This window comes from Porites lutea, chromosome 6 (assembly GCF_958299795.1).
Source record: "Porites lutea chromosome 6, jaPorLute2.1, whole genome shotgun sequence".
Classification (NCBI taxonomy): Eukaryota; Metazoa; Cnidaria; class Anthozoa; order Scleractinia; family Poritidae; genus Porites; species Porites lutea.
This window is the reverse complement of record NC_133206.1, coordinates 22,905,623-22,963,122: the sequence shown is the minus strand read 5'-3', so window position 1 is coordinate 22,963,122 and position 57,500 is coordinate 22,905,623. Positions and strand designations below refer to the sequence as shown.

Genomic DNA, 57,500 nt, shown 5'->3' with positions numbered 1-57,500 from the left:
AGATGCTGTAGAAGATGGGGAATCTCCCAAATCATGCGAAGGCGACACGAGCTCAGAGTCCAGTGATTCTGATGACTCTTCAAATGACTCTTCATTTTATTTAAAGTGATGTTTGTACCGGAGGAAGAAATCCAACAAGTAAACTAGGTATGAGGGAATCAATGGGAGGAGACTTTTTTCAAGGGGGCTGGGGAGGGGGGTTAGCCTTACTATTATTATCATGTGAGGGTGGGGGGTTGAAATTAATTTTAGCTTAATGAGAGGGGGGCATGACTTAGTTTTGGGGCATATTTCACCCATTTCCAAACGTCCCCCCCCCCCCCCCCCCTGCAGGTAAGTATTGCTCAGTCCCTAATCTTGACGTAGTGAAATAACAATTTAAGCAATTACAAATAAACCGCCCAAAATGTTAAAGTTTATATAGCCCACACAGTTTGATATGTTTGGGGAGATACTCGGTTAAGACTTCCTCTTCTAAAGTAAATGTCGCCAATTTAGTGCTGGTATCCAAGTGAACGTCAGTCAAAGCTGAAGAAAAACGGCACAAGCAATTTGAAGCTACAAAATACAGAAACGCTTAAAAGCCCCCAACTTTAATATAAGCCCCACTAGTAACAGGCTCGCAACTATAAGCTCCCCTCTAACTTGTATTGAAATGAATTTGATTTAGTATGATATTTTGAAGCTTTTACCGGTAACTGCAAAACATATTTAAATCAGCACTGCTTTAGCTTGTTTCCAACAGCTTTTTCCATTCCCGTTATAATCCCCCTCGGATATAAGCCCCGCCGTTTAATTTATAAGCCCTCCTAAAACCCGTTACGAAGATGTATAATCCCAGAGCTTCTAAGCGGCAGTTTACAGCACCTCATATCATGTGCTTGGCTCACAAACTTAACACCACCTTTGGCGAAATTTTCTTGCTCTTGCTTCAACAATTTTTTTTTTCGTGATTATTAATATGAAAAAAAAAAAACAGGTTACATTCTAATTTCCTAAGCTCGAACAAACGTGACTATATTATTTTCTTTAATTCCTTTCTCGTAACTGACCCAGACTCTAGAACATTTGTACATTGTTACTGAGACTTCAGTGCCTGCGATGACCCTATGAGCGCGTCAGTTTAACTTCTGGCAATCGACGAAAACCGTTTTTTACCCAATTTGAATATATGCTTAACAGAAATGTCGATCATGACTTCGTTAATCGACTTTTTATTACTAACTGTTAAGCTCGTTTTCTAAAAGCCAGCCAATTATGCTAATTTGCTCCCTAATGGCACGGCAACACAAAGGCAACACCAAGATTGTCGATTGTCGATTGTCATATAAGGAGGACAGATGTATTCAAAAAGAGTTTAGTTGACTGTAGCCGCATCGCAGAAAAGTCATGGAAATGAAAAATTTTACCATCGCAGAACTTTACTGCTCTGTGGAATTTACTGGAGAGGTACATGGCGAGCTCGTTTTTCTCTCTGTCATTAACACTTTTTTGTCAATTACAGCATTTTTGGGGAATACTCTGATCCTAGTTGCCCTTCACAAGGACACATCAATTCATCTGCCATCCAAAATCCTGTATCGTAACCTAGCGATAACTGATCTTTGCGTTGGTATCATTGCGGAGCCTATACAGGTTGCATATTGGTTATCTGTGGTGAACAGAAGATGGAATATTTGCTATTACACATATTTGACAGCATGTTTCCTAAGTGTTACTTTGTGTTCAGTGTCGTTGATAACACTGACTGCAATAAGTGTGGACAGACTTCTCGCTTTGCTACTGGGTCTCAGATACAGACAAGTAGTAACTTTGAAAAGAACACATTTAACTGCTATTGGTGGTTGGATTGTGTCCGTTGTCGGTGCATCTACATCCTTTCTGAATCTTCTTATAGTTTCATTGTACCAATATGTTGTTATAGCTTTTTGTTCAGTCACTACAATCTGTGCCTACACAAAAATGATCTTCGTGTCTCTGCGTCATAGCCAAATTCATGGTCAGAACCGTGTTGTTCAAGGGCAATCGAGCCAAGTAAATACACTGAATAAAGCTCGATACAGAAAGGCAGTGTACAGTGCACTGTGGGTGCAGGTAACATTGGGTATTTGTTATCTGCCGTACGGTATAGCTGTAGCTTTAACACCTCAAAGGGGGATGCCTTTATCTACTTACCTTGCTTTGCAATTTACAGCTACTTTAGTGTATTTAAACTCGACGTTAAACCCGTTTCTGTACTGCTGGAAGATCACAGAAGTGAGACAAGCTGTAAAAGAAACATTAAAACAACTACACTTCTGTACCTGAACTAAGAACATTTACTAACGAACTTGATAAGAAAGTATATATATAAGAAAACCAGACAAATGCCCCAGTCCGAATTGCACCTTTAAGATTGTTTTCTGTTTCAGTGCAGATTGTAAAGACACAAACCATGAAAATCATTTGTCTATGTTAAAAACTTTAATAATCATAAAACAAAATGAAAATGTCACTAAAACTAGTCAGTTACCTAATTAGTTCTCTGGCAATGAAGACTACGAAGCAGGGACATATTCTTAAAGAGAACAGCTCACTTGCTAGCAACATCACACCGATAAACTCTTTTGACTGTTTTTTAACGCCAGAAGACAATCAGAGAGCTTTACTGTTCTGCAGAATCATTACTGGAGAGGTACGTGGCGAACTTTTCTTGAAAATACACTTCATAAATAACAGCTGTTGATTACCATAAAAGCCACTATGTTCATAGTATAATTAAGTTTAACAAACGTCATAAGTTCAGTCAAGGCGCAAAAATATTGCTTTTCCGAATGCTTTTTCCATCCTCGGAGACCCAGGGGCAGTTAGTTGGGTCGATAAAATGTTCGTGGTGAAAGTTTACTGTACGATCGAGACGAGCCCCTGGGCACTTACTCTTAACGAACCAGTTCCAGAAGACAGAGCTGAACAACGTCTGCGCATGTGAAGAGACGGGAGAGGTCTGGGATCTAACCTAGTGTCGTTTTTAAAGGGATTTTCAGAACATCCTCACATTTTGGCGATTATTAAGGTGGATTCTGAATATTCAAGGCTCCCATTTAAACTAAAGGTAGATTATTTCATACTTTATTTAATTCTCGTTTCTACCTTTGTAATTTTTCTTCTACTTTCTTCTATGAACAAAAGATTGTTGTGGGTCACTGAACACTTTGTGATGCGAAGACTAAGTGAAGCAATGGAAATAAATGTTTCTATGTGGAAATTTCGCTCTTAAGCCATTGCAAATCGGAAAAATCATGTCCAATAACAAAACAATGCAATTTTCTTACTTTTACTGGAACACAAATGAGAAAAAAGCCGACGAGAAAACGACCTTATTTCACGATGGAATCTGCCGTGACTGCGACATTACGTGATGCTTCTGGAGAAATGCATCATGGGATACTATTTGATCGTCGTCCGAGTACAAAACAAGGGAATTCTACTCCTTCAGACCCTTAGAAGTCATGCAGGCGAGAATCAGAATCAAATCCGAACTTACAGTTGGTAAATAAACCACTCCGTACTAGGTTACTTGAGTATACATGCAGTGTCATCTCTTGCTTCTGCTCATTAAGTACCCAGCTTTGAAGTGTGTGTTAGGTGATAAAATAGTTTCATTAAAGAAGCTCCGGGAGATCATAAAGGTTTTCTTGTTGCAAGACAGTGATACCGGGGCAACTCCTTATTTTGTAGCGGTAAAGAAAAACGGAGTCTGCTTTTGTCAGTGTAAAGGTTTTAAAACTGCCTCTCTTTGTTCTCATTTACTTGCTGTTGCGGATCACGTTGCCAAACTGCACGAGTCCCTTTCCTTGTAAGCTTAAACCGTTACATCTTACCTGTTCTTTGATCAAAATTATCCATGCAGTGCAAGCATTGACTCACTCGGGGGTGGAAGCTGAATAATTGGATCACGATTATTCATTATTCTTTGTTTTTTCCTCCAAATTATTCATTATTCATTTCTTCATTTCTTCGTTCTTTGTTTTTGGTTAAAATAGACTTGGAACCAGTGATTGCTGATAATTAAAAAAAGAGCTGATTTCCATCTTTATTACATCCACTTTGAAATCACTGGCTATCCGTGCAATCTGATTGGTTCTCAGCAGTGTGATTTATTCCTAAATCGCACCATTTTTTGCTCTAAATTGCATCCGTTCCAAATTGCGTCATTTCTGTTTTAAATCGCATCATTTTTAACTCGTGGGTACGCGCGAGCGTACCACGGGTTATTGCAGCGACAGAGATATGCAAATGAGTCACTCGCTCACTCGTAGTAGACGCACTTCGTAATTAATCGGGTCCGAACTCGAGAGCGCGAAGATCTGTCGTTTCCAAAGAAGGACGCGCTCGCCGAAGTTCGGTAGCATCAAATTCCTCGCTGAGAGCGTGCATCGTGCGCAGCACGGTTACGATAGAGGTCTTACCAAATTTAAGACACGCAGGAATCTTTCAAAATTAGTACGATTCAAAAGCCTTTGACCCGTCCAGGCGTTAAACTTGACGAGAAGATGAGCATTTGCTCTTCGACTCCTTCAACTTCGACGCTGGCTTGATCTCCTACCTTGTAGTAGTGTGGTAGGTTATGTGTATGAATGAATTTATGGCGGCCAGTATAAAACACGGACTGCGGACTACGGACTGCGGACTGGGTATAAAATACGGACTATAAAATACGGACTGGTGAAATATATGGTAAATAAAGGCACTTCTTCTTCTTCTTCTTCTTAAGGACTCCCCAAGATCACGGGGGGAAATGGGTGTGAGTTTAAGCATTACCTTTAAAATAACAGCGGAAATCAAGATAAGAAAACATAAGCTAGTGTTTTGCGTCCTACTTCTCCGGAGGAGTTGTGTCGGCTTTGTATCGCATATGTTCTTTCATTGCCATGAAATGCGTTTACATTGTTTTTTAGTGTCTGTAGCCTGGTTTCAATTAGCCTTAATTTCATCCGATTGCTTCGAGTCGTTTTTTCAATCGGTTAAGTATGGCTCGATCGTTTGCCCCGGTCGTCTGCCGGCGGAAGTTCCATGGAAAAGGCATTAAAGTTGAGACCTTTCGCCAAATCATGTGACCATTCTCATTGGCGTAGTGGCTATGTGAGGTCGGGTCAACCCGAAGGTACGGGGTTCAAATCCAGCTAAGGACCTTCTTTTTCCCTTCTTCCTTTTTTTTCTTTTTTGTTTTCTCTTGTTTGCTTATTTGTTTTGCTCATTCTTTTGGTTTTTGATTTTTAAATATACACTTAAATAACTGTTACTAAAGTGCAATAAACAGCAAGAAAAGTATTGTGTTTCCAGAACAAGGATAGTATATTTATAATCTGAATTTCTATCATTTCCTAAAATTCGCTGTGGGAAAACCAGAGGTGGTAACTAATTGATTGTTTTCTAAACAACGTACCCACGAGTTGACGATAGTCTTTCTTTGATTGTTCTATATCGCATAATTTCTGTTTCGAATACAAAATGAGATGAAAAAGCCTTTCTCTTTCCGCTTTTAAGAAACCGGCTACTCGATCAATAAAATATTAGTACTGACTAAATTCTGCGATTTCAAAATGGATGTAATAAAGTGGTAATTGAACTTCGTGTCGTGCAATTTTGGTCTGAAATCATACTTGTGATTTCAAATCGAACTCGCGCTGCGCGCTCGTTCGATTTTGAAACCACGCGTATGATTTGAGACCAAATTGCACTCCACTCAGTTCAATTACCATTATGAATACCACAGGATTTTGAGAGTTCTACACTTAGTAAACATCATGAACAGGCGATTTTAACTTAAATAGCGATATTGAGCACTCTGCACCACCTTAACTCTTTAAGGTTCGTTTATCAAGTCAGCAACCATTAGGGTCGGAATGGTTACATCAGCCGGCCAATTTCGTGAGCTTGGACGCTGAGGGTTGACAAAATACTATTATTTTTGAAGAGTTGTTACATCAGTCCCTCACTAGTTGCTCGACATCTATGGATTAAAGACAAACTGCACATTTGCTTTGTCTGACGTTCTTTATTAACTCTGCAATATTTGGCCCAGTTGTTCATAAGGTGGGTAAGTCAAGCTATCCACTGGATGACCCAATTTTTTTCCCTAATACTTATTCGCTGGATAGTCAGTTATCCGGTGGATGGCGCTATCCATCTTTTGAACAACCGAGGTCAGTATGAAAGTTTCAGAATACTCGCCTCAAGAAATTCACTAAAATGTTCTGTGACGCAGAGACGCCTATTTTAATTCTACGTACACAAAAATATTAACAATTCTTTCTCGGGTGTTTTACACCATCAAAAAGGAGACAGTTATTAATTTTCAATTCGCGTTGGAAACTTAAAATTATTCATATTCAACTTTTTATTAAAATTCATATTTATATTCATACTATTATTACCATTATAAATTATTAATATCTAAATTCAATATCAATTTGCTTTGATTGCGTTTTAAAGGACCACTTTGAAAATATACTCTAACAAGAGGAAAGAAGATTCAATACTAATTAACGGTGCGTTCCGGACAAGAATTTATAATCCAAAATAACATTGCGTATTAAGGGGGCAGTCTACTGGAAGGCATTGTTTTTCGTTTATTTCCTCTCCTTTCTATCCAAGATTATATTTAATCAAAAATTGAATCAATTATGTTGGAGTTCTTGTTTCAATAATTTTTTTGAGAATTTTTGGATTATTTTTCGAATTGTTTCTAATGTATAAACTTAGGGGGGATGTTAAAAGTTTGGAAAACTGGAAAAAAAACATGGGGATTTGCTTGTTTCTAAATATCAAAATATGAGGTGAATAATTTGTAGACAAATACCAGTCCACCACCACAAAAAGGTGCCTCTGAGCCCATTAGCGGATTAACTGGCCTATGTGTATACACTTTCTACTCTTCCCAAACCAACCAGACTAGCCCCTTACAGCAATTACAGCAAACCCATGAGTAGTTATTACCTGTCTTGCATAATTTGTCAACTTAGAATATTATTATTATTATCATTATTTTTTTTTTTTTTTATTAACAGAGATCTTTATTACCACTACATCACTTACAACACTTTCACTACAAAATTTAAGGTTACAAAAAATTACAATTAAGAATTTCCATCGATTAATACAACATACACTGCAACCAGGCTTGCTTCACGCATACGTAGATTAGATTATAATCATTTACAGTAAGGAGAGGAGAGGCTTCCATTGTGAAAGAAATTTTGCTTTTTGTCCTTTGGAATAAAAAATCGATCTTTGTACAATTAACTTGTCTTTAACGAATTCAAGAAAGTGATCAAAGCTTGGGGGTTTAATTTCGCTCCTTTGCAGGAAGATATGTCTCTTGCCAAGAAGGATATAATAGTTAAGGATTTGCCTTTTAGGATCTTCGGGATTATAGCCATACATTATACTTAAGTCATCAAATAGCAAACATTCACCACTGTGAGTTTTCCACCAGCTAATTACTTCAAACCAAAACTTTTGAATTACTATACAGTTAACTAGCATATGGGAGAGCGTTTCTAGGGAATCACAATGTATGCAGAGAGGAGAGTTTACGATTTTCATTCTGTGTAACAGAACCCCATGTGGAAGAATATTATGAACAATCTTATATTGAAATATGCTTAATTTTGTTTCTTTAGTTATTTTAAATGGAAGCATATAAATAGAACTAAGTTTGGAACTGTCCAATCCTTGCCTGCATAGTCGAAGGCTAGCCAACGGTTCTACAAATTTCCTTTGAATAAGTATATTGCGAACCTTCTTGCTAGTAACCACGTTAATAGAGTACTAAAGTGTGACGTCATAAAAATGAAATTTCCGAAATTATGGGATTTGTCAGGATATTGTGAAAGAACAATGTCCAAGAGGCCTACTTGCCAAAAATGAGCATTTGGGGGCAAATTGTTGCTGAGATCGTAGCCCAGTTATGCTTACAAAACTCCATACAAACCCTTCTAAATTTTTTTTGGGTCGACCCAAAAAAAAATTAGAAGGGTTTGTATGGAGATTTCTGAGTATAACTGGGCTACGATCTCGGAGACAATTTGCCCCGAAATGCTCATTTTTGGCAAGTAGGCCTCTTGGACATTGTTCTTTCAGAATATCTTGACAAATCCCATAATTTCAGAAATTTCATTTTTATGACGTCATCACTTTAGTACTCTATTTCCTTAGTTGTATTTTGTTCCATATCTTGATTGTTCATGATAAATCCCGGTCTCAAAGCGCACTTCCATCTATAAGGTATAGCTGATATTAAACCAAATAACTTAGTAAAAGGCGCCTTGAGGCCAGTTTTTAAAAGAAACTTATTAAGTGTGAGGAATCTGTTTTTTTCATCTAGTAGGTCTTTAATTCTAAGTATACCAGCTTCATGCCATTCTTTCCAATATACGGATTTACCGTCTATTAAAATATGCTTATTATTCCATAAGATTACATTCTCAACACAGATTTCATTGTCCGAAGTTTGCTCTCGGACTTCCGCCCAGGTGTTAAGAACATCAGCGTAAAAGATTGGTAAGTTGTTTAGGCCTAGAAATTTTACATCATAATCACAATCAAAAATAAATGGCCCTCCAACATTTTTCAAATAAAATAAAGGAATTAACATCCACTGATCCTCTACACCATTCTTCATTCTTTGAACCCAAGCACTTTGTAACGACTTGGATATAGTCTCAAATTCTGGTAAATCCAGCCCTCCTCTTTCTTTTGGACCTATAAGAGTATCCCTTTTTATCTTTGGTTTCTTGTTATTCCAGACAAAATCTGTAATCAATCTATTAGTGATATCTATATAATGAGGCGGTGTATGTATGCACGAACTTACAAAGATAAGTTTCGATAGCCCTAATGTTTTGGCGATTGTTATCTTGCCATAAAGTGAGAGATCTCTTTGAGACCATATATTAAACAGCTTTTGAATTTTACATATCTTTTGTGAAAAATTTTCCTGTTCGCAAAGTTTTAGATTGTAAGAGAATGATATCCCTAAGGCGGAGATAGGCCTTTGTGGCCACTGAACTCCAAATAGTGTATCAGTCCTATTTGGGTTTTTTCCAAGCCACATTGCTTCAGATTTACTTTGGTTAAGCTTTAAACCGCTGCAATCTTTAAATAGGTCTAATAACTCTAACAGTTTCCCAAGCGACTCTTTATCTTTGCAAAAGGAGGTGGTGTCATCGGCATATTGAGATAATTTTATTTCTTTGTTTAGGACTCGAATTCCCTTTATATGTTCATCAGCTCTTATTGAGCAAGACAGTAATTCTGCGGCTAAAATGAACAACAAGCCAGACAAAGGGCAGCCTTGTCTTACTCCTCTCTTTAAAGTAAATGACTCGGAGGCGAAGCCGTTGTTTATTATGCAGCTAGAAATGTTTGTGTACAGAGTTTTCACCCAAGTCTTAAAGTCGGGTCCAAATTGAAAGGTATCTAGAGCTTTAGATAGGTACTCCCATTCTAAACTATCGAATGCTTTTTCAAAATCGATGAATAAAGTAATTCCCTCTATGTCCTGGTCAACGGTGAAATTGAGGATGTCGCTTATAAGTCTGATGTTTTCACCGATAAATCTTCCCTCTACGTAACCAGTTTGTGTGTTATTTATAACTGCCGATAGAACCTTTTTTAGTCTGAGAGCTAAAGCTTTAGAGGCAATCTTATAATCCACATTTAAAAGTGAAATAGGTCTCCAATTTTTAAGATACAATAAATTTTTGTTCTTTTTTGGAATAAGACGTATGATGCTTTGTCTTTGAGAAATTGACAGCTCACCTTTATGGAATCCATAATTAAAACTGTTTACCATTATCTTGCCTAATTGACTCCAGAAGAAGCTGTAAAATTCGGCAGTAAAACCGTCATTGCCAGGGGATTTGTTTTTTTGGAAACATTTTAAAGCATTCCAGCACTCATTCTCCGTCAGCAAGCCTTCGCAATTCTTTCTTTGTTCATCATTCAGCTTTTCTACCTTGTCATTATCGAAGAACACTTTGAATTTAGGATCGTTTATTTGAGGATTTTGCGAGGAATATAAGGATTGATAAAATCTTTTTTGTTCTTTTAGGATTTCCTTTGGGTCCGTGATACTGCTTCCGTTTTCTTGTATAAGGCTGGTAATGCATTTATTTTCATAATTTCGTCTCTCAAGATTAAGAAAATATTTCGAACTTCGTTCGCCGAACTCATGCCAACGGGCCTTGGAGCGCACACATGCTCCTCTTGCCCGGTCGTAGGAAATCTTATGCAATTCGTTCTTAACTTTAATGTATCTCTGGACGGCTTCTGCTGATGGGCAGTTTTCACCCATATTTCCCAGTCTTGAGACTTCCTGTACGAGATCTTTTTCATAATCTTTTTTCATTTTAGCTTTTTGTTTTGAATAACTAATTGTGAACGCCCTTATTTCCATTTTAATCAACTCCCATAAGAGTCCGTGATCTTCAAGATCCTGATACTTGTTTATAAAGTGCGGAATTTTAAACATTAATTTTTCTGCATATTCATCATCTTCTAAGAGGGAGGAATTGAATTTCCAGAATCCAGGACCTCTTGGGTATTTCTCATTAATTGGCAATTCCAACGTCACTAAAGAGTGATCGCAATGTGCAGCGTGCTTGATTTCACATTTCTGCACGGGGGAATTTTGTAATAGTTGACGGGCTATTAGCCAATAATCTAATCTGCATTTTATTTTCAAGTCAGATGTTCGCCAAGTAAATTGTTTTTCTTCTGGATGTAGCGTTCTCCATACGTCGTCTAAATCCAAAATACACATCAGTTGCTCGATCTCGCTGGCGACATTCCTTCTTGACGAAACATCACGTCCTCCTTCTTTATCGGTTTTGGAAAGAGGGCAATTAAAATCGCCACCTACTATAATGTTGTCGTTGGGAAACTGTTCAAGTAAAGATCTGAGTTGTTTAAAAAATATAATTTGCGCGTTATCATTATTGGGTGCGTAAATATTGGCACAAATAAATTTCTGATCATCTATAGAAAACTGCAGGATAAGAATCCTGCCGTTTTCACAACAAATTTCATTTTCTACTAGCACTTTGAGTCGAGGATTAAACAGAATTGCTACTCCTTTGCTGTGTTTACTACCATGACAGAAGTACACTTTACTACCCCACTCGTTACTCCATAATTTTTCTTGGTCAGTAGAGCTATATGTCTCTTGCAAGAAAATTATTGAGTACTTGTTAACGTGCAGTTGCCGAAAAATAGCTCTTCGTTTTCTTGAACTATTTAAACCCCTAACATTTAACGTAATAAAAGTTAACTTATTCATATTAACGAATAAATATCGATATCTTAATAGTTTCACAATACAGAAGCCTTCTTAAGCTAAAGCCTGGAGAAAACATTACATCACTTACAACATAAAAACGAAAATTACCTTTTATGAAACAAATTAAAGGCATTGCCTGTGAAGTTCTTTTAACTCCAACGATGGGTAGAATGTGAGATTAAAGTTGTTGTTGGTCAGTATCACTCCGACGGCGTTGCTAGGTTAACTCTTTGCCTCTTCCATTTCATGGCGTAGTTTTGCTAGTTCTTCTGTTCCTACGATTCTGTGACGGCCATTGGTATCGACATATTTGAGTATTGCAGGATATGCGATGTAGACTTTCCGGTCGTCTCCGAGTTTCTTCTTTAGAAACTTTCTGTAGGGCACGAGCTCTTGCCTCCGCCGTTGGGTTTTTTTGGCGAAATCCTCACTTATACCGATGGCATTTCCGTTTAACGGGTTATCCTTTAGACGAGCGGCGGCATTCCTTAGTACCTTCATCTTATCCGTGTATCGAAGAAAAGCGACGTGCATTGGTCTGGGACCCTTTTCACCAGCAGAAGGCGTTTTGCTTGGCGTGCGGTGTGCCCTCTCCAGCTCAACATGGCCACATAACGTTTCAAGGCCCATATGCTGCGTAATAAAATCCTGTACAAAAGAGATGCAATCTCCTTTTTCGGCTTTCTCTGGTATATTGTAGAAGACTAAGTTGTTCCTTCTTGACCTGTTTTGTAATTCTTCGATTTCATCCTTCAGCGCATCGACAGTGGCGTTATCTGCTTTTGAGTCTAAATCCGTTTTTACCTTCTGCAGTTCTGCTGTCATAGAGTTAAGTCCTCTTTCCATGTCACCAACGGTATTTTCAATCTTCAGCAGTCTTCCGTTTATTTGTTCAAGCACGTCTAGCTTCTTTAGCTTTTCGTGTATGCTTTCCAAGATGGCGGCGCCGGCCTCATGTTTATGTGGTGGCGTTCTTTCATCTTCACTGCTTAAGCATGCCACTTGTCTCGCTCGCTTTTCGTTGGGCATAACGGAAAGGAAAAGCAAAGATTCTCTAAATAGTTTGAGGCTGATTTGGCTAATTTCCTGAAACTGATATAGTGAAACGGCAAGGCAGCGTCGGAGCGACAAAAAAACACGACTACTCCATTTGGCGCCCAGTCCCAGTCCCAGTCCCAGTCCCAGTCCCTTAGAATATTATTGCTTGACTTAAACGTCGACAGAATTATTTGGAGAAGAACATTAGCTTTCCGAGCGAGAAACGGTCCCCTTATGTTCATGAGGGCAAACAACTATCGACCCGTACGCGACAAGTCCCTCCTTATTCAAGAAACTCTTAAACGAATTACTGGCGTTCACTTGTAAGTAGTGTCATTTTTGTTTTGAAAACTATGTAACAGAAAAATAAGAGAAATTGTAGCGGACTAGAAAATCACTTTTGTCAACTTCGGAGAAGCGTCAGCTCAACAGATATTTTTATTAAGACTGCATACACCAGGAAAGGTTTCCAAGGGAGCATACTCTCCTAGTATGATGTCTAAAAGAGAGTCACCGAACTCTATTAAGAGATCATTATGTAGGAAAGACACCTTCCTAGAGGGCGGGGGGGGGGGGAGGGCCTCTACGACAGATACGTAAAAAGGCTAACAATTGTAACGGGTTCCCAAGAGTTAACTGTACAATATATAATATATATGTACCGTATGACACGATATTTTTGCGGATTGGCGATTTTTGTGTTTTGCGGGAACTAATTTTTGCGATTTGGACAGATTGGTTTTTCTTACTGGGAATTAATTTTTGCGGTTTTCAGAAAGTACCCAGTATCCAGCATTGATAAAATTTTTGCTTTTTATTAATTGCGTAAATACGTTTTTTAAACAATACTGCGCTATGCGTACCCCGGCTATGTAAAACCAGTAATTCATTGTATACCTTTTTGTTTCTGAATGAAAGAGACAAGTTGTAATTGAACAGACACGAGTTCTAAGTGCTGTATTTTTTAGTAGCGAATTTAAAGTTAGAGAATATATCTACTCTGGAGTAAATTTTTGCGGGAAAAATGTTTGCGGTAATTTTTATTTGCGGGAACTTATGTTTGCGGATCGCTGGAAAAATCGCAAAAATTAGAACCCGCAAAAAATCGTGCCGCACGGTATTTTTTCATTTCAATTTTTTTGCCCATTCGATGTAGTGCGGTGACAGATCCAACCCTTGAAGCGAGGGTATGGGGAAAGGGCGCCCTCGTAAGGCCTCTCTCCTAAATCCGCCACCACGGTACTACTTTAGCTCTATCATTTGATTAGTTACTCTACTGTACTATCCTGGAACCGTACACATGATCCAAGACTTTTTAAATTCTGATGAAAGCAGACCACACAAGCCGCTTCTGGCACGCAGTGCTTGTGGAAGACATGCCCTGGAAGTAAATTTTTCAACATGAATTTTCGAGCCATGTGTGAATGACTGAAACAACAATATAACACAACTGGTGCGGGTTTATAGCGGTGGGGGAAGGGAGGCTAAGCATGGAGAGGCCATGTCAGGGTCCCCTAGAGGCACACAAATATGATGGCCGAACTGGTTGGAAGGAAATGAATTATAAGGACGAACTAACAAGCCGACGTCTAGCTTGAGGAATCGCCATACTTAGAGAAGCAAGGCATTAACGTTTATGCTTAGTCTATTTTTCCTGTTTTATGAATGAAATGTGGGGGGGGGGGGGGGGTGGATTGAGGGATACATGTTTGTCTGTGTAAAATATACTATCACGCCTTGATGACTCGTAAGGCAAGTTTATACCACAGGAAAGTACTGCTCAGTAACTGTCATTTGAAAGATTTCACTTGATGACTTCATCCATAGACTAACAAGTAAGTATCACTTTGTGCAACATAACAAACAGTACCACAGAAAATAACTGGTTAGTAGCTATCACCTGAACGTTCACAAGGGATGATTTCATCCAGACTCAAAACTAAGTTGGACTCAGCCTCTACAGCGTAATAAACAGTACCAGAGGAAAGTCATCCTCAGTGGCGTTCACTTTTGGGTATCACCCACAGACTGAAAAGTTAGAGCGAGCTTGTACAGCGTAATAAACAGTAACACAGGACAGTCATACTTAGTGCCTTTCATTTGGATGGTAACAGTGAGAAAAGCAACGCTAGAAAGGGCAAAATGGCTTGCCTTACTTACCGCACTCAAACATCAACAGTCCTTGATTGCTTGTCGAGATTTGTTCACACAGCTTAAGTGAGCACACCAAACATTCGCCGCTACGAAAAAGAAGATCATCACAAATTTTACCACGAATTGGATTTAGTAACCTCTAAATAACGCTTAAAAAAGCCCACTGCACACATACTGCCTCACAGCTTCCTGTCACGTTCCAGTGCAAACAACGCAAACCCCAAAGGAACTGATGGCACTTGTACATGTACTCGTAAATATTTCTCAACCTCACCAAGCAAATAAATTTGTACCTCTTAAGTTGTGCCCGTGTTCCTAGAATTGTTTTGATTATTTTAGCATATTGTAAATGTATATGTAATATATATAGGATTATACTATAGCTTTTTTATTTCTTATCTTTTATTTATCATATTATTCATCATTTATTTTATCTTTACGTTGTGTCACCAATTAGCCTCAGCTAAATACATCGACACATGAATAAAGTTTATCATCATCATCATCAAGCATCTCAGGGTTTACAATGTTGTTATCTAAGGGAACATCTCGACGGTAAGTCTCCTCTGCCTGAGATTATATAGGCGTAGCCTGTTCGGGGCTTTCATATAGCGGGGAGGGCGCAAAGGAACGACGAGTAGAAGTCGAGCGGAGATTTCAGAGAATTTAATTTCATAGAGAGGGTAACAGTTGACAGTTACAAGGAAAGTGAGCTGGAAAAATACAGTGAGGGGTTGGGCAGGTAGAGAGGTTCAACTTCCGTTTTTTCCCTCCACTCTCCATTTCGCGCTACTCTCCACTATCTGAACGCATGGAACATGTACGGGAGGGAGGAGGAGAGAAGGAGATTATAAGCAATATATTGCCATTATCTAGAAGACTTGATCTGAAACGCAAAACAATAATACCGCATGTCCACTTGGGAAACTGGACAGATGGATTCTTGCAAAATTATCGCCTCGGGCTAGGCATGAAAACTAACGCTAAACAGACAAACTCCGACTTCCAGTTAGATCAAGCTGGTGTAGCTGGGGTTTCTGTTGAGGAGGGGAAACGGCGAATGACGAAGCCACGGGGTAAAATATTAGGTGACTTACTCTGAGAGGCGAATGTTTTGCCCCCAGTTCGACGCTAAAGGAGAAAAGAAAATACATCTTAGTGAGTAAAAAGGAAAAGAAAAAAGGGTAAACCCAACGTTACGTCTGTAACTCGTCACAGTACTCATTAGACTGACACACATGGGGCCGACTGGTCACTCCTTTTACCCCCCCCCCCCCCCCCCCGTCTCTCTATCAGTGCTCCATTTTACGATTGACCTGCACCCATCCAAACTTCCTATTTTATTGGTCCCTATAACCTTCAGTACCTATTGTTTTCAGGGATAGGGGCATTGTTATGTCACCATTCCTATTGTTTTCCCAGCCAATCAAAAACCTTGTTTAGAATAGGTGCAGGTCGCCCCCATTCTACGAGTATTTTTAAAAGCTACACGGAAAGGAAAGAAGTGAAAACACAGTTTTAAGGTTACATGTGGGGATCGAACTCGGAAAATCCCCGAAAAAAAGGCCGCTCGGTAACCTTACTAATCCTTGTTCCTCAAAGTGAGAAACCGTCAAATAAGAATAAAATAAAAATAGGAAGTCAACAAATAAAATAATCAAATAAGAAACAATAAAATCCCATAACAAAAATTAACAAAGTTACCTCCATCCTCAAGAGTTCTAAACTGTGAGAAGGAATCCAGTTGAGGCTTAATATCCTCCTGTTAAAGGTAAACAATAACGTGAAGATGTTATACCATCACTGGTCAAATCTCCACTTAAAGGTCAATTCAAGGACGCTGCAGTAGTCTGAAATGTCACCCGTATCTTCGCCACACCCCTCAACGAGCGGCGAGGCGGGAGAGACTTGAGAGACTCTCTGCGCCTTGTTGCCCGTTGGGGAGTTGGTCGAAGAGCGGATGACATTTCAAACTAAAGGTGATGTTACACGAGACGATTCGCAACGTCGATTTTTAGCGCAACACTGCTTTACACGAGACGATTCGCAACGTCGATTTTTAGCGCAACACAGCTTTGCAACATTGTTGCGACATTGTTTCGAATGGTTACAACATTGTTCCAACATTGCAACGCTGTTTTGCGCTAAAAATCGTCGTTGCGAATCGTCCCGTGTAACATTAACATAGGCGTTTACTGTCAGTGTTACCTTGCTTTTGGGACCCCATATTTCCTCCTCTTTGCGAAAACTGTTCAACTACAAAGAAAAGCGCGTATAAGTAGGATACACCAAACCAGTGGATAGTGTTTTCAACTAGCTTATGAATACTGCCGTCACTACTCGCTCCTCGAAGTCTGCACCTCAACGACAGAAATGCTATACTGATGAAATAATAACTGTCGAGAATCGGAACAGAATATTTTAGCTATTGTTTACGAATAACAGACAAAAGGCAAAAGGTTTTAATAAAAGGTAAAATGTGAACGCGATGGATCTTCTACAAAATAGTTAATATTCGTTGACTGTATACTTCTCTAGAAGAAGCGCTTGTGGTTTGTTCTCCCTTGTTCGCAAAAGAAATCATAACTTTTAATACGATAATAGAGCGGGAGAAACATAAACTCGAGCAAATTTGGATTTGTAGCCCTATGACTATAGACTAATTATGTAAACATTGATTTACGTCATCAGTATGGATTTTCTGTCGTTTCGGCACAGACGTCTCTCCCTGGAAGCAGACTCGTACCCAGTCGCTATTTAAGTGTTCTTTGGGATGAGAGAAGATTGGGGAGGAGTTTTTTAGGAGTATTTTTTTGTTTTCGTCCGTCAAGTGACTTTGGACATTTTTTGCTTGTTATGTTCTGTGTCTAGTTCTGTGTTATCGTTAGCGAGGACATTGTTAGCAACTTTGATGCCGAACAGTTCTGTAAGTCAGCCTCTTTATGGTTTAGCCCTCTCCTTTTTCTTTCCTTTTAGGTTTCAGAGTGATTGTTATTGAGAACTTAGGTAGTTGTGCCTGTAATTTTTCATCATCAGAAAACCACCTACAGCCACGAGGGCGACCATGTACAAGTCTTCGATTTAGTATGATTTTTTGAGGCAAGATTTGTGGGTTTTCGACGTTCACAAATAAAGTTGCAAACAATAAGTTCATATGAGTCCGTCGTGATCCGTTTCTACAATAACTGTTAGTAAAAGTGTTACTGAGCGATAACCATTTCTGAATAACTACTCAGTATTACTGGAAGATCAAGTTGCTTTAAGCAAATGTCTTTCTCATACCTTTGGAGCCAAGGCACCGCTTCGTTGTGACCACAAATATGAGTCGAGCTTTTTAAGCAGCTCATGAATCAGAGTCCTGTAAATATAATGTATAACAAAGAGAAGTCAATAAACTGGCCAAACTCCATCTCATCCAAAAAAGGCGTGTGCTGTCACGCAACTCCTAATTCGGCAGTTAGATTGAAGTGTTCCATCGCGTTTCTTTCCAGATAACAGCTTGGCAAAGATCACACTTCAAACAATGCACCTTTCTATACATTCCTTTACCGCGTACCTAACGCAGACATCAGTGGCTGGTTTCGTTTACAGTACGTGAGGGATTTTCTTACCCTTTTAGAAACTATCATACAAAATACCTTTACTAAAAGACCGATCAAAGGCGATTACTGGAATCATGGTACTTCGTTTAGAATAAATAGTTGAGAACTTATCTGCAGATGATATTTATAAGCGTAAATTACGTTCGGAAAGCGGTTTACTTTTTGGCCAAATTCCACGATGAACTATTTTTTCTGAAATACACTTTGTTTCTTGCCTCTTGTGTAACTTGTTATAAACATAGCGGTTTTTACCTTTGCCTTCTTTCGACTACAGCTCCTAATAAACATGAATAGTAGAAATCCGTTGAGAGAAGTGGGGTTTCCTGTGGCAGAGCCTGCAGTATGTTGACAGTATGCCCAGCGCCCAACCGCTCAAGCATCAGATTGGTCACGTTACTCCACGTCAGATCTGCTAGCCAATCAGAAGCAGCCAGAGTTGTGCATGTGTGAGCGCTGCTAAATGATACTTCGTTGTCCTGGTCACGTGATAAAAGCAACTCCAACAAATATTTCCATTCATCCAAAGACTTGGGGAGGAGTCCTTGACAAAAGAGCAGAAAAAGGATAGAAGAGATGAATTTTACGAGTTACAAACAACGGCAGTTAAAATTTCACACCACAAATGTATTACAACAAGAACTATGTGAAAAAGTAGGAAGGATTGTCTACATGCAAGCAGGCTGGAGCTTACTGCATATCCCATGATAAGGCTTGCGAGTTTAAACGTAAAATAAGGATTTAACCTAAGCATGTACAGATTCCGGATACTCCAGTTTCTCATTCATTCTTTGGGAGCGAAGGCATAGCTTTTGTAAAAAAGACTACAATCTTTGATTATGTTTTGCCCTTTAAGAATTTGAGGTCATTGTACTTTACCTACCCCATGACTGTGGATTCTTGATCAGCTTCATGTCACTTAACGAGACGACTAGTTTTAGTGCTTCCTGTCTTAGACCGGTCCGCACACAAAGACGAATTAGACCTGACCAGTACCTAAAGAAACCGTTAATAACACATGGAGGTCGTGTAAGTGAACAAAGCCTGTCTCAGACGGCGGTAGGACAGAAGGCTCAATAGACCTTCATCCACACAGCCTTGTATATAAGGAAGCCTACCTCGCAAACGTAATCTAACCCCGTTTAGTATAACCTGACAAAACAGGCGACACTTCGAGACACCATCCCTGGTTTTCCCGCGAAATAGCGTGTGAGGATCGACAGCAAACATTCCACATTGATGCCGTGTCACCACCCAGATCTGGCTGGGTAGTGCTTCTGATTGGTTTAAGCAAATATCGTTCGCAGCACAACCAATCAGAAGCACTATCCAAATGTGGGTAGAGACAAGTCATCAGTATGGAATTTCTGATCACGTTCCTGAGACGTCATTTCGCGGGGTTAGCAGTGGTAACGTCGCGAAATGTCGGCTGTTTCTTCAAGCTACGGATATTAACGTCTGGGAAATTGCTCAAAGGTCCTCGTTCTGGGCCCACAAAAGACAACAAATTACCGGAAGTTCAATGGAATGGAATTTCCCTTCAACCTGATTGGCCAATCGAACAGTAACTTTTTTAACGGGCCGGTCGTGGCGCGTTCTCAAATCTTGGTACACAGCAGGGCCCCCAAAACAACGAAACAAGGATTTGGGCGCTGTCTCTTGCAGATGGACTTTTAGTTTCGTCTGCGGAGCAGGCTACCTTGTAGGTAAGCCATTTAAAATAGCTATTTTCTAGCGAGTGTTATATGCCTTCTTGACATAAGTGTAGAAGAAAAAAAAAATAATAAAAAGGATCTTCGCCAATTAGATTAATTTTCTCCTTGGAAATAGCTCTTACTGTTTGAAGTAAGACCTGGATACAATGGCCACTAGTTTATCAGTTTTTCTTTCTAACTTTTAAGTATTGCCGGCTTCTCTTTATCAAAGTCGCCACCACAAGTGTGATTCTTCCAGGCGCAGAAGTTGTTTATATGACTGAGCTTTTTTTCCTTCTTTTGAACCTTCAATCTTTACTTCCGCAGTTAAAATATACGAATTTCTCTTTCATGTCCCAGGTGTATCTAAAGCATTGAAGTTTTTAAAGTGCTCAAAAGCAAGCGTGTAAACCATCAACATTTCCAAGCATTCTGAAGAATTTTGCCTACTAGCTTGCATAAAGCTTGGCCAAGGGCACTAAGAGCAGAAATGGCCTGAAAACGAGCAGCTAAGCGTATGCTATACGAATTGAGTCGTGAAATTGGATTTGTTTTTACTTACCCGTGGTTCCAGCACAAATCCATGAAAACCTTGAGCTCTGACGAATCTTTCTGACAAAGAAAATCAATAAGTTGCTGCAAATGGTCCTCATTTTGCCACGTGATCGTGTGTGAGCCAGGTCTACATGCACAAAAAGACAAAAGACAGTATTACTTCAGATCCCTCCGTCTGGGTACCAGTCCTCGCCATACCCTCGTTTTATTGGGTTAATTTCACATTGTCTCTTTCAACCAAGTATGTCAAGGGGTGCTGAGGTGAACTTGTATCACCACCATTCACCTGGAGTACGAACAAGGGAGTTTTAGGTGTCAAGACGGCTTCGACAGCAAGAACGTTGAAAAACTTTGCACACGCAGCACCTTTTTGGTGCATTTCTTTGCCGTGACTGCACGACTACGATGCGAAACTGCCTTTTTTCCCATTTTTTTTTCGAGTACGTAAACTAGGGAGAACGAATTTCTCTCTCTCTGTTAAATTTTCTTAGGAATTCAACTCCAGGAGAGTCCGTCTACATTTGACAAACTGAGTGAGTCAATTTTAAGTCACATTTTCTGCGCCACTTTTCTAAGTCACGTTTTCTTCGCCGTCGCCGTCCTGCTGGCAACCAGCCTCGTTCCTAGTCGTCCCCGACGATTTCAGGTGTGATGTCACCCGTCATACTTGTCGGATAGGGCGAACTGGCCTGGGTACGAGGCTGACTGGCAACTTTAGCCAGTAGCTCTTCTCAAACAAAGGAGCAAATACGGGAAATGAATCCACTTTGGAGCATCAAATTATTCACAAAAAACTGAAACACAAAGGGAGACTAAAAGACAACAAAAACTAATAATAGCGTTATGATCTTGAAATGAACGAGACCGGCGTCATCTATAAACTTTGGAAAACTACAATTTAAATTCGCAATTCGAAACTGTAATTTATTTATTTCTTGAAATCCTAAATTTAACACCTTGTTTTATTTTCTACGTCCTTTCGCTGACAAATTTTTATCCAGTCTTGTTTATATCTGTGGGCATTTGATTACAAAGAAATTTCGGAGGCAAAATTGTGTCTCTTCCACCTAAAATAACCAAAATTGAGTGAGGCATCGCAGAAAACATCTTTTCAAGATAAGAAATATTTTGAAAGTGTTAATTCTTGATAACACGTTTTCGACCATTAGCGTACTACGCATTATTTAGCTTAGCCTGTTCCAGGCTCTCAGATAGTAAGCATGATGCGTAAATGAAAGGCAAGCGAAAATATAAGCGCGTAATCAGGGAAAAGTTTCCTCCCGTTTTATTTTCGTGTTCGCGCTTTCTCAATTCCGCAGACCCGACTATATCGGACAGCCTCATCTCGGAGCCTGGAACAGGCTACATTTAGCTCGACAGCAACTCTAGTCAGGGCGATGGGATTTTCGTGTATAAAATAACTTTCAATTAATTTGTAAAATTGCTCTTTACAACAACAACTATTTAACTGAAGGATAAGTTAGGATAAGTTAGGATAAGTTTTTTGACCTTGGTTTTCCACACTGCTGACAGTGCAAGGCTTCTTTTGTAGAATCTGCAATCAAGGAGCAGTGAAACCACCAATTTGTGACTCTCATATCTTCACAAAGCTTCCTAACAGTCTGCTGTCTACAAAGCAAAAAAGTATAACAAGAAAAATTATCATTTACTGCATGTACCTAGTTGAGGTGTGTGACGTTGGTTTTTACCATTTTCCTCTATGGATACGGAAAGCTATCGCTGTTTATATGTAAGATAAAAACCATTTGAGTTCCCTAACACAAATGAAATCCGACTATGCTGTGGATGAAATCCTAAAGTGCGATCATTCAAATAAAAGCTACGTAGTACTTTCCTGCGGTACTGTTTATTGCATTGAACGAGGTGGTTCTAATTATCGTAAAGCTTGACTATTTAAATGAAAGCTACTGGGTAATTCATTCTGGTCGAACTGTTTATTATGTTGTATATCAAACATGACTAACCTAGTATTTCCAACTTCCGTTCTCCACCTCATTAGTTGTTCAACATAAAACACAAAATCAGCTGAAGTGGATTCTAGGCTATGTAACTTGCAGTGCCGACAAATCTCCATAACTTCCCACGGCTGCACATCAGGGAACATTCTAGCGCAAGTCAACATTGTCTCGCGACTGTCGTTTTCATACAAGCTGTAAATTAAAAGCAGGAGACAGGGAGTAATTAAAAAGAAACAACGGACAAGAATGGATGAAAGATAAGATAGTTTAAAAATCATACAGGCCTTGCTCCCTTCCAAATAATTGTAACATAAGACTACTCCTATTGCTAATTTTATTGATCGGCTTTGGGTCCATCCTTCATCCCCTACTCCTTCCACCAATGTTGCAATCCACTCATTTTGCTCAAACTTCAACATTGTTTGGGGTGGGAGGGGAGAGGTCGCCAGTTTTACTAATACTACTAGAAAGGTCCCAACACTCTTTTGACCTCCACAGTAGGTAATTATTGTTCACAAGTTACTTTTTCTATTACAGTACAGCCTGCTTCTCTTTCAATCTTTCAAGGAAAAAATTCCTTCAAAATACGAATTTTTTTTGAAAATCCTGAGAAATAAATACGTACTTATAGTTCTGCGAAAGAGGTTTTACTTTAATGATAACACAAGATAGGATTTTGTCGACAAGATTGTTACAGCATAGTCGTTTTATCGTTCATATTCCAGGCGTGCATATTATAGAGGTAGGGATTGCATGAAAACATATATCTTTGGGGCCAAGAGAACGACTTACCAGGTGTTCGCATTTTGGAAATGCCGACTTGGTTTTAAAAGAAAGAATATATTTAAGACGATCTTATACCGAGGTCTGTAGGAGTGGTTCAACTTACCAAGTAAGATGAAAGAGCAACACGTCACAGTACTTATCCATCCCATCATGCAGTTCGTGAAGAGCTCGACGAGCGTCCCCTTCTTTGATGTATTTGGCGATAACGTCATGGGGGGATACAAGACCTAAAAGGGCAGAGAATAACGGCCTGAAATAGTGAAATACGGTATACTGAAATAGGATTTCAAAGCGGTAGAATAATCAGCAGCTAATGACCTCTCATTTGAGTAGCACCTAAGGACTCCAACAATATCAATATCATAGAATAATTAAGAAACTGTGAAAGGTTTAAACTCACGAGACATTTCATAAGTAGGGTGAGTATGATCGTCCGGCATTTGTTCTACATTAGTAAGTGAGCTTTCTAAAGTGTGTCGTTGATAGAAGTCTGTAGAATACGAAATACATGTCGCAGAGTCCCAGTCGATTTGACGACTCACTTTAGAAACGACCACTTGAGAAAGCTGGTTTACTACGCCACTGAATCATAGTCAACAGTTACCGGCACCGTACAAACGACTTATTGACCGACTCAAACTAAACTACGGAAAATGACTGGTCAACCGACAATTTGACTAACAATAAACGACTGTTCACTGTGACAATAGACGGATCGAAACGCACCAATGATATTACGAGTCTCCATAGCCAACAACATCACGGCTTAACTGACAAACGACCAATAACATAATTGACTAATTAACTTAATTGACCACTCAGGTCAATAACCAGAGTTTAATACTATGAACAGACGTGATACAACTCACTTTGACTCTGAAGATGACTACAACACAGGTTGTCGCAACGTCAGTCACTGTCAACAACAACAGTCCTATTTAGGACGTCGTTCACCCGGACGATCATACTCAACCCACTTAGAGAATGAATCACGTTAGACACTTAACGTGAAGCGTTTTTTTGCGTCAAACGTCGGAAAATTTGAATCCTAATCTAGTGGCCTTTTTGCTGCAGGTCCTGTCTGCCAAAGAGGGGAAAATTCGACTCATGGCAGCCAAATTTCCGTCTGTCTTTTTTAACGAACGAAGAAATGAAAAGAGGGGAAACTTATTGCAATGGGTAAACAGTTCATCGGAAAATGGTTTAATTCACTTCACGTAATACTGCTTTCACAATACTCACTGAACTGACGTAAAAGTAGAAAATAAGCTGCTAGAGGATAAAAGATTTTTCGAAATAAAGCGTAAGTTTTCTTCACTACAGTCAAGCCTGTCTACAACGGTCACCCATGGGAAATGGAAACAGGTCAACTTTGTAGAAAATGTAAGGCAACTGAAAATTTAGGGAAGATGTCCGGTTACCGTAATATACAGGTTGACCGCTAGGTTTGACTTTACTTGTTAAGTAAGGGAATCACAGACGATCGATATGTTAATTCTATTCACTACCTTCTCTTGGGGGACCGGATGATATTAGCATGGAAGTTTGAGAGTTTGCTTTGCCAGTACAATAGCGTTGTACTCATCACTCACCTGACAGACAATCCATAAAGGTGCTCCACGTTTTCTTTCTTTCGCCCTTACTCATGAGGAGTGCGCGCCTAAGCCGTCTGACGTCCATCAGCCAGAAATGGTAGGACAAGAATCTGGAGCGAGTTTCATCATTGAAATTTGTATCGTAAACCTGCTCTCCGTTGTTCTCGAAAAATGTAGTTCCATTTTCACACTGCACGCAAATTCGCTCACAACTTTGCAATGACTGCAAACCACTTGAACTATCCTGTGATAGTATGGCATTTTTCGACATTTCTGTAGGCGAGGAAACAGTTTCATCAGCAGAGCTTTGCGGTGAATTATTCAAATCACCAAGCATTCTGTTTAATGGTTTGTCAGTTTGACGGTTCGCACTTTCACCCAATGTATCTAAAGTATTCTCACCAGACTCTTCGTCTACCGTCTCTGCATCGAAGTTTTCATCCCTGACAACACTTATACGTATGGATGGAGGCGAAAATTCGCCCGTGCTCAGTGAAGATGGGTTGGTCCCAGCTGAGGGCAAATGACCCTCACTTGATGTTGTTGCCCTCACATCACCATGCGAAGTTGGGATACTTTCTGAAGCTAATTGATCTGATTCTCTATTAGATTCCGGTTTATTAGTATCATCGGAAAATAAAATAACCACATCATTAGTTTCCGATTTATCTTGTTCCAAAGGGAAATCACATAACGGTGTCTTGGTGGTAGTTCCTTTGCTTCTGACATCATCCTCAAAAGACCGCAAACCTTCGCTTCCATAAACACCACAATCAAAACACATTTGTGCTAGATATGACACATCCTCAAAAGCAGTTGCACTTAGGAAACGTTTCAAGCCATTGTCGTTACTTCCACTGTCATCTCTGTCCGTCATCTCTAAACAGCTTTTCATGGCCTCATGAAGTTTTGGGATCCATTCCCCTAAGACGCGGCATAGACTGGTGATACTAAAGAGGACAACTGGGTTTTTCACGTCACACCTGAAAAGGAAAGGCCGCTGATGTAAGTACATCAGTTTGCATTTTGTTTGGTTTTATTTCGCACTTCCATGACACGTTAAAGGAGAAACATTCAAGTCGTTTATAAATAAATACCGTGAACTTCCATCTCAATTACAACCCCCTCGGGACTACAACTATATGTCCCCGTATGTAAGCGTCCACTTTACCTAATGTTACGTCACAGCCACTAGTGACTGCTTTTCAGAAGTGTCTACATTACAGGGTTGTATGCTCTAGAGGGGCGTCTGCCCTACAGAGATGACTGCCCTACCACAATGTCTACCTTCCAGTGATGTCTGTGTCACAGAGGAGGTGACTGTCCTACAGAGTTGACTGTCTAAAAGAGGTGTGTGCCCTCAAGAGGAGACTGTCCTACAGTGGTGTCTTCCCCTGATAAATCTCTATCCACTGGACAGCGTAATTAGTTTTCCCACTGGTTTCCCTAACACTAATCCACTTCCTAGCGATTTATCCGATGGAAAGAGTTATCCAAACTTTGGCCTGGTATGTCTGCACTTCAGATGTGTCTGCTCTACAGAGCTGATTCACTGCACTACCAGTTTCCACCTTACAGAGGTCTTAACATTCTTAAATCGCTGTCACCGTTTTTCCAGAGCTAACTGCAATGACTTACCGTGCCTTAGAGGAACACTCAATCAGTTCCGCAACTTCTTTCGGAAGCTTAATTTCCTCCACCTCTTCCTCTGTATAAAGCACAGCATTCTCGTCAGATGGTGTAATGGGAGACAGTGATGAGGAAGGCGAAGGTGACTGATCTTCAGATGATGGTTTGAGTTTCTTTATAAGCAGTCCCTTGGCTTTAGATAATATGGAAGGTATAGCGGGCGATAACTCTGTTTGTAGAGGACTCACAGGTTCTGACAAACGTCTACTGCTCGTCTAGATTTGTCAACGAAAAAAAAACAAAAACAATGAAAACATTCCTCCGATTAAAGGGGGTGTCACGAAATTTATCAAAATTCAGACGGAGGGAATTGTCACCAAATTGAGTGAAACATAACAACAACTGCTCAAAAAATTAGAAGGTATAAATCATTCAGCAATTTCAAAAATGGAAGGAGAAACCTGAAGAGGATTAAAACGGATTGCAATTGTCGTTTATGAAAACGTGTTAGCATAAAAGTTTTACAAAGTTCATTTTTGTTGTTTGTAACGATTGATATAATGCTTTGGAGATATATTTTGTTTGACAAAGAGCTGTGCTTTCCTCATTAAAAAGTAATTTCTCAAGTTCAACCGCGAATAAGGACTCGTTGGCAATATGAACAACCCGTGACACTTTATGACTTGATCGCAAAAAGGTGTCTCACGTCAAGACGAAAACAGTTGAACAGTACCAAATGTTTAAAAGAAGGTCTAAATCAAAAGCGCTCAAACAAGTCTTGAGTACCATGGCAAAGTGACCTTATCATGTAAATCGCTAGATCATTACTTGCTTACGGGTGACTGTTAATCCTTAGACACCATCATACTGCAGCTTAGACTTAAAGTAATGAAAGGTGGTTGTACTGATCCATCCACCCAATTGTAACTGCGGCGAAACCTGCTTAAAACTGTTGTCTATCTAGGCATAATTTCATCCCACGAAAGAAAGAAGCTTTATCACCTCCACTTCTCCCGTTGAAGAGTGTGTTCGAAGAAAAGAAGGGCTTCTTGTAGCTGAAGTATCCAAAAATAACTCTGAAATTAACAAACAAAGGTAAGTAAATACGGAGAATGGTGATGTCAATAAGGATGATCTTGTTGTCGTTAATGACGATGATGATGATCATAATGATGACGATCATGATGTAAGCAGTGATGATGGCAATTAGTGATGATGGCTTAGTTGGACTTATAACCTTTCGTGAAAAAAAAATATATACATATGTTCGCATCTCGGGGTTGTGACAGTTACTGCTGTGTAATTAACAGATCGATACCTGTACCAAAGTGCCCAAAGAATAAGAGCAACAAAAGATAACTACGTGTAGCCTCAACGAGGCCAATGCATCTCAAGCAAAATTTACCTTGCTTCAGCTGAGGTGAGTCAATATCTAAAAATCAAAAACAGCAAAACAACAATTAACTTTTAAAGCTTTTCGCGGCCATGAGATGATTTCTCCCTCTCTTGCCCCTCGCCCCCTTTGACTGCATTTGTGAGAAAAGACTACTGTAAGTTGTACTTGTATGGTAGCGACCTTTATAATTGACGACCAGAACGAAATCGAGAATAAGTTCGACCATGGCCATGGTTGCATCCCTCGAACTATGACTCTTTACTGTTGCTTACTAATATGTATAAGGCACAAGAATATTTAGTTTAAACAATCGTGTCCCCACTCAATCTCGAATTCGTAATCCAGTCTTAAGATATCTAATATTGGCTATAACTTCCGACAATTTTCACGACGATCTGAAATAATTTACGGTCGAACCTCAATTAAGCGGGCATCCTACGCACCCTTCCACATCAAAACCTAAAAACAGATTTCTGTTCGAATTAGATGATACAACGGCTACATTTCAGCTCTCGTTGACGTCACCGTCGTCGTTGGTTAAGCTCCCTATAGCCTCTCGACCACGGCCAGTTTTTTCAGTGACTGACAAAAAAGTCAAGAATTGTCCTGAAATTGATACGTATGGCACATCGATGATTAATCGCAGCAACACTGTTTTGATTGTGTTCCATTTATATTGTTGTAGTAAGCATAATTTGTCTACGATACTTCTTGCGAATGTTGCGAACCTTGCTTCTTTTTTTCATAAAGAAAATACGAAGGAAATTAATGTTTAATGAGAATTTGGAAATCAGACGAAAAACTGTTCATTTTTGCATCCTTAATTTCCACTTCTAAAATCACTTTGTTTGAGAAGTAATATCAAGCATTTGACAAAGTGATTCATCGCCAGATGAAACGCCTCGAAGTTCGTAAGAAACACTCCGCTGCGCGTCGTATTTTTAACTCTCTTCTCAGTGTTTCATCTGGTGATGAAGCGCTGCGTCTCGTACTTGATATAATACGTCACATTAACATTTTGATTCAAAACACTATTCAAGTTTTATCGTGTATTTTTATCTCTATATATTTTTTTATATGATTGGATTGTTATTATAGGATACAGTAAGCATGAACTCAGCACAGTAAACATGTTGTACTCCCTAAAAAAATTGTCATGTTACACCCCTTCCTCCCCATAACGGCCACTTTCTTCTGTCCCCAAGATGGCTGTTGTAGAGAGGTTCGACTGTATTCTATCTTACTGGATTACCTGGCGGGAGCCTCTGTGGAAGAGGGAGTAGCCCTTTACAAAGTCAATTATCTACTCTGAAGATCGTTCATTCAAAAAATTCAGGTTACGAGAACCTTTTGTATCACTCACTTGTGAACGGGAGCGGAAAACGAAAGAATGCGTTTACAAAAGTGAAATGACTTTTCTATCCTAGTAGTAAACAGCGGCAACAAGTTAGGGAGTCGCATTTACAGCTGGAGAGCTGGGTATAAGGTTAAACAACAAACCTACTCCGGGTACAAGAGACGTTAAATGCGTGGTTTCCGGTTTCGGTCAAGACGCCCGCGCTAGAAGCTTCGCCGCTGATTCCTCTGACCGCAGTTGTGGCCTGCGGCCGATACCGAAGCATCCCGCCACACTTGAGAAAAAATCTCTGAGACCCAGGGTAGAAGAGAAAAACAAACCACCGCCTCCCCCCTCCCAAAAAAACAAACAAACAAACAAACAAACAAAACAAAGTTACTGACACCAGTTACTTACCGACGGTTACAACTCTCGACTTTTTCTTTTTTCTTTTGTCTTTTGCAGTCAACTTCTCCTTTCTAAAAACAAATTAAAAAAACGTACATTAAGAAAGATCAGCCAGTTCAAATTATAGTGCAAGTTAAGAACATATGATTAAAAAAAAATTGACAACCGTAATAATACGAAGTCCCTTTTCACTACATGAGTTATTCAGCAATCAATGAATGAGGCTGAGTAGGATATGAAGAATGAAGCAAATCGAGAAGGGTGTCATCCACCGAGGCCAACACCCTCCGAGATCTGCTTAATTCTTCATATCCTACGAAAGCCGATAGTGTACGTTTAGGTTTTTCCAGCTCCGCAAATATTCTCCAAATAGCAAGTGTCGCCCTCCAGCGGTAGTTCTTACTCTTGAAACGAGTGAAATGTCCGCCATTTTTTTTTTCCACAACCAAAACAACTGTAGCGGGCTGTATTTTTGACGTCATTTCCTCGTTAAACACGAAATTCTTCCAAATTTGGTCATCAGTAACTGGTTATGGTGAATTATGCGTGTGCTTTTAGCCAATCAGAATTGGGGAAATATTTTGACTGAATAATAATTAACAATTATAAATAATAGGGGCCCCTCCGTTAAGCCTAAAAGGGTTTGTGGAGACTCTGGGTAACTTTTCTTGCTGAAACCTCGAAAGACTTGGAAATAATCCTCATAACTATTGTACTGAGTTTCACGAATAGTCTTTCACGCACTAGCCTTTATTTTAGCCTTAAGACAAGTTTCGTTTATTCAACGGTTTGTGGAGAGTTCCTGCCGTAAATAATTTTATTACATTGTTCGTATCTATGCAACGGGGCAAACTACTTACAACGAAGTAAGGATTGATTAGTTGATTGACTGATTTTTGATAGTTGAAACATTGATACGTGTGAGAAACATTTTTGCCTGGGAAATAGGCGAAGGAATATAATATGGGCGCAAGCAAGAATGGCACGCGCAAGGTAGACATCTATATTACTTTCAACCGCCTGTTACGCTCTCTCTTGCGCCCATACTACTACAGTTTTCGCCTGAGGAAACAGTAAACGATATGAACATACTCCAGGCGTAGTTAATCGATAAAAATCGATATCGGAAATCAATCGATATCATCGATATCAATCCATTTAATCCTCGGATTAATATCGATTGATATCGGAAATCGATAGAAATCGAAGTCACAGAAGAAATAATTTATCGATTATTATCAATTAACAAAGTCGATAGGAATCGTAGTAATCGATAAAAAAAATCATCATCGATATTAATCAAGGTCAACTTTTTTTCTTTATCGATTTCTATCAATCGATTTTGGAAATCGGCGATTGATATCGATTACTATCGATTATCGGTTTATCGATTAACTACGTCTAACATACTGTATGTTTGTTCTTAAAGTGATGTGTCTGAGGATACGGCTGTTTTAGGTCAATTCTGTGCTGAATATCAAACAAATTGACGATTTTTTGCAGGTATAGCATTAAAACTTGAAAAAGTTGGCCCAGCTTTACAAGTTTCATTCCATGTCCATCCTTGCCATCCGTAGCGACAGACGACAGGAAACAGTTTCAATGCCTAAAATATTATAGTCTTAAATAACAAAACTGGACCATTACTTTTGGAATTCAATTCATGCGAAAGTATCGTTTGACAAAAGATTGCAATTGGCGTGAAAACTTTCGTTTTCGACTGTTCGTTTACCGGTAAGTTACAAAATGATAGTTTTTTTTTCTACTGTACTAACTTTCCAAAGGACTCTTCTTCAACAACTCCACCTTCGTTTCCGGACTGTCGCGATTCACTGTCGTCAGAGTGGCATGGACTTTGCTCGGGCATTTTTTTCTGCAGACGCGGACTTTCCTCTTCAGCTACCGTTTCTTTACCATTCATGCCTTCAGCAACCTGAGATGCCTCAGACTCAAAGCTAAGCTTTCTCTGTGGACTCCCAGCCTCTTGGTTCCGTTCTATGCTTGGCTCAGCAACTAAATCTCCAGTCGCGGAAGTATCGGGGGATTGTGTTCTTTTTAGCTTGTTGATTCCCAGCTGTCGCTCGGCTGTAAACCTCTTAGCTGCTGCTGCTGCAGATAGTAGCATACCCTCAAGAGAAAGATCAGCGCTCCACTTTTTCTTTAGTTTGTTATGAAGACCAGCTTTACCCATTACTCCATCATCACTTCTTTCATCTAATTCTCTTGAGCCAGCGGATAACACATCTATATCATCACTCACAGCATCGCTGCAGGTACTTAGGGTGTCAGGGCTGTCAATCAAACCTAGGTTGCCAAGGTAAGTTGGTGGATTATCACTCACTTCTGTTGGCGGTTCCATTTCTCGCTCCAGTTCTTGCAGTTCATAAATAACATCCTGTAAGCGAATGAAAGTAATCATTAGATTCTTAGTTTACTGTAGTAATAGTTTTTATTACTCTGTGCAAGGTGGTTCAAACTTTTGAGTCCGTGGATGAAACCCTAAAGTGTGACCATTCAAATGAAAGCTACTGAGCAGTACTTTCCTGTGGTACTATTTATTATGCCGTACAAGGTGGTTCAAACTTTTGAGACTGTGGGTGAAATCCTTAACTATGGTCATTCAAATCAGTGAAACCTACTGAGCACTACGTTCCTGTGGTACTATTTACTTTAATGTACAAGATGGTCTAACTTGAGTCAGTTGCTGAAATCCTGAAGTGTGACCATTCAAATGACAGCTTCAGTGAGCAGTACTTTCCTGTGGTACTGTTTCTTATGCTGAGCAAGGTGGTTCAAACTTTTGAGTCCGTGGATAAAATCCTAAACTGTAGCATGCAGCTCAAAGAAAAGCCAATGAGCAGTTCTTTCCCGTGATATTGTGCTGTGCGAGGTGGTTACACTCGTGTCAGTGTACCGTTCAAATCAGAAAGCTACTGAGCAATACTGATGTACATACTCACTTTTCTTACGCTGGATGGTTGAAAAAGTTAATGTGGAAGTAACACCGACATTCTGACCACCTCAGCCGAACTATAAGTTTCAAAACACCTTTTTTAATTGCGACCAATGAGTTGTAATCTCTTAAAAAGTTCATTTCTGTGGTACTCTTCTCACTCAAGACTACTTTTCCAGCATTATTCACCTTGTATTTTTAGCTCAGTGGCTAGCCTAGCACAACACGTAAAATAGCTGAATAGACCAATTTCGATATATTAAAATTGATACTTGGTTACGATGCTTGGGGAAGAAAAAAAAGATTATTTGGTCTATACCAACCACAATCTTTATTCAAACCTGGTCTTCCTCGCTATTTTCCTCGACAAAGCTCTCCCTGAGGTTGGTAACCATAGAAATTGGAACCATATCTCTTGCCGAGCCAGGAATTATGTAATGTCTACAGTCAAGTAGCACCTGTAGTAGTAAGAGTAGAGAATAGAAAGTAAAATTAATTTCAGTGTCTATCTCGCTTGGACGTAAGCGATTGTAAGAAATTGAAAATGATATCAATCAAAATTCTCACCTCTAGACACTGTTTGATTTCTCCCATTTCATATAGTTTTGACACACATTCCTTGACAGACAGAAGCCCGAACCATTTCACACAGCCATCAACATGATACACATAAATCTCTGCACCAAAACAGCAGATGTCTAGTATCTCTAAAAACAACCAAAAGTTACAATTCAACCATTAGGGCCTTGTCACTCTAAAAAAATAGAGTAAAATAAAAAAAACCTACAGGCTCTTAGTTCTAAAAAACAGGAGGGTGACCCAACCGTCAGTCACAAAATTCTCATGTAAACAGTTTGCCTCGTTTTGTATGGACATGTATGAAAAGTTGGCTTGAGCCAGGGTAGTTCGATTAGGCAAGTGACCCCTCTAGGCGGGACAAGTTTTCTCCGTACAATGGGGGCATTATATAGACCTGAGTGAAGAGACTGATATCTTTAGAGCATAGACCGTTCTTTACACACAGCACAGTTAAAGACTATTAGAGACTGTCTGGAAAAGCAATTCTTACGCCAAAACACAAGTTCAATACCCATACCCATATTGACCATACCTCACAGCAACAAAGACAAAGTATTTGCTGTAAGTTTTATATCACCTGTGTCTAAGCTATACCAGGCCACCAGACGTCCTAAGACAGGATCGATAATGTACAATGAAGTTCCAAGCCATGTCACAATGAATCGCTCTCTATGAAAAATAAAGCCAAAATATTCCAGTTCAATTAATATGTTGATTACTATTATTCCCGTTTGCTACCTTTATGTTCATCACAATGTAATAAGGTTAAAATGCCTAAAATTTACTTGAAACATGTCTAGTGTTGATTCCAATGAAATACAAAGGATCCCCTAAATCTTAGTGTCTAATGAAAATTGAAGATTCAATAGAACGTTATCACTTTATTTACCATTTTTACCATTTAATTATCGGGTTGTCAGCAGTAAATAATAAATGCAAGATATAAAGCCGCTCACAAATTTATCAAAAAGCATTGTTCTTTCTCATGACAAGCATTGGCCCTAGGATTGATTATAGGTATAGGAGTAGGAATAGGATTCAATGAAGCCAAAACCAATTGTGGAATTGCACGCACTTCAGGCATTTTAACAGTTGGTCACGGATCACTTGGCCTGCGAACGGCAGACGTATCTCCGGTCGTCGCTTCTCTCAATTTTCGGAGGGAGAGAAGCGACGACGGGAAATACGTCTGCCGTTCACATACTACGGATCAATAAGATTGGTCCACATCTGACGAAATCAGAACTGAGGTCAGACACCATGTTCAAGCAACGTTGATACCAAAACCTATCACTTTGCAGATGAATAAAGTCGACCTTGAGCGCATGTGAATTGTTGAGTCAACGAAATGAAAATTTTGGAGTAAAAACTTGGCAGTAATACATGGTTCAATTTGACCTGTAACCATCCCCCCGGGAATACCCCCGGGGATTTGCAAGTTTTTTCTTTCTTGGTGGTCTATTCCCCACCGCCGGGCACGCAGAAAGAGACCATTCCCCACCCCTGCCCCCATCTTTTTAAGAGCAATATTGATTTCCGTAGAATAGGAAAACGAGAAGTTTTCTTCACTCTTATAAACGTTTTCTAAAAATTATGAGAGAAGAATAATACATGCCATAATGTAATTAAAACGAAAAAGGAAGAAAAAAACTCTGAAGCGTCTCCTTGGTAGAAGACTTCATATTAAAGAACACTGGACTGCATCTCTGTTTACATACATTAAAAGCCATGCATCCGTTTTCATGTACAGTCTATTTAAGTTGTCTTATTATTAAAGCTAGGCTGATCAAAGAAATATTTATTTTAATTCTTTCTTTTGCAAAATAAAACCATTCGAGTAGGCATCATACGCACATTCGCTTGAAATTTGAAAACGCATCTTCAAATGCAGACTTTATTAGCCTGCATAACTGCCGGGATGCTTGTGCCCGGTGTACTTTGTTGCGGCGAAGCCGCGAGGGAAAAATGGCACTTTTCGAGCGGCGAAAAATGGCACTTCCTTCGCAAAATCAAAGAGAAGATATTTTTGCCCCACCCCATTACTCCCGGGACAGGACCGCTTCAAACAATTCCCCACCCCCGGGCCCGAAGGGCTTGACTTGTTCCGGAGGTTGCCTGGAGCGGGGATGGAAATAGGTCAAATTGAACCATGCATAAACAGTTTACTTGCAAATCCTGCGTCAGGACAAGAATTATCATTTAAATCGCGTAATACCTCCTTGATTGAGTTCGACCACATTTTTATTTTTTGTTTGTCCGAGGTAAATGATGAAACAATTATCCTCCTCGTGGTCTGAGCATAGCCAGGGCTGTCACTAAAGGCTGTGCGCCAGGGATTTCCCCCGGCTACTATGAGCATGTCCCCTGGCTACTTTCATAGGAAACAAACGGAAAATTTATTTTCAATTTCCCGCCTACATATTGAACATGTACCCGGCAACTTGAAATCTTACTGACAGCCCTGACAGCGGTAGACTGCATATACCTTGGCGTTGCGCGTGTTAGTATTAAACCCCCATTTCGGGGGATGAAATGTGTACGTACAAAACTGTTCTTAACAGAGAAGTGTCCACACTGTGGAGATGTTGGTAAGAGAGGGTTTACCTATTTCACATATAAAAGGCCTACTCTGGGACCTTAACTCGCCTTAACTCGCCTTAACTCGCCCTAACTCGCAACTTGAGATTATGTTCAAATTTCCTTATCTCGCCTTAACTCGCCTAAACTCGCATTATCTCGCACAAACTCACCCAATCTCGCCACCGCAAAGTGGATACCAATTTTAATATCTCATCCTACTCTCAGTGTAATTTCACAATATTATTACTCCATAAAGGGAAGACCCCAAAGGATACAAATTTTAAAAGTTTAAAAGATAGTGATTTTTAAGGAAAACAGGGTTTTTACCTTTAAAAAATATGTAACTGACCAACCCCATCCTTCTGGAATTTCTAATAGCCTCTTTGGTAAGGGTATTTCACCACTAAAGATTTGATGAGGTTTTTCTTACTTAACATTGTCATGCCTTGGAGTCACAACTGGACTGTCAATGGAACTACCAGGAACAGCCTGAACATGGCACTAACTCGTTGCCTAACGAAAAGGCTTCAATGCTAAGCATGGCAGAAATTCCAGAGGCATGGGGTCACAGGGTCTTAGGCCCGGTTCAGACGCCGCTCCACTCATGTGCCGAACCTAACTGATGAATTAAGTAAGGCAAAAGAGCAGCGTCTGAATCAATTTGGTACAGCAGTTTTAGTTTGGTGCAGCAAAACCGTTAAGTTCGACAGAGTCTGCCGAACTTTTGTCAAACTTAACTTAGGTTCGACACACGGTATGCCATCTGAATCAGATGTCACGCCAGTGTTGCTCCAAAGTCGAACTTATTCAGTTAGGTTCAGCACATGTAAAGTACGGCGTCTGAACCAGGCCTTACAAATCCCATGTTGACTGTTTGTGTTTTGGTCCACAAAGTAAGTGACATTAACTAAAAGCACAAACAGTGAATCCACGAAAAAGTTTTCATAAAATAGTTTAAGTTTTAGTCTTACACTTCTACGTGAGACAAAGAAACACTCTAAAGTCAAGCTTGCTTTGAATCTCTCATTTGCAGTTAAAAATATTATCCTATGACTTGTTTTTAATTTTTGGCTTAAAATAACAAATCTCGAATTTAGAGTGAAATACAAAAACATAATACCAGAATATTACATTTATAGTTTTAAGCTGGTTAATGATTTACAAAAAAAGTTTACTTGTAATTGAAAGTTTAATTACTTTGCAAATATAATGCATGCTAGCTGCATGTTTATGACATACAAGTATGAAGAGTAGTAGCATACGTATCATCTTATAATCTGGTGAAGCTTAATGAGGATTCTAGCTGACAATCATCAATGAAAGGCTAGGATGTAGCTAGAATCGAGAATTCTTTATATACACCACATACTGATTGCAGTCCATATTTCTTATAAATAATTCTTATAAATATTTACCTCGTACGAGAAGATCTGTACATTGGCTCAACGTGCTATCCTGTATGGCCTACATTGTAGTCAGACTGGCAACCATAACCCAGGCATGATTCATAAAGACTTGTTACATTTAGCCCTTAACTGAATAAAGGATTGCTTAAGGTACAATTTCAGCATTGATAGCCAACTTCGTTCGCCATCTTTGAAATTACCCAGAAGATACTGGTAACTCGTGTCTTCCCAGGGCCCTCTCGCCCTGCCTATTGTCCTCAATATGCATTCTGGGTAGTTTTCAAGATGGACGGAAAAACTTCTGAAGAAAAGGAGGAGAACTCGTGCAAAACTTTTGATGTTAAATCTAGAAGTTTCAAAATGTATCACATGCAGGTAAGCTAAGCTAAAGCCTTTTACCCTTGCAACGTTAACTCTATCAAAGCCTTGTTGATCCCAGTCCACTGGCAAGTTTCAGGTAGGAAGCTTCAATGTGGCGTACGTGACATGAAAACACGCACAAAACGCCTGAGCCGCTGATCATTTTGTAAAAATGCGAAGCAGGAAAGATTCATCGGTTTGGAAGACAAAGCCGATAGTGGAGAGTGTTTTCTTGTTAATCAAGTTAAATAAGGTATAGTCCTCTGCACAACTATGAACACGTTCTGACACTTTGTAAAAAATAAGTAAGCCTGAACAGAAAATATGGTCATTTATTTTTTGTTGTTTTGTTAGGCTGAGAATGATAAAGAGTTTACTATCAAGTTAACTTGATCCTCCTTTCTTTCGTAGAAATCAAGGTGTCTCTCACAGGATTGTCCAAGTTTAAGGAGGGAGTTTCTAAAATACGGGAACTGCTGTCTTTGCAAAAAGGCATCAGCCTTCATTTGCAAGAAATTAAAATAAATTATCCGAGGAAACGAAAAGGCAATCATTTCTGGCAGTCAAAACAAACAATTGAGCTGGATTCCAAGGGAAACCATCAGTGATGTGGAGAGAATGGATCAAATGGAAGACTTAAAGATAAGTCTTATAATTTTCAAGGAGAAAGAAATTTCATTTCATTTCAGTAAAATTGATTGTGTCATAAAAATTTCCTCAGCTGAGTTGTAATTCGTCAGCTTCCCCGGTTATTTATACTAGTTCTTTGAAGAACATTGACACAGACTGCAAAAACATTTTTTTTAAAAATTCTGGAGTTAGGGATAACAATTGATGACATGTCATGTGATACCTATTATGCTCACCTGCCTATTAAAACATAGTGTTATTGATTTTAAAAAGTAAATAAAATAAAATATCCTACCTGTGCTTATACTACAGCTACAGTTTTTTTTATCAATTCTGAATGATTGTTTTGTTTTCATTTTTTTTCTGCACTACTGGTAATTTATTATTCTGCCAAATAATTATATAGCTTTAATAAATAATATATGATGATGATGATTATTATTATTATGATACAGCCACCAAATGGTATAGTTTGGTGTCTAAGTGCTATATAATTAATAAAGAACAGGACTCCATGTCACTAGCATATCCATGCTTAAGCTTGTCCAATTAAGAAAATAATTCAATTAATAAATTTAAACAAGATTTGGCTTCATTCAACTTTGGAGCTCATCTGAATTTTTTTGTTTTAAATTATTTTTTCGTAATTGGACAACATGGAGCCTACTATATATATAAGAAATACAAAGATTGCAAGGCATCTTTATATGTATATTACTAAAGCATATTATAAGTTTTAACCCTTATAACCTCAACATAAGGTGGATCATTTTCCCCTAACTCGCCTTAACTCGCCTTAACTCGCCATAACTCGCAACTAATAGGCGAGCTCAATTTTTCCTTATCTCGCCTTAACTCGCCTAAACTCGCATTAGCTCGCACAATCTCGCGGCGAGATAAGGTCCCAGAGTAGGCCTTGACATGTTTGAAGATATACTCGGTTAAGACCTCCTCTTCTAAAGCAAGTGTGGCCAATTTAGTGCTGGTATCCATGTGAACGTCAGTGAAAGTTGAAGAAAAACGGCACAAGCAATTTGAAGCTACAAAATACAGAAACACTTAAAAGCCCCCAACTTTAATATAAGCCCCACCAGTTACAGGCTCGCCAATATAAGCTCCCCTCTAACTTGTATTGAAATGAATTTGATATATTATGATATTTTGAAGCTTTTACCAGTAACTGCAAAACATGAATGCTTATGCAAAATTTTGGAGTGACAAACAAGGAGCATTATGGTATGTTATGGTATTTCTGGAGTGGTCAATTCGCAGACGCTCTATAGTAGGGACGGTGTCTGCGACGCTGCAGGCTACTCTTTGAATTATCCGAGTCAGCGCTGGAAGCTGTTCGTTGGGAGTTTCCTAAACTGTTAGTTGATCAATGGGAGTCTTGAAGTCTAGAAGACTTAAAAGGACTTGGTTGACTGTTGTTTCGCTAGTGATTTGGCTAGCATTAAGACAACAATTTCTGTTTCGCTTGTTTTGTTCATCACTGAGGAAAAGGGATTGAAAACTATCGATAGGTATATAAAAAGCTCCCTCAACGGTAGTTAATTGCTTCAGCGATGACTTTACTAGACCTGTGACTCGGATTTATATGTTTTTACAAAACCTTTTAATACTTAGTCTACTGTTTCTTTCGACTCGGATCATGGCAAATGCACAGATCACTCCGGTGGGCGGTTACTAGTACAGTGTGTTTTCTCGCGTGACGAGTTCCTAGTGCGCATGGCGCATAATATAACCACATCACAACATGACAAGAGTTACGGCTTTCCACGCATGATTACGAGGCAGAATGAGGAAGTATTACTAGCTAGTCAGCCATGAGGAAAAGTATCTGGCAGCTTTGTGCTGCTCATTGTTTTTGCTTGAGAACTGACTACGATCAGCAATCTTCAACCACCAACAGCGGGAAAATATGTCGTACAACAATATCGATGACACGCGCTCAGGGAAATGCTAACGACATACCGATGGATGATGAGAAAACTGAAACATCTAAGGCCAACGAAACTGTCGTTCGACACAGTACGACCGCCGATGGATTGAACATAAAGTTTGTCTCTCTCGCCAGCCACAAAATGGTTCCATCCAAGTTCAAAGATTGCTTTAAGAAAGACCCAAAGCAGGCTAAACAGTTAGCCACAGAGTATGCAGCGGAAAAGGCTTTCTCCATCATCGCAGGCGGCAGAAATAAGCGCGACACAAGCGCTCCATCGCCCACAAATATTGTTTCCGCATTGGGTTCAGATGAGGAAGTTTATTCAGCCGGTGCTGACTGTGGTATGTTTGCTGCCGTTTTCACTGCCTATTCTCATCACTATAGGCTTAGGACATCGCCAGATGATTGGTGGTTCTGTGTTATCAAGAGGGTTGCTTGTGCAATCGATCGAAACTCTTCGAAAGCCTCCGTGCGCAACATGTTTGTCGATCATGAAGGAAAAAAAACAATCGAAGTACAGGTTAACGATCCCACTATCTACACCGTGGATTACAAGTTCCTGTTCGATCAAATAACAAAGCAGTTAAAAGAAAACTTAAAAGTGCCCGAGTTTGTTGATGGAGTCACAGCAGATTTTGGAACCACCTCAGCTGTACAGAAGATCGTCTCGCAGATTACGCTGATGTATTCTGTTAATCAATATTTCGACTTTGGAATGATGTGCGGATGTGGAATACCAGCGATGGAGATGCTTGGCAGTGAAGAAGACTGGATGAAATTAAGTTCTAAGCTGAAAGTTTTAAGAACACTCTTAGAACCCATAGGCATAGAGAACGACTTTGGCCTTTCTTCAAAATGGTGGGATCTAGTTCAGAAAGTGTTCTGGAATCTGCAGGCCACTTATCGGGGAAACCCAGATGAAGAATGGTGGAGTCATATTATGAGCTATCAAGAGGAATATGCCTCAGGTATGTACGCTACTAGAAATACGTAAATCGCACGACCTCGCGAAGGACTTCGGAGGAATTGACGGCAAAATATTAGGCAAAAGAGAAGAAAATTTATAAATCTAAAAATTTTAAGCTATATAAAGAAACAAAGCTGTAATAACTAAAAAGAAAACTATACGAAAAGAAAAAGAAAAAAAGAAAAGAGGCGAAGAGAAAACCTTGGGACCTTCGAGGCACCGGGCCATATCGTTACCACTAGGCCACGTGAAACAGACGAAACCGCTTCCCTTGGGGGCGTTGTTAAAACCAGGAACACGGAACATTCCGGAAAAGCCCGGAAAATCCCGGAGCATGAAAAAATAAAAATAATTTTCATGAAAAAAAATAATAATGATGATAATAAAATGATTTTTGTAAAAATTAATTATAACGTAAAATAACCGCAAAAAAAATCGAAAAATAAAGAAATAAAGAAAAAGAAACTCGTACAATATATAATCCTTAGTATGAGAAAACAATATTTTGTTGCAAATAATTTGTTGGGCGACTGAGGGCCCATGCAAATGACAGTAATTAGTGAAGGCTTGCTTCTAAATTCAAAATATATTAAAATGGGTCGCGAGTAGGGGGGGTTTTCAAGCTTTCCTCACACAGCCACCTCTTGTATTGTTTGCCATGTGGTTTAACGGTTATCCATTTCAGCTATTTGATAGTCTTAACTATCAAATTTATACGTCGCAAAAGGTCTTCAATAAAAATTCATTATTACTTTGGAAGCGAAAAAGAGAGCATGGAAACACATTTATTGTGAAGAGTTCGTATGATGCAATCAGTGCGAGTAGGCTACCTAAAGCTCTTTTATCTGAGATTGTAAGTCAGGTTTGATGAAACCTTTCCTAGTTTTTTACTTTATCTGATTTAGGGAGTGTGTATTCTCCAAATTAAGCAAAAGAAAATAATTTAATTTTGTTTTGTTTCTAAGGAATGTTTCCCACTGGCAGAAGTTTTATCAGAGGATGGATCACAGATTTCTTGGAGGGACCGTCATATGTAAGGCGGGACCTGTGGGGCCCTGGTGACTTTACAAGTGGCTTAGTGGCCGTTCCTTTCACTATCAAAGATCCCTGTGGTGTCCAGGATACCGCAGCATTAGTGGCAGGAATGCTAGGATTCACTGTTCACAGGATACCCAACTCTGATGAGGTGTCTGTACAACCATTCCAAGGATGGTCTCTTATGCTGTCTGACGACTCGCCTTTTTGCAAATTCTGAACAAACCGTTGATATTGGCTTTATAAATTAGTTTAGTATTAATAGCGGAGCTCTGGCGCGCGAAGCGCGCCTGCGGAGCACCATGGGTAAGTAAATCTACCCATCCCAGAAAATTTGGTAATCACGTGACCGTACACCGCCCTCAGCCCGCCCGTCCGTCCGCACCACAGGGCAACCAATGTTCAATCACACTTTTCAGTTTGGGAGCACAGAAAGACTGATATTGCAGACATATTGCACATCAATCTTGTGATCAATTGACAGCTGTCAAAACAGGGTATCCGCTGATCAGTATCACCTGATCGTATCGCGGGCTCAGGTGTCGACCCATCGAGGTCGAGTATCTTTTTAAAGTTATCCGCTGACAAGTTACTAGTTTTCAAATGATTGCAGGCTCAAGTTTAATTTTTCAATTCATATGAATTATGTTGTGTTTTATATGTGCCGCACAATTAAAATTTTGATTTCAAACTGACCTCGGAAGCTAAGAATTAAGCCAGTTTTTATAAGCAGGGAGGACGTGCTAGTTGCTTTTGACTTTTCTCACCAAGGTCACTCGTTGGTCACGCTCTACGTCCAATTTTTATACTCTGATTGGTCAAAATTTGACAGGTGAGTTCACGCGGAAAATTTATGCAGCATCTTGAAACTTGTTTACTTTGACAGCTGAAGCTGACAGAGTTTTGTGTCAACTTGTGATGTTTTTAACTGTCTTTTTCCACTAAATGTACAAAGTGAAATTCAGCTGCTATCAAGAGTCTTCTGTTATTCATGGCTAGTTTGTTTATTGGGTTTTTGGTTGAGAAATACGTCGCTTTGGCAAAGTCGGAAATCCGATTCGGATGGCATCGTTTTCGTTTTTCACCTTGCTTGATGCGTAAGACGGTTGAAAAGTCTGAAGCGGTTCTGGCCTTACTTGATAGTTTTCAGTGCATCTCAAAAGGTAAGCCTGAGTAATTATTGTATTCGTTTGTTTTTTATATCTAATTTAATGAAGTCGAGCGTAGTTTACGCGGCTATTTGGTTTATGCACGTGTGTAAGATTTGAGACGATGATCTGACCGAGAGTGACCGAGTATCAGGTTTGATTATCAGTTTATGGAACTTTACAAAAACTGTAAAAAGCCTTTAGACATTTTCTCACCGCAAATAGAAAGAAAACGTTCCAAAGAATATGTGGCTATAATTCTGGCTGTAAAAGAAAGCTTTGAGCGATTTTCTTGCCTCGAGTTCATCTTTGAAAAAAGCAAACACCGGGAAGCCGGCTTAAAACGTAAACAAGGATTTTCAGAGACACTTTAAGACTTGTCTTCGTGAATGAAAATTGTTGTCTCTGTATATGTTTCACCGAATTATTTTCCCTTTCTTTATTAATTGTTAGTAGTCTCTTTTGCAATTTTAATCGCTGTGCCGTTTGTTTTCAGTCGCTCATGAACATCGCTTGCAAGAGTAGTCAAAATGCCGCGCGTATCAAACGCTTTTGAAGATTACAGATCTTTATAATAAATTCTTTATTGTGCTGAAGCGTATAACTATATTAATCTTAATTTAAACAGTCGACTTGTCAAAAGTGAGAACTGGCTAGCCGTATAGGTGATTTTGGAAATTTTTTTGACGATTTCGCTAAAAGCCCACACGTGCTTTGATCGTCCTGAATATTGAATGAGTGCAATTTGTATTGCAAAATTGTGAAACACTGCATTCTGTCCGAGGTCTGAATGATGAAAACGGCGCCTCATGGTACTGTTTCGAACTGTTTCACCTCAGATGTGATGTACAAAAAGTATAAAAGGTTGGTTTACACGTCCCTAGAATTGTTGGCAAGATTTTGTAAAGTAAACATGTCGAACGCAAAAAATTCGGCCTGATTTGTTTTCCAGGCCTAATCTACTGTGATCAAGAGCCATTATGGCTCTTAAATGTGATCGAAGATGATTGCTATTTTTTGGGTGTACATATAAAGGCTATCAACTCGATGTAAGATTAAGTTCACTCTTAGCTTGGACTGTTTGCAAATTATTTTTCTCGAAAATCACGTAGTCTTTCCCTCAAAAGTCACATGAATGTGCTCTAAAGTTAACTGATTTGTGGAATACAAGTTTATTGTTTGATTTGAATTATAAATTCGAGTTAATAGGAGCTTCGCTTTTAGCCCTGGCTAAATCTATATATTACTTAACTGCAAGGAAAGTAAAGAAAATGTTTCAGTACAGCAAACTGAACACAGTTTTGCGGGCGGTCAGCGGTAACTCGCGTGACGGCGAGTGTTTTAACTTAGACAAACAAACATGGCGGCGAAAAAGCAATGGTACACAGAAGACGATTTCTCAAAATCTACTCATTAAAATTTTGTGATATTTGGCAGAATTTTTACTTTTATAATATTTTAAATAATTAGAACTTTAAAACGGAATTTGAACAGACGATTTTTGTGACAAATTTAATAATTACAGTACAATTGTATTATTGATTATCTGAAAACCCCTCTGTTAAAATTTGGTCAAATAAGTTTCAAATGGTAATTATTAATTATAGTAAGCTGTGTGCAAGTTTATAGGAAAATCTAATGAGTGAATTTCCTGTAAACTGAGCAAAAGTGAAATTTTAAGGTAGTATTCAATCGTTCATGTTGCCATGGAAACAACGAAAATGACAAATTTTACCTGTCACTCAAAATCTTTCATCAATATATTTTCCACTTGCCAAGTTTCAGCTTGTGAGCAGCAACCCTTCTCTTGCCATAATCTGGCAAATGACATATACTCAGAAACTGACAAAACTGTGTTCACCCACCTTAAGTGCAAGGAAATTAAATAAAATGTTTTAATACTGCAAACTTATTAAGAATTTTCATGCAAATGTGGGCTGGGCAAAAAAACGTACTGGCAAAAATTTCAGCCATTTGACTGAAAGCCTAGGCCAAAATGTAGGTTTCTTGAGCACAAAAATCCCCAAAAACACACTACAGAAGAAAAAAGAAAAGGAAGAGAAAAAATGAAGAAGAATAAAACATAGTTCCTCTCAGTCTTCGTTTTTTTATATTGCCTGTACTTTGGAGATGGCACTGAACCGTTTTCACTACAATTGAGCCAACAGTGATTCGCACGTTTGTTTTTTTTTGGCAGAAAAGTCTGACTGGAATTGCTAAACCCTGGCTAGTGAAAATCAATAGCCTTTTGACCAAATTGAGATCAAATCACAAGGTTTATGGCTGAAAAGCCCGACATCAGCAAATGAAAAGTAGAGAAAAAATAGAGAGATAGGAAGAGAAGGAGGAGAAGTAGGAGAAAAACAATCATGCTTGCCCTCTAAGGTTTTTATATTGTCTACTTTGGAGATGGTGTTAACGTTTGAACGAAAAAATCTGGTTGTGCGAGGAAGACTCTTGAGCAGTAACGTTTTTCAAAAATTCAGCTGGAAATGCATGAATAATTTAGCCTACATGCAGGCATCTCTTGTTTTGCTTTATTATCATTTTGCCGTTTACACAAAAGATAGATATAAAATTTCTAAAAAAGATGAGGCAAGGGAGCCCAAGGAAGCGTATGTTATCTAATTATTAATTAGAAAACTGACATCGGCAATTTAACTCTAACTATGCAAAATTTATTTGGAACGTAGAAAATAATCATTAAATGGGATAACCTAGAAAAGGCCGAACGTTTAAGTGCAAAAGCGAGAAAGAATAAACGAGAAAAAAAGTGAAAGAAGCGAAAAACTACATACAGGCATCTTCCTTTGGAAACTTTTGAAAGTTTTTAGCAAAAACGTTGCACATGTTGTTTATGGCTAAAACATATTCATCTAAAATAATGATGATGTTTATAATAATCACTTCATAATTGCTTAGGTAGCCGCTAGGGCACTGTACAGTACCGCAGATGATGGGGATCATTTGCTGTCTGGGGATCATTTGAGGTACTGTCCAGGGGGGGGGGGGTACTGCCATATATGGGCTATATAGGTATGTGCCGCTGTGAAGGGTATTTTTTTCAAGCAGTTTACTCTAGGATAGGGTATATAAATCAGAGCGATTGGGTCTAGAATAGGGTATCATTTTTTCAGGAAACTGATCAGTTGGTTGAAGATTTTATCTAGACCAGGGAATCAGCTACTGTAGGATAGGGAGGATTTGGGGAGTTTACTCTAGTATAGGGTAGCAAAGTTCAGCTGAACTAGCTCTGGTATAGGTTAAGGGTTCCAGGGTCCCAGCAGCACATCCCCACCCTGAAATTCCTAAAGTACCCCCCCCCCCCCGGGGGGGTACTGTACAGCACTCAAGAAGTAGGATTAACCACTCGACTACGTCTCGTGTTTTTTTCCTCTGCACTTTACTTGTGCTCTAGATCAGTGGCTTCTTGCGTGCTTTACAGCAGAACAGAGCATAGTCAAGACTTCTTTATTGGTTAATCTTCTCTCATTACTCACAACATTCGGAATAAACGAGCTGTTAGTGCTTATGTTAACGTTAGTAGCTTTTCGACACTACAGAGATTAAGTCACAGTTCAACTGGGGTAGCTTACGACAGCCAGGGGTTGTATATCATTGTTTTAAAAACTAGAATAAAGCTTCTTAGATGCTTGTCTGGTATCCTTGCTACAGGGTCACTATAGGGCACTCGGAGGGCAGTGTTGGGTTTGCTATACTGAAAGGAATAGTCCACGCAAACTAGTTTAAGCCTTAAATCCCTAAGACTGATGACCAGGATCTAATCTCAGGAAATAATAGAAGTAATCGTGAAAACTGGCTTGATTCTTGAACAAACTCTCCTCCATAAAGTCATAGTATTAATTTGACACAGTCTATTAGGGTGAAAGTTTGAGAGAGGGGATTCTTACTAATGGAGATAACCATTATCTGACAAGAAAGGCCAAGAAAGCAGCCATATGATCTTTATTCATCGTGACAGGAATGTAGAATGTAATAGCTTTCCCTCCACCTTGCCTAGTTACTAGGCCTCATTATTCCGTGCGGCCAAAGCGTTTCGGGTCACCTGGTCCAAACGTTCCCGCCCGTTCACCTCGGATATGTCACCGAAGTGAATTGACCGAGAGGGACTGGGAAAACGCCATACAGGGACTCCACCCTTGATTTCAACCTTGCCCCGGCCTGCCTCGAACTCATGCACGCACATGCACCCCCAGCTAAAAAAAAAACAAAACACGCTGAGCATGTGGTTTAAGGTCGGAACGCAAGGCAACAAGTCGCAGTAACACGTCACGGTGACAGCTAGTTCACTCCTTGTCTACAAGTTTTGTGACTAGTTGCCGTAACATGTTGTCAAATCGCTTCATGTGTACTGGAGAGGTTTTGTGGAAATCTTTGTCTCTGCAACAGAATTTTGTCGCTGCAACAAATTTCAAAAAATCAAATCAGACCAAATTTGTTTGACTTGTTGCAGTTACAAAATTATATTGCAGAGATAAAGATTTTCACAAAAATTCTCCATTACACACGAGGCAATATGTCACGTGTACCGACCTTTCAGGTCAGTACATTCTATGCAAAAGGCCGTAGCAGGCCTTTAGAAACTAGGGGGCACAAATATTTTAGGTAGCTTATTGCACTTGAAAAGCAGGTGGGTCTTGGGTTCGGTAGCCTCCCACGCAGACGTTCGTCGGGGTTCGATCGTCACCCCTTTCTGCCCCACAAACGTCTGCTGAATCCAGTGGTAGAAAACTCAGACCAATCACAGCACGCTTCCAGATCTGGGAAGTGCACTTTGGACCTTGAGAAATTAACTTCGTGTGAGACTCGACTCCAGAAAAGATCAAAAAGGTGAAGGCCTTGATTAGAATAAACTAATGATGTAATTCACACCCCTCCGTACCAGAGACTGCCCGCACGATCTTAGTGAAAAATTTACCTTGGAGGTTTAATTTGCTAAGTAGATCTGAAGTCGACTTCTCTACAAAACAGTAAAGTGCAAAAAAAAATTCTGCCTTTCGTTCTGTTGCAACGTACAACCCTTCCATTGCCTCAACCACGGAACAACTTTATCAGCAAATGACATCTAATCCAGTTTACAAAGAGAGATATACCAAACGCCAACGCTTATTGTCTTGTCCGGAGCTAAATTCTTTGGTCACGTATCATGCTCTACCGAGCTTCAACGTATTATGTGTTTGGTTTGTCAGCACTTTGACTTCAACAGCGCCGATTAGTTCTCCGACAATCTGCACGCGAGCTCCTACTGATTTTGCAAACAATGGGAAAGGAATTTAGCCACTCAATTCCGCAGATGTTTATGGGGCAGGATAGTCTGCTACCCAGCCGTTTATAGTGTCGTCACGCTACGCTCCTCCTCCTTTGTGGGGAGAAGCGTTGCGTCGGGGCAGGAACGCCTGACGAACCCCTGAGAACGTCTGCGTGGGAGGCAATTGGTCCGGAGGACCCACTGGAGTGGTCTCTGTATCTTAAAACCAGAGAATGTTTCACCTTAGCTAGCTGCAAAGACATCATCGTTTCAATTCTCTTGGAGATGAATTGTTATTTTTAACTTTTATGCGTGCATGTTTTGACTTTCTGGGGCAAAAAACCGGGGGGCGGGGAAGGCGCACAGGAAATCAATTTAGTGTATTCAGTGATTCTTGGCTTTTTAACAACGTAAACAGAATGCACGGCTGTACTGTGACCTCGTGTGAACCAAGGCTCTGGGGACGACAATAAACCAATCAGAAATACTACCAGATTCTGGCTTTCTTACATGTGCCAGTGGTCTGGAAAATAAACGTTTTATGCCCTCGTTCTCTAGACCGCAAAACAGTCGGGGGTTTTTCTCAAAATCAGTAAAGAAATCGGTAAAGCGTGGCGTAAGAGTCTATTTCAGCCTCGTTCCAGACCTTTTGTTTGACTGCTCGCGCCTACTTGAAAACGCAAAAATACGGACTGTTTTGTAGTCTACTCCTTCCCACGAAAGACATAATGTGTAGTTCCGAGCAAGCTCTTCTATTTGGACGAGCGAAGCGAGAACACGAGAGCGGCGCGCGTCTACTTTTCACGATATACCCCAAATGGAGAGCTTGCTCGCAGGCTACCACTGGAAAAGATATTTACGTCAAAAATATATCATTTATTTGCGAAAGTTAATTATTAATTGCTTCTGTGATACTAAAAAAGATTCTTGTAAATACAGTTTCTAATTATCTCAATTATACCTTGTTGAGGTCTTTCTTAGCAGCTGTTTCTTAGTTAATAGGTAAGGGTTATCGGCCTGACGTGAGGGGCCACAGGTAACCCAGGCTCTGTGATAGTACCACAGTACGGTTCCAGTAAAATTACAGTGTTAGTATGGGGTAAAAATATCATGCTAAAATTTCTAGGAAATACTAAATAAAGATCAATAAAACTTACTCTGCAGTTAATTGTTGTTGTCCTTATTGCTCCAAAGAAGTTTCGTGATAATTTGCAGTAATTTGTTCAAATTCACTCTATCTATAATAATAATATACAAGGTAGGAAACACGAGGTGCCATTTTCGCCGACATGCTCTCATTCAACACAACTTTTTCCACGAAATTCGAACTCCAACGGAAAATAAACATGCCAGGATCGTAGAAATAGGATAGCAACAGATATAGAAACCAATGAAACTTTCCCAGATAGAGAAACGAATCCCACAGACTTTGACAAACTCGAAGAAAATAATCCAACCAGACCGAGAATATACTCGCCGAAGCAGCCGGGCCAGATCAACGCGCGGCCAAGAAAATGAGGCCTGGGCACCGTACAAAAAATTCCATCCCGGGAGTCCTGAGGTGACCTTTTTAGGGATCGATACATCATTTGCCCAAAGCCACCCTCCCCTACTGGAAAAATACTTGATAGAAAATACTTGATATTGTTAGTATGGGGTAAAAATATCATGCTAAAATTTCTAGGAAATACTAAATAAAGATCAATAAAACTTACTCTGCAGTTAATTGTTGTTGTCCTTATTGCTCCAACGAAGTTTCGTGATAATTTGCAGTAATTTGTTCAAATTCACTCTATCTACAATAATAATATACAAGGTAGGAAACACGAGGTGCCATTTTAGCCGACATGCTCTCATTCAACACAACTTTTTCCACGAAATTCGAACTCCAACGGAAAATAAACATGCCAGGATCGTAGAAATAGGATAGCAACAGATATAGAATCCAATGAAACTTTCCCAGATAGAATAACAAATCCAACAGACTTTGACAAACTTGAAGGATATAATCCAAACAGACCGAGAATATGCTCGCCGAAGCAGCCGGGCCAGATCAACGCGCGGCCAGGAAAATGAGGCCTGGGCACTGTACAAAAAAAATCCTTCCCGGGAGTCCTGGGGTGACCTTTCTGGGGACCGATACATCATTTGCCCAAAGCCACCCTACCCTGCTGAAAAAATACTTAATAGAAGGCAATTGTTCTTCCTAGCCGTACCACCCTGACCTGTTATAAAGATGTTATGTCCCTCTCGAATTATATTCAGCACCTGGCACTGGTCCTCAGAAAGTCTATCAAACATCAATGGGGCAAGGTTATAAGTGCAAAGGAAATAACAACGAAGGAGGATTTACAAAACATAAAACGAGCAAAAGATAGAAGTGAATTTTGGCTCTTACCGCTCTTACCATGGCATTTGTACAACAAGACCAAATTCAAAGAGAGGTGTCACGATGGTTCACATATTTAACTGATAGAACGTTCAGTTGTATTGACAAGAAGTCGGCGTGTTACGGCCGCATTAATCGCTAAATAGGTGGTTTTCACGTTACGTCATCGCCACCATGCTGGTGGACGGTAAACAAAAGATCGCTCATTAGCTCGCTTTGTTTGTCCACCAGCATTTGTTCATTTCACCATTGTTATTTGTGTCTCCCGAGATTGCATGAAAACCACCTATATGTTATTCGCGCAAGTTCTTTGTTTACTGGCGCACATGCCTTTTACATTCGTCTCAGTTATCGCAATTCATATTCTTGACATTATTATTGACATTATTTTGTAAGCTTCACCGTTTATTTACGATAGTTTCGCTCGAGAGTTCACAGCAACAGTATCTCAGTCATCATCTACCTTTTGTTCAACCTTGTTTTTAGCCCGCCTTGTAAGTATTTCGCTTTGTTATTTCATTACTTTCATACTGTTATTTGCATTCCTTAGTAAAAGAAATGGGGCGCCTTGTAACTCGGCAGACTATCCTGGTTTTATTTATTCTTGGCCATTTAAATTTAGGCGCGTGTGCGGGGTTTGCTCTGGCGAATTGTGATTGGCTAGGAAGAACAATTGCCTTCTATCAAGTATTTTTCCAGTAGGGGAGGGTGGCTTTGGGCAAATGATGTATCGATCCCTAGAAAGGTCACCTCAGGACTCCCGGGATGGAATTTTTTGTACGGTGCCCAGGCCTCATTTTCTTGGCCGCGCGTTGATCTGGCCCGGCTGCTTCGGCGAGCATATTCTCGGTCTGGTTGGATTATTTTCTTCGAGTTTGTCAAAGTCTGTGGGATTCGTTTCTCTATCTGGGAAAGTTTCATTGGTTTCTATATCTGTTGCTATCCTATTTCTACGATCCTGGCATGTTTATTTTCCGTTGGAGTTCGAATTTCGTGGAAAAAGTTGTGTTGAATGAGAGCATGTCGGCGAAAATGGCACCTCGTGTTTCCTACCTTGTATATTATTATTATAGATAGAGTGAATTTGAACAAATTACTGCAAATTATCACGAAACTTCTTTGGAGCAATAAGGACAACAACAATTAACTGCAGAGTAAGTTTTATTGATCTTTATTTAGTATTTCCTAGAAATTTTAGCATGATATTTTTACCCCATACTAACACTGTAATTTTACTGGAACCGTACTGTGGTACTATCACAGAGCCTGGGTTACCAGTGGTGCGTTCCAACGTACGAGGGAACACATAACCACGACCTGAAGGCCGATAAACGGCTTATTTTTTTACATATTTGGCGAGGATTCCTCAAGGGATGCGAAAGTACATTAACGAAAAATGCCTCTATTGTTCATCTTTCTTTTGTTTTTTCACACTTCGCACTGGTGGCATACACCGGCTTTTTAATAATGTTAGTTTTTCAAAGTCGCATTTCAAATTGGTTGTTCGCAGTGAATGCTAGAAACAGCCGAAAGAGCCTAGCAGTGTCGAGCGATTCAGAGCCAGAAGTAGAGCCTTTTATTACTCAAACTAAAGTGGCTTCAGTGGCGGTACTGCAAGAGCTTTCGGAAAACAGTTTAAATCTTCATTTGCGGGTGCAGAAAACGAGAAAGCAGTTGAAAATTTCAATTTTCGCACCGAGCATCTTTCGACCGACCTGCATGTTTACAGACAAAGAAGATTCCGGGCGAGGGATCACTACTGCAACGGACAAGGAAATTCAGTCGAGGAATCAAGCAAGAATACCACGAAACACTAAGAGGTCAACTACGTGTCTTCATGGAGTACACGAGTTTGGGTTGACTGGTTAAAGAACGGAACACCTTACCATGACAGCGACACTTTCGTGGAACTGTAGAATTTTAAAGACGCTGTTCAATTTCGAACTCTCGTTCTGGCTGTGGAAATCGATGAACCAACAACTAAGAAAATCCGTGAATGTGACGCAAACGAAACGCAGCTAATTTTATAGTAATTATAGCGTCGTATTTAATATTTCCAATAAACATTTGTGAATTTTTTCTTTATGAAAAGCTAATTGAAATGCGAGGGAATTTTGTATTAATATGCAAGGAATAAGTCACTTATCCTCCTTGCATATTAATAAATAATCTCGTCGCATTTTAATTAGCTGTTCATTAGCCCCGCTCTTCCCTTCAAACCGATCAAAGCCCCACCCAGCTTTTCAGACAGTTGATTCGGGTGTTATGTAATAAATTCCCCCCAAAAAGAACAAAGGAATCCGAGCTTATGTAAAAATAGCGGTAATTAATTAGCAGTAAGTCAATGAGAAACATGGAGGCGATACATCAGATAAATGAGAGCCCGCAGCTAAATTCAAACTAAACATCGAGTGGACCTTAATTCAGATTCCTTTCAGTTAAAAACATGTCGGAAAGAGGCTCAAAACACGACACAGTTTGTTATTTTTTTCCGTCGTTAGCAGAAACTTTTACTGTGGCAAGACAAAAGTAATCCTGACTCACCTTTTAAAAAAAAAAAACAGTTGATTATTGAAACTCACCGCCCTTCTGTACCCCGACATTGCTCCATACAAAAAATTGGTTGATGAGTCCATAATTCATCTTTGGAGTCTGGGCGATCGGACGGATTCAGATGCAGATGAGACGAAGCGGAGAACCGGAATCTAAGTTGGAAAAACTGAAAACAACATCGGATACCAAATCCGAAAAACCGCTTATATTTTTGCCAAATGGCGAACACCATATGCTAAAAAACTGAAAACTGCAAACCGCAAAGGACACCAGAACCGAAAATCCGACGTTTTTCAGTGCAAAATTAAAGTCCAAAAAGCGACCTATAAAATTCCAAAACTAAATATCCCAACGCCAGCCCCAATCTTATCCAAGGAGTTTTTGTAAATTTGGACCATCAGAGCTCTCCTGTAGATGCTTTTGGCGCTTCTTCACTTAGTCTACGTTGCTGCGGGCCCACTCATCGTCTAAACCTTTAGTATAGTCCATCTGCACAAAAGCTCGTTCTGATATCCAGCAGAGTCGCAAGGATATAATGTGAGCGTTTCTGATAGGCGGGATTCTTAAGGGTTTCTTACGCGCCTCACGATAGATCCAATTCTTACGTCCATGTGACGGTTGGGTGCAGGTTAGCCATTTAACAGAAGGAAGTTGGCAAAGAGCGTTTTAAGTTTACAATGAAAGAGCAGTTCGAACTCGAAAGCCTTCTTCCTGAACCAAAAAAATGCTTTAAGAGATCGAATTTCTTCAAGATGCACTGCCGCGTATTCTGCAATCTCGCCTACACTCGGGTTAGATTCAGAACAAACCAGGAAGTCATGATGTTCACGGACAAAAAAAACTACACACGTGTAGCTATTCAGTTCCTGGCAGTTCGCAGGAAACCAAAGAAACTAAGGTTATTTTACCGCAATAAAAAGCTTACGGCTTAAACAGAGGTAAAAGAAAATCAGTTAATGGTAAACTGCATTCCCTGATCAAATCCTGTCAGAAAACATCGACAGGAAACATAATACATAGATTTTAGCCAAGGCTGAAAGCGAAGCTCTCGAAATTATTTATAGTTTGCTCAAACTAAATATAAAATCGCGTAATGCTAAGCGGCGAAGGCAACGAGAACCGTGAAAAAACATTAATAGGTCTAATTAGCAAAAAAATCAACTTTGCACGTGCGGCACACTCTTTTTTTGTACATTTCTGTACCGTTGTTTTGCACGACTACAACGTGAATCGTGTAGAAACTTACTGTATGGCCACACTTTTTATAAAGGAAATGTCGTATTTGTTATTGTTCACTTTTCTTCACTGCCGCTTATTTTTTCCTCGGTGGCCGTTAGCATTTCTCATTTTCTCACCGCCGCTACAAATTCATGTTGTTCAGTCTAACAAAAAATGGCTCCCTATCTATCGCGCTAGGTGTTTGTCGCTCAATTTCCGCTTTCCGTTTTCGTCTTTATTGACTCTTCAGTTGTCTCTGCTTCACAAGACGAGGTTCCCAGCAAAATAACCTCGAGTTGCATTTGGATTGCCATACCTGTTGATTGAGTTATTTTACATTGGTATGCCTATGGTGCGGACGGGCGTACGGTCACGTGATTACCAAAATTTCTCGGATGGGTGGATTACCACATTTTCTTAGGTATGGGGTTACGATCGCGTCGAGTTAGTACTCCATATGCATGGAACAGACCAGCTTCATAACCTTTAAATGTGAGACTCACAGCGGCAAAAATATGATTTGCTCAGTTAAAGTTAAGAATACTCCATGCACTGCATAATCTACGCTAAAGAGAGCAGGCCGCAAGAAAAATCTCTGTTGTTCAAGCTGACCCTAAGGTCACGTTTTACACTATCACAAGCTGATTCTCTCTTGTCATGTCACGAGCTTGGCCTGTCAACACTTATTTGAAATCGGACTAATCAAAAACTGCGTATTAAGAAACTAGCCAACCAAAAACGCCGACATACCTCGACGCGTGAAAAACGCAGTGCGCATGCGTGCCTTCCCTGCTTCCGGTGCGAATTTGCCAGTGCCTCCCCCATCGAAATTATACGCGATACCAAAACAAACTAGATTCCGGCCGCGAAATTCAAAAAAGTAAGCTCCACACACAAAAGATAAGCTTAGAATTTCACGAACACAAAGTTTATTAATTGCTTTAGTTTCTCTCTTTTGCACCACATACTTTCCTCCTTGCACCAAAGGCGAAAATTATGTTTGAAAGTCCACGCTCGCTCTGGCAGCACTTCGCCGTAGCCATTGTTGCTGTTTTGGTCTTCGTCGCTGAGCTCGGTCAATGCGAACAACGAAAACGACCAATGCATGCTAAGTGGAAAAACAAGGACGGAAAAACCTTGTACTGGACGACTTTACCAGCTGTCTGAAGCTCTCAGCCGTGTTGTTGGTTTGCCGGTAAACTCCCATGTTTGCCGGCGACATTGGGATGAGTTGCGAAGAAAGGACGTGCGCTGCTCCTGTCCAACACACGACAGGAAAACCCCTTCTCGCCTGGATTCAAAGCCAATTCCTCGCAGATTTTACCCAATATTTGACGAGATTGGCTCTCGAACGACAGCATATCGCCCGGGCACACGGTGGTGTTATCACTGCAAAGCACGAGGTATCCTGAGTTTACTGTCAAACCACGAAAAAAGCCAGTCGAGGTCGAAAAAAGCCAGTCGAGGTTTAGTTTAAGTAATTTTTTGTTGTGCTTAATACTAGAACCGGCTGCAAACTATTAACATATCAAACATTCCTAAGTGTTTTTCAATTTAAATGGGGAAGATTTTGCAAATTTTAATTATTGAAAATAGAGACCTTGCGCATGAGCAGACGTTTTGTACATGTGTCCGACATACCCGACTCTGCGGCATTCGAACACGATATTGTGCACTAATTGACCACTCGAGAAAATACCATAACATACCATAATGGTCTTTGTTTGTCACCCCAAATTTTGCATAAGCATTGTCTTCAGTTTCTCTTGGGGCCATTTTAACTCCCACAATATATTGGCCTGCTCCCAACGTCAGTGACTTCATAGCTCAGTTGGTAAAGCATCGCACCGGTAATCGCGAGGTCACGGGTTCATACCCAGTTGAAGTCCTGAATTTTTTTTCAGGCTTCGTCTTTACGCAATTACATAAGTTGCGTTCACTGCGACGATCATTTCTTCATTTTCATTTCATTCCCGCAGTTCATATATTTATTTCATATATCATTAACAGACATTCAATATACTACAAAAATGTTATTTAAAGATTAAAGAGACGTAAATTGTAAGTAAAGGATTTAAACAAAATTTTTCTGGCGAGGAAGCTGAAATGGAAATCTTGGGGCTTATTATACTCGGAGCTCTCTCTCTAAACTAAGACTAAAATAATGAATAAATAAACGGCAAAGTCCCATTGAAATATAATTAGGATAAAAATCAAGCAAAACAAACCGGACAAAACAGACAAAAAGCAGCAAAAAACAAGTATTATTACAAACGGTTAATCAACTAAGAAGAAATGCTTTCTTTTTTCTCTTCAATTCTCATCTTGTAAGTATGGTGCAAACTGACCCAGACATAATTAAGCCGATTTTTTGAACATGTGTATACTGTTAATACTTCCTGGCTGCAATGAGACGATTAGTGCCCCACATTAATAATTTACTGACACTATATGAGCAAGTCAGTTAAACCTCTGGCAATTGATTAAACTCGGCCTTTTTTAATCAATTTGAATCTTTGTTCTACAGATCAGATGTACCGATCAAGAATCGGTTAATAAACTTTGTATCACTGATCATGACAGTTTAACTCGTTTTCTAAAAACCAAAACAGTTGTGCTATTTGTTTTGCCAATTGCACGGCAGCAACAAGATTGCCAATAACTCCTTCTTTTAATAAAATGAAAATACAGCCCACATATTTAACTGGTTTTTTACATGATGAAGCTATCACATAAGGAAAACAAGTAGTTAATATTAAAAAAAGTTTCGCTTGAACGTAGTTGCTTCGGAGAAAAGTCATGGTAATGACAAACTGCCAAACAATTCGAGAACGGTACCTTATTCTCCTTTATTTTCGCGGGACTTAAATTTCGCGATCGCGGAGAAAAATTGTGTTTGCAGGGAATTTAATTTCGCGAAATTGACGATTAAGTGACTTTACTTTTTCTTTTTTACAAAAATTGTACGTTAATCAA

At 39.6% G+C, this 57,500-nt stretch overlaps 3 protein-coding genes across 3 annotated transcripts; 2 read left to right on the top strand and 1 right to left on the bottom strand.

Annotated features, from left to right (window-relative positions):
- The first annotated feature begins 1,389 nt into the window (after window positions 1–1,389).
- LOC140942043 (melanocyte-stimulating hormone receptor-like) lies at window positions 1,390–2,559 on the top strand. The gene has a single exon (XM_073391032.1). It carries the CDS (start codon window positions 1,390–1,392, stop codon window positions 2,305–2,307), a length of 918 nt encoding a protein of 305 aa, XP_073247133.1. The 3' UTR covers window positions 2,308–2,559.
- Window positions 2,560–13,281: 10,722 nt separating this feature from the next.
- Window positions 13,282–34,108, bottom strand: LOC140942041 (uncharacterized). The gene is made up of 22 exons (XM_073391031.1): window positions 33,981–34,108; window positions 33,602–33,693; window positions 33,013–33,152; window positions 32,787–32,903; window positions 31,268–31,887; window positions 29,502–29,563; window positions 27,758–27,784; window positions 27,355–27,428; window positions 26,362–26,627; window positions 24,721–25,706; window positions 23,232–23,355; window positions 22,349–22,534; window positions 21,873–21,992; window positions 20,371–20,490; window positions 18,998–19,110; window positions 18,370–18,658; window positions 17,798–17,873; window positions 16,724–16,771; window positions 16,220–16,277; window positions 15,613–15,646; window positions 14,522–14,601; window positions 13,282–13,742 (listed from the first exon to the last, which is right to left on the bottom strand). The coding sequence occupies exons 1-22, from the start codon at window positions 34,106–34,108 to the stop codon at window positions 13,630–13,632; spliced, it is 3,873 nt and encodes a 1,290-aa protein (XP_073247132.1). The 3' UTR covers window positions 13,282–13,629.
- A 5,676-nt stretch (window positions 34,109–39,784) lies between these two features.
- On the top strand, window positions 39,785–44,562 carry LOC140941441 (uncharacterized). Its single transcript, XM_073390437.1, has 3 exons — window positions 39,785–40,913; window positions 41,878–42,211; window positions 44,342–44,562. The coding sequence occupies exons 1-2, from the start codon at window positions 39,827–39,829 to the stop codon at window positions 42,165–42,167; spliced, it is 1,377 nt and encodes a 458-aa protein (XP_073246538.1). The 5' UTR covers window positions 39,785–39,826; the 3' UTR covers window positions 42,168–42,211; window positions 44,342–44,562.
- Window positions 44,563–57,500: the final 12,938 nt, after the last annotated feature.

Bases quoted from the DNA above. Each gene is read 5' to 3' on its own strand.
- LOC140941441 (XM_073390437.1), top strand. From the start codon at position 39,827: ATGAGGAAAAGTATCTGGCAGCTTTGTGCTGCTCATTGTTTTTGCTTG. The intron at 40,914-41,877 runs GTATGTACGCTA...TTTGTTTCTAAG, and splicing joins TCAAGAGGAATATGCCTCAG to GAATGTTTCCCACTGGCAGA.
- LOC140942043 (XM_073391032.1), top strand. From the start codon at position 1,390: ATGGAAATGAAAAATTTTACCATCGCAGAACTTTACTGCTCTGTGGAA.
- LOC140942041 (XM_073391031.1), bottom strand. From the start codon at position 34,108: ATGCCTGAAGTGCGTGCAATTCCACAATTGGTTTTGGCTTCATTGAAT. The intron at 25,707-26,361 runs GTAAGTCATTGC...TTTCCTTTTCAG, and splicing joins GAGTGTTCCTCTAAGGCACG to GTGTGACGTGAAAAACCCAG. The intron at 23,356-24,720 runs GTGAGTGATGAG...CTGCCCTTTTAG, and splicing joins CTTTATGGATTGTCTGTCAG to GTCTTGTATCCCCCCATGAC.